The 71,193-nt window shown below is 49.5% G+C and overlaps 1 protein-coding gene across 11 annotated transcripts; it reads right to left on the reverse strand.

Annotated features, from left to right (window-relative positions):
* Positions 1–4,609: 4,609 nt before the first annotated feature.
* On the reverse strand, positions 4,610–48,751 carry STK35 (serine/threonine kinase 35). 11 transcript variants are annotated; one of them, XR_003524742.2, is made up of 6 exons: positions 48,216–48,750; positions 47,027–47,624; positions 33,781–34,530; positions 8,453–9,367; positions 6,337–6,415; positions 4,610–5,664 (listed from the first exon to the last, which is right to left on the reverse strand). XR_003524742.2 is itself a non-coding variant. In XM_027622710.2 (4 exons), exons 1-3 carry the CDS (start codon positions 48,522–48,524, stop codon positions 33,818–33,820), a joined length of 1,620 nt encoding a protein of 539 aa, XP_027478511.1. In that variant the 5' UTR covers positions 48,525–48,750; the 3' UTR covers positions 4,610–9,367; positions 33,781–33,817. The 11 variants fall into 11 exon arrangements, 4 of the variants coding, with proteins under 4 accessions (XP_027478511.1, XP_027478513.1, XP_035584815.1 ...); XR_003524741.2 differs by having other exon boundaries at positions 4,610–6,415; XR_003524739.2 differs by having other exon boundaries at positions 4,610–7,569.
* Positions 48,752–71,193: the final 22,442 nt, after the last annotated feature.

The following is a 71,193-nucleotide window of genomic DNA, read 5'->3' on the forward strand; positions in this document are numbered from 1 at the left end:
CCGATCAGGCCGTACCAAATCCTCACCGACATGGGTGTGGATTTGATGCCCATTTTTCATTTGAGGAAGCTGAGTCCTAAAGAGGTAGAGCAACTTGAACCCCAGAAGTCTGGCAGTAGGGTCTGCGTGCGTACCTACCGAACAGCGGGTGTCCCCCAGCAGAAGGCTAAGTGCTCGGTGTGCTGGGTCAGGGCTCGCTGCAGAGTGGCGGCACTCTGCCAGAAGGGCACCGGGAGTGTGAGGGTTTTGGCAGTGGCCTGGTCTGCTGGCTGGGGGAGCTGCTCTGTGTTCTCACCACATTCGAGTCTAGGCCAGGGCCCTACAGCATTTTGGCAGGGGATCCAGACCGCAGTTATTAAATTCCTCATATTCTGATCTGCCCTCAAGGAACCAGCAGACCAAGCGGAGGCAATTATTGGAGGCTTTTGCAAGAGGGAAGTCATTCCAGCCCCATGTAAAACAGGATGGGGTGGCTACAGTCCCCTGACGGGGAGTTAGGATCTGGGAGCTGCAAAGATGGTCTTGGTTAGCTTCTGAAGCAGGCCCCAAAGCGTTTCCCCAGAACCCCACTGTCAGGAGACGTTAACAGGTGTTCCATGTGGAAGCATCAGTGATCCCAGAAGCTTGAGAAACTGGGCTCATACAGGCCTTCTCAGGACCTTTAGCGTGCACCGGGACATGGGGGGCGGGAATGAGACACACAACATTCCTTAACAGTCCGAGCGCTTTTTTCTGGAGAAAGATTCTTAAAGGAGGTCTTTTTCCCTTTAAAAAATATTATCACTAGATACCGTTTATGGATAACTTATTTCACGTCAGGCACTGTGCTATGGATGGCACATGCACTGTCTCATGAATTCTCAGAAAAATCTATGAAGTGGGTACTGGTATTGTAAGAAGGCAGGCTCAGAGGGTAACATGCCAAGGTCATGGGACTGTACGTGGTAAAGCAGTCATCCAACCCTCCTGATTCCAGAATCCACCACACCATGAGGTCCAGAGAGGAGAGATTTTGCCACATCCCACACAGCCGGCAGGAGACCAGCTGGATCTGGATCCAGGTTTCTTAATTCTTGTTCCCATTAGGTTTTCATACTTTGGGGCTTCTAGGTTCATGAACATACGTCAGATGGTGAGTGATGTCCATCTCCCTACCCTGCACGTCCTTCCCACACACCCAGAGCTGTGGCCAAGAGACCAGCTGGAGATAAGGCAGAAATTCTGGGCCTGGTTCTTGCCCCATCACCATCACCTCTATGGGTCTGACACGTGACACGGGGACACATCCCCGAGCCGGACTCATCAGTTATGGGCCATGCTGTCCACCATAGGCCCCGCACACAGACACTGCATAGGCTCCCCCCACCCCCGCCCCGTGGGCTCCTGAGCGAGTTCCTTCCACGAGGGCTGTGTTCTTACTGATGTAACCTGCTCTCATTCATCTACTTACTAAATATGCCTCGAATGTCTACTCTGGGCCATGTCAGGCACAGTTTAAGGAGAGGAGAGATTATTTACATATATACACACACTTTTACACGTATCGTGTATTTGTATGTTATACAGAAAACTTCCTGCTAGTGATTGTGCTAAAAAGAAGAATAAAGCATGTTAAAGAGATAGTGATGGTGATGAGGTTTCTTTAAGGGGACCAGGGAAGATCTCTTGGGTGTGTGAGCAGAGACCTAGATGAAGCAAGAAGTCATGTGCTCTGGGCAGAGGCCAGAGATGGAAATGCAAAGGCCCCAAGATGGAAATGTGTGTGCTTCAGGGACAGTAATAGGGGCACCTGGGTGGCTCAGTTGGAAGTGTCTGACTCTTGATTTTGGCTCAGGTCATGATCTTGGGGTCGTGATTTCAAGCTCTGTGTCGGGCTCGACACCCGAGGGGAGTCTGCTTGAGATTCTCTCCCTCTCCCTCTGCCCCTCCCTCACTCACTTTCTCAAAAAAACAAATGAGTGACTTGACTGACTGAATGAATGAATAAAAAAAGGACAGCGGGCCAGAGGGTAGAGCCTGGGGGCTCTGGGTAGCAAGCAGGTCTGAGGAGTAAGCATGGGGAGAGGGGGAAGGAGGAGAAGCGCCTTCTACAGGCCAAGGAGAGGGTCTGGGCAATAGTCCACGTGCAATGGAGACCTACAGATGGTCTTGCACCTTGGCCTGCTCTGTGGTGTGGGGGCTGGATTGAGGGCTAGGTCTCAAACGCCATCGACCCTCCTTTGCCTCCTCAGGATGTGGGACGTGCTGAGGCAAACACCTCCCAGAAACCAGGGAGGCGCTGCGATGTTTCAAGTGGAGAGGCCAGCAACAGGCAAGAGAGGGTGCTGCGCCCGCTGCAGGCTGTCTGTCCGGGCGCTGCAGGCTCTGGGGCCCCAGCAGGGCCGGAGGGGGCCCAGGGCCCAGGCCAGGCAGCTCGGATGGACGAGCGGACGCCTAGATCCCTCCCTCCCGGGGCCTCCCTGCTCAGTGTGGTGTGGTCCTCAGTAGACCCCGTGTTACGGTGACCTGTCCCTCATCACCCACGCCAAACCCAACACACTGGGAGCCCCCCTAGAGCCTCATTTCTGAGTCCTGTCCTGGTGCCTGGGTGCCCTAGGACACAGGGGCCAGGAAAGGCCCTGAGGAGTGCCCACCATGTCGTCTGCACCACAAACCTTTAGTCCTGACAACCACCCTATTTTATAGATGAGAAAATGAAGTCAGCGAGGCAATCTGCCTCAAGGTCCAGGGAGCCAGTACAAAGCAGAGTCAGTCTGCATTCTTTGGACTCTGCGAGGTACCTACTACTTGCTGGATCCGTGGCTGCTTCTTGGGTCTCAAGTACCTGTTTGCTCTTCTCCCCTCATCTGCCATTAGTAAGTAGTACGATGGTGTCGACGTCTATGAGCCCCACTGTGATGACAATAAAAAAGACAGTAGCAAGTGTCGGCAAGGACGTGGAGAAAGAACGCTTGCACCTCGTTGGTGGCAACGTAACATGGCGCAGCGTCTTTGGAAAACAATTTGGCGGTTCCTCAATGACTGTACAGTTCCCATATGACCCAGCAATTCTGCGAGATACGTCATGTGCCAGGGGATCAGAGATAGAGGTCTGTGCAGAAACTCGCACCCAAATGTTCACAGCGGCGTTACTTCTAAGAGCCCCCAAATGGAAAACAGTGTCCACTGACTGTGAACAGATGCAGGGGACGCGGTGTTTCCACACAATGGAATACAATTCAACAATCAACGGGGACAAAGCTCTTGACACACGCGAGGACATGGATGGGCCTTGAAAACACTGTGCAGTGACAGGAGCCAGACACCGAAGGCCACAGAGTGTGTGATTCCATTTACACGGAATGCCCAGAATAGGCAGATCCATCAACAAAAGGTAGATTAGCCTTTGCCTCGGGCTGGGAGCGCGCGTTGGGGAGGGGATAAGTGATTGCTAACGGGTGTGATTTCTTTTCTGAGGCGATAAGAATGTTCTGGAATTGGATGGTGTGACGGTTGCACAACTCTGAACGTATGAAAAAAAAAAAACACTGACTTGTACACACTTCAAAAGGGTGAATGATCTCAGCCAAGTCATTAAAGCGAACTTGTGGGTCGTCCTTCCCCAAGCCCCAGGCTAAGCACAGAAGGATCCTTTGCAAGAAGCCTTGTCCCCAGACGCCAAAGCCTGGGCCTGGAATGCGGCGTGCTCACTCTCAGATCGGGCAGGAAGGCGGACTTATCTGTTCCTCCGGCACACATTCCAGCGGCCTGACTCAGCCTCCAGCAGTTTTAGGATTCCTGGGTCTACAAGGTCCGATTCTGAGAAGCCTGAGCCGTGGTCCTCCGGTAAAACACCGGCCCTTCCAGAGTGAGCAGCTTTCCCGAGGCTGTGCAGGCCCGGGAGTCCAGGCTCAGTGGCCCGCAGATGCCAGGATCATCCCAAACCTGGCTCTCTGGGAAAAGGGAACTATAGGAGCCTTGGTTGAAGGCCTTCTAAGTGCTGGGCCCAACACGAGGTTTCTATTTAGCCTCAACCACTGCCATTTTGCTTGAGGAAAGGGATGCGCAGCGAGCCCCCGTACCCGGCGACAAGTGGCAGTTCTTCTTCTTCCTGGTGCACCGAGCACCCACCCAGCACCCTGCAGGACTCTGGGCCCTAGTTTTCTCACCCCTCAGTAGAGAGGCACACACCGTACCTACCATGAGGGCCAGTAGCACCTGGCTTGTAGTAAGTGCTCACTGCCCATGGAACGTGGAACGGCTGCTGTTGGCCAGGCCAACCACCGCGGCCCGGCTCAGTCTCTGCTCTCGGGGCATGGGTGTCAGCCCCTCAGCTCAGAGCCCACCGGCCCCCTGGGACATCCCTGTCCCCTTCCCCCTGCTGCTGTGGTTTGGAGACCTCTCTTTATCTCTCTGTGAAAACTCCCGAGGGCAGAACTTGCAGAAGCAGAGCTGGGCCTGGGAGGGCCTCTGAGGGCCTGGTTGCAGCCCCTGGAACCCCTGCGATGGGCTGGGGCTGGGAGGCTGGTCGAAGGCCACCAGGCAGTTCACCCACCGGGACCTGGGACCTGTGGCACCGCCTGGCTCCTCCCTCCCCCAAACGGGTGTCAACAAAACCACGAAGCACTCGTTTTCAAATCACGTATGGCTTCTTTGACCCCATCAAATAACTTTATTCACACAAACGTCCCTTAATTTACAAAGCCTCAGTCATTCATACACATTAGGGGGATCCACAGTGTTCAAGGAACTTAAATATAATGTATCATACCAACCCAAGTAAACCAAGTACAAAAAATATTCATATAAAGTTGTTCACACGTAGGTCCTAGATTACCAGCTTCTGTGCAAAAAAAAGAAAATAAAGAAAAATAGATTTATTAACTAGTATCTGAAGCTAACTTTGTGCCTGGGTTACTCGGTGCCTCCCTCACACCCAAGTCGTCCCCACCTGCATGTTAAATTGTGGCGTCATACTCCCCGGCTGTGATGAACGAGGACCCCTGGGGCACACAGAGTTCTTCACAATGTTCCTGAACCAACTCCCTTCCTTTTGTGTGGCCCCTCCTGGCAAAAGGTGTGGGCGCCTCCAGGCAACCAGTGGGAGTGGCTTCACCTCTCGAGGGTGGCCTTGGAAGCGTCCATTCGCCAGGCCTCCTGCCCCACCTCCTCGCTGCCCCTCTGAGGGCATCTCTCTGGACAGGAGGCCCTGCCCTCCGAGCCTGGCAGGCGGGATCAGAGACGGGCCTGGCGTCCCGGAGGCCGTGCCTCGGCCCGGCGTGGGAGGGCGGCCAAGGTGCCATCTCCGGGCCTCAGCCCCAGGCTTGGCTGTTGTCAGGCTGCCAGCTCCTAGGTGACTCCAGGAGCGCTGTGGTCTGGGGGCCACCACGCAGGCCAAGGGAGGGGAAGGGAGTCAGGGGGGAGCAATAACCCAGGAGCCACCGGCCCCCCCAGATGGGTGTGTACAGGGGAGGGGAGCACAAGGGGGATCGGAGGGGACAGGCACACTTGGGTGGGCGGAGCCAGGAGCCCAGGCAGCATGGAGCAAGGTGAGGGCAGAGAGTTAGGGGTCCCCTTCTTGGGGGCGTGGAGGCCCAACTCCTGCTGTCCCAAGTTTCCAAAAGATACTCTGAGGCTGAAACCCAGACAGCCGTCCTACAAAGATCTGTCTTCTGCAAAGGTAAACTGCAACAACATAGACAGAACACTCTTACAATGCCGGCTCTTTACCTTTCCTCAGAAAAAAGACTCAGGCAAAAATAATCTTATTGCTCCAAACACTGGTTTTCTAGGAGACAGCTGATATGTCAAGGAGCAGAGAACCTGGGAGGAAGGGAATGGTGGAGGCGGGGAATGTCCAGGGGCAAGAAGGCTGCGAGGAAGGTGGTGAGTGGTCTTAGCACCGCGGGGTCAGGGAGCAGAGGGGGTGCGGGGCGTGCGCCCCTGCGGGCTCAGCCTTCATTCGCTCTGGGACCCCCCCCCCTCCACTGGCAGTGCCCGAAAGGAGGCCGGGCCCCATCAGGAGTCAGATCTCTGCCAGTGTTGGGCTCGTTTCTCCTCCAGCTGTAAACAGGGTATCTCTTAAGTAAACATTGAACACACTCCCTCAGAAAGGCAGCCGGTCGGGGGCGAACCACGTCTGCGTGGGAGGAAAGCAGTCCCACGCTCCTCTCCCAATGCTTCTGGGAGGAGAGGGGGCTAAGGCCTGCGCCTTTCGTCCCCGGTGCCCAGAAAGGGGTCAGACGGAGCCAGCCCTGAATGGACAGACTGCGGCATCCTCCTGGCTAGAGGTAAGAGGCAGGGGGTCTGCTGGGTATTGAGAGGCAGAGAGCGAGCATCCACCTGGTGGAAACATACTTGTTCTGTCCCCGGCTATAGCTGTGCTTAGTGTCCCGGTGGTGGCGGGAGCCCTGGGCCTGGCTTCCCTCCTGGCTTTCTGTGGGCGGGAGTGAGAGGTTAAGTGACAGGCAGACGTAGGGAGAAGGACGCCACGGACTTCCAGCGGAGCCAGCACGTCTGGTCAAGGGAGGGCAGTGGAATAAGGCACTATGATCTGTCTTGCCGAGTCCTCTCGCTGGGAGGATACTGAGCTCAAGAGCCACAGGTCTCAGGCCCAGAACCTCCCCGCTGCGGGCTAACTGTTTCACAGATCCAAGGAGAAGAGAGTGACTATTTCAAGGTTTGGAACTCCTAAAACTTGCACAGGCCTTACGAACGTGGTGGCGCGGAGATGAGGTGGTACGGGGCTGCCGCCAGGCCGCACCTACAGGCGGGAAGGATGAAGAGGGGAAAGAGAGGCAGCAGGCTGACCCACAGCGGGAACGGGGCGGGGGGAGGGGGGGCGGTGGCTGAGACGTGGATGGGAGCTACCTGGGTCCAACTGAGGCTAGTCCGCTGGCTGTGGGCCGAGCCGGCGCTCACTTGGGGCTGACGTCCACCTGGCTGGCTGGGCACCCGCGGTGGACAAAGTGGGGGGGCAAGAGGGAGAGACAGGCACTTGGGGCTAATGAGCTGGCCATCGTGAGCCTGGGAAGGAGGCCCTGCCACCAAGCAAGGGTAGGCTGAAGTCCTGCAAGATAAGGGCTAGCCCTCCCAGGCTGCCTGCCTTGCCCAAAAGGCAGAGGCATCCTGTGACCTACGGGGGCTACACTGAGGCCAAGAGAAATAACGAAGGGGGGCCGCTACAGCTCCGAGACCTGATCCAGACGGAGGTTAGAGACCGGGGGAGGGCCGAGGTGAAGTTGAAGTAAAGGGCCTGAGGTCAGGCCTGAGCCTTGACCAAGAACTTGAGGGCAGGGGCTGCAGCCAGGGAACGTGGGGTGAGAGCCAGTCCCCTTGTTCTCACCATCAGCTGCCCCTGAGGGAAGGCAGAGAACGGGGGTGCGCTGCAGTCAGGGACACTGTGCTCCCCACCCTCCCGGGGGCGGCTCAGGGTGCACTCTGGTGGCCTGAGAAGCCGGAGAGGAGATGGGGTGGGTGGGCATGAAGGATTTCACAAGGCAGGGAAGCACATGGCTCCCACCTGCAGCCCTGCTCACCGCGGCCAACCGTCTGCCCAGGAGGAAGCAGCAGCCTTGGTATTCGAGGGCCCTGAGAAAAGGCGAGAGAATGCCAGCAAACGTGTGGTGAGTTTGCAAGTTTGGGCTGGTGTCGCGTTGGTCTCTCCGCAACACCCAGGGCCAAAGGACTGCCGCTCGGGGCGGGTGGTGGTGGTGGTGGTGGTGGCGGAGAGCCCCCCTTGGTCACACACCAACCTGAATGCCCTCCAAGTACCTCCCCTATCGATCCTATGCTGGTTTAGAGAAAACGAGAAACAAACATAGAAGAATTTCCCTTTCCCCCAAGACCCTGTCCTGCTTGGCCGTAACAGGGGAGAAGCCTTTGGAGCAGCCTCAGCAGCTTGCGGGTGAGAGGGACAACACGGGGCCAGCCACCTGAACCTGCGCCGGGGGCGGAGGGGGTGGGCAAACCCTCAGGTTCACAAGCCCGAGGCGAGGGAGCTGCCCACGTGCTGGCAGAGAGCGTGGGATGGCCACACAGACCATGGCCCGCACAGACGCTGGTGCTGAGGTCAACAGGGTCACGCGGGGCAAACTTTACGCCATGGGCACCTGACAGCTGCAGGGGCTCGGGGGGGGGGGGGGATCTAGCCCGTCCCCTCCCTGCTCTTGGTGGGTCCAATCTTTTCCCACCGGACACGTGTACGCGGAGGGAGGGCACCTAACAGTAAGTTCCTGGGGGTGAGGGAGACGGCGCTTGACGCTGTCGCCGACTGGGACACCACGGGCCCACGTGCATGGCATGCCCTTCACTGCGAGGAGGTGACAATGGCAGCCAGTTTCAGGACACCCTGTTCTTAGGGCCAGGTCACAGCCAGATCGCAGGGACTCAGGCAGTCTCTGACAACCGGGATGCGTGGAGGGCACATGTGGGAAGGAGATGATCCAGGAAGCAGGAGGTGACGGGCGCTAACCTCACAGGAGTGACAGATGCCTGCCGAAGACCCGGCTGTGTCCCAGGCAGAGGTTTGGCACGACAGTTGTTTTTCCTGGGGGGAGGGCGTCTTCCTCTGGGAGGGAGACCACTAACAGAAAGGTAGGCTTGTAGAGCTGGGCTGGGCTGGCGCTCGACCGCTGGGAAGTGGGGGATAGTCACCTCTGTCCCCCCCCCTGCTCCCCAGCGCTCTGGGTTCTAAAGGGCAGAAGAGGGAATGGCCTCCCACCACTGCGAGTCCTGGAGTGGCCCAGGGCTTCCGGCAGCTGAGAGAGAACAAACCCGCAGTTGAGACTTTCTTGAGTTCTCTGGGCCAAACCCTGTCTTCCTCTTCCAGGTCCTTCTTCGCCTCTGACCATTTCTAGGGCTGAGGGCGGCCCGCCGGAGTCTGGCAGCGCCTGTGTCTGCGGGGGTGGTGGCCCATAGGCTGCCTTCTGTCTTCACGCCCCCCAGGGCCGGGACCCACCCTGGCTCTCCGCAGAGAGGCAGGCCTTCTCTGGGGAAGTGAGGTGCTCTAAGCAGAACTGAAGGATGGGTAAATCAAAGAAGACAGAGGGAAAATAAAGGAACAAAACAAAATAGCTCCCTAACCCCATACAAAAATTAAGAATGACATTTATACATATGCTTTTGTCCATGTTGTTTCTCCACAGCACAGTTTCCTGCTCTTCTGAAGTCTTAATCATTTTAAATTAAAAAAGGAAGGAAAAAAAAGGACAAAAAATAAAATAAGATTTAAAAAAAATTAAGCGAAACTAAAAGGAGGGGGGGAAACCCAAACAAAAGCTTCACATTGCCGGAGATCCAGCTGTCGGGAGATCACCAACCGACCAAGCCACCACCTCTGTGGGCCTCTGTGGGAGACACGATGAGACTGTGGGTCCCGAGGATCAACCTGGAAGACAGAAGACAGAAGGCCGGGGATGAGCGGACACTGGGCCGGTGGGCTCGGGGCACCTCCAGGCTCTGGATGCCCCACTCGGGGCCAGCACCCAACCCCGAGGACCTCAGGAGCTGTGATGTGCTGGGGGCCAGAGAGGTTTCTGAATACCTCACAGGGAGTGAATCTAGCTTTGCTACAACCACCCTGCCGTAGGCATGGCACATTATTCTCCTTTTTCACAGAGGGAAACTGAGGTACGGTTAATAAGACATATGACTAACATCACACTGACGGAGCAGCCGACCCTGGCTGGGAACGCAGGCTGGTTGGCTGCAGCTGCCAATCCCATCATGACCCCCATCCCTGTGCTATTAGGACAAGATGCTGCAGGACCCTAGCCATCAGTCCCTCCGGACCCTGGCCCACGTCCCTCCTCACCCTCTCTAACTGTGCTGTACGGAAGTTTCGCGCTCACGCTCTTGGGTTTATCCTGTGTCACAGACGAGTGAGGCTCAGCCCCCTGAGGACCTGAGTTAGCCAAAGCTCTTAGGTCTCAAGAGGGGCCAGAACCCCACAGCCAGGGGCTGGGGTGACTCAGGGCCAGGGTCAAGAATGAGGTTCTGCCACTTGACCACGGGCAAATTTAAAGCCCTCTGCTCCTTGGTCTCGTCACCTGCACCACATCAGAGGTTATTATGAGGACCAAATGAACAATGCATCTCACCTGAGACAGCACCCGGCCCTATTATGATTAGCTATTGCTTGGGAACTGCCTTGGTGCCAGGCCTCGGGAACAGGACCAGCCACCGGCCTTTCAGGGACCCATTTTAGTGGAGGCCTGGAACACAAGAGCTACAGCGATCAGCCTTGAGCCAGCACCTGCCTCCAGCCCAATCAGAGCTGAGCAGGGCCCCAGCCTAGGCCGCAATGCTCCTCCATCTGCACAGCCCAGGGACTCCTCCTGGGGTTTCGGAGTGCCTGCCATCAACCTGAATGACGGTCTTTCATGGCCTGCTTGAAATCCCTCCAAATCTGCCCCACCCCCATGGCTTTATTCTTGTGTAAGCTCCGTGTAGCCCGGGGAGCCGTGCCCTCCCCACCACCACTCGCCGCCCGTGCAGCCTGACCACCCGGGCCTGTCGTCCTCAGGTCCCAGGGAGACAGACGCCTGGCTGGTCCTCACAGGAGGCAGTGGCGTCTGGCAATATGAGACAGCCCGTCTCCTCCTGTGAGAAATGGTGGGCTCTCCATTGAGGTCTGACTGGAATAACGACTGTGCAGTACCTGGCCCCCAGCAGGAACTGACCGACTCCATGAGCCCACCCCGTCCTCGTCCCCAACCGGCAACGACGAACGTGTTCGATTTGGACAGCATGCAGTCTGCAGCCACTAGACCACCCAAACTGCTCGCTCCTAGCTGGGTGAGGGCGGCACGGAAGGGATGCACACCCTGCTGGAGACGTGTACCAGCGGCTTCCGGAAAGCAATCTGGCCCCGTGTTTTGAGAGCCTCAGGTGTGTGCAGACCTCTAGACCCTAAAGTTCCACTTCCGGAAACCCAGCTTGACTGGTCATCTTATATATGAAAAGGACTTGATGAATAAAGGTGCTCGTTGAAGTATGATCTACATTGTGAGGCAACAACCCGGAAATCCAGAAAGAAAAGATTTAAGCAAATGATCCATCTTACTCAGTGATGTAGTACAGAGGAAATGAGAAGGCAGGTTATGGCAGAAGCACTTCCTGGGGTTAAGGAGAAATAAGCAGCCTACGATGTCCCGCGGCATATACAGTACGAGCAGAACCATGTAACAAACAAAAACCTCCACGTATAGGAAATCTGTCAAGAGTACATCAAAATGTACTTGTCGTGGGTGCATTTTCTCCTTCCCCTGCTTACTACTGAGGACACAGCACGCTGTCATGCTTTACTTTGTAATGGGAAAACCAGCGTACTCTAAGGGACAAGAAAAGCTGGCAGCCCCAAAGAAAGGCCCCTGGAGAAGCAGTCCAAAAGACCAGACCCAGGCTCTTTTCTGGGCTCTTCCACACACATAGTGGACAGCGGAGAATTTTCCACAAGCTGTCAGGTGAGGTTAGATTGTGCAGTTCCTTCCTCCAGCGCAAGGCGAGGGAGGGGGCGCCCAGTGTCTGCGTATGGGGAGTAGAGTGGGGGTGAATTATAAAGGTGCTGGAAAAGTATCTGATCTGGAAGAAAATACTGGCTTTCTCAGCCTCAACCTCTTCCTCTGCTGCTTCTGTTTCCCTGCCTGTGAAGTCCGCTCCATCAACAACAAAAAAAATGCATTGGTGGGTTTAGTATCTCAGTTTCTGACCTGGCAAAATAAAATCACCAGAAGCAAATCCTGAGATGACCCAGAAGCCATCTCAAATTCTGGCTTTACTCAGCATGTCTACGACCTTCTCCCTGTGCTTTCAACACAAAGCAGAGCAACCAGCAGCCAGGGGGAGGGAGAGCTGGGCGGGGGGGGAAACCTCACCATCCGAGACACTCCAAGTCCTTCTGAAACAGGACAAGAAAAGCCCAGGAAACTGTAGGCTAATGTGTGATCTGCTAAGCTCATCTCCAGGACCAGTTATGACCTTTTGGACACTGCTTTCCTCCCTCCCTTGGCAGGACCCAAGCTGAGGATACCCTGCTCAAAGGGATGCCCATCAGCAGGAAGGTGGCCCATGGCAGCAGAAAAGCAGCGGTCAAGGAGGCTGAGAGATTCAGAAGCCAGAAGTCCCTTTTTACATAATAAACTAGCAGAACAGAGTGTGCCCGCAGAAGGTCAAACCAACAGCACAGCTCCCGAGACACCAGTGTGTAATGACCGCTGTAATCACTGGGCCCCTTGCCAGGAAGCCAGGCTGACATTTCCCATAGACTCCCCCACCCTCCCCTGGCTCTGGCACTGGGTCCCCTCCTCGCAGGAGGATGCCTCAGGATGGCCTAAAGGTCTGGGTCTGCTTCTCTCTTGGGGGCAGGGACAAGGAAAGTAAGAGGGCTCTCTTTCAGGGAGAGGACCTTGGCTTCAGGTTCCTCTCCCGCCTCCCATTACAGAAGGTGTACCTGCCCTGGGGGGCCGATGGTGTGGCAGGTACACAGGGAGCCAGGCTCTGCAGCTACGAGCAGAAATGGCTTGGAGCACCCGGTTCTGGGTTAGACCAACAGCAGACCCTCCCAGGCACCTGCTGGGGTGGTAAATGGTGTAAGGGGCTGGGAGCCTCCGACTTCATCCTAGCAGATGTCACACCCCGGCTCCCTGGCTGCCCAGTGACTGGCTTGGACCAGGGCCTGCCTCGTCGCTTCCAGTGGAATGCGTACCTCTGACCACAGAGCCCTGTGCAGAGGCCGAGCCATGCCGCTGAGCGGAATGACAAGTGGTGTGTGATTAACCGCCACATTTGCCTTCCGGATCGTCTCATTTGGTGAGGCTGACCGCCCCATTTTAACAAGGGGACAGGCCCAGAGAGATGGAGCGGCTCGGCCCACACCACAGCGCTGCTGAGCACTGCCCGCAGTGCCCTCAAGCCACCGGCCAGGGGTTCCGCTGCCACCTGCATCTGCCGCCAGTCCTGAGGGGGAGAGGGGCCAGTGATCCAGGAAGGCGTGTTGGCAAATCCTGCCCCTTCTTTCAGCTCTCGGACAAAGCTCCCTCAGCACGTCTGACCTTCCTTCTCTGTAATTATCATCACAGCAATCGCTCACCCAGCATCGAACGTTCCAAGGGCTTTGTAGGGAACAACCCATTAAGGCAACTTTCAGCTCTTCCCCACTGCTTCCCCCTTGCTGTGTCCCCACACGGAGCCCGCGTGTTATAGCTACGGCCTCATCTCGCCCCCGCAACCCTACGAGGTAGGCACTACGGTCACCCAGTTCCAGAGAAGCTCAGAGAAAAGGGCTGCACGGCCAAAGGGTGGGCGAGGGAAGGGTCTGGGCCTGGGTCAGTCTCACCCCACAGCTCCTGCTTTCAGCATCGAACTGTCCCGGGAAATCCCTTCCTGGAGAGACAAGAGCTTAAGCGGAGTTTAAAACCCACTTAATCCCTTCACTTATAAACACATTCACTCAGAAAAGGGTTCATGGAGGGCTTGGCTTAGGTACCTCTGCACGAGACTGGTGTCTAGAGCACATCAGAGGATGTGGAGCCACCAGGCAGGGAGCAGCCTTCTAGCAAGTTCCTCTGCCAGCTTAGCAGTTGTCTGTCTGATCAAGGAAATGGGGGAACCAGAGTTCTCCCATGAATGCCACCAGCACTTTGGAGAAGGGAAGTGGGGGAAGGGGCGGGGAGTGAGGATGAAGGGGTGGGACGGACGGGCCCCCCCGATCCACCTCCTCCCGACCCCCCAGCCTGCAGAGACGAAACATCTCGGGGAAGAGAAGGCTATCCTTTACTCTCCAAGTGCGGCCCTCCTACTTTGTTGATGTCAAAATGTCATTTTGAGATGAAACTAAATGGGAATGGTTTGTGGTCCCCCGTCTCCTACTCTGCCTCCTTCTTTCAAACTGTACCATCCTTCCAAATGTGTCAGTCTGGCAGCCTCAGGGTGTGAGAATCTCCCAGGAGCCACGACTATGTTTCGGTAGAGCATCTTCACTCAAGTGCTCTATTGGGGAAACAGCACAGGCTGTGGTGAACAGTCCTGGGTTCAAATCCCGCCTCTGCCACTTACCAGCCGCTTATAGCATCTGAGCCTCCTCTTCCTTGCCAGCAAATGGGGATGCTGCTCTTTACCCTTTTAGGGGCTGTTGTGAGGATTCAAGTAAGCTGCCTATCCCAGCACTTGGTACTGAGCGGGACACTCCGTACGATCGATCACATTGTTCACTCTGGTTCTCAGACCGAACTGTACACCTTATCTAGAGATGAGGCTTAATTCAGAAACTTTCTGTCCTTCTCTGCAGTATGGACGTGTAGGATGAAGGCGGGGTGGGGGGAGCTCTCCCAATACGCCCTCTGGAAGGCAGCCTCTGCCACACCGTTGCTGTAATGCCCCAAGGACAGCCAGATGGTGGCAAAGCTATCCTCAGCCCCTTTCAACCCGCTCAGGCCTAAGGATGGAATTTTAAAGCCCATGAGCCTCGAAGTCTGAAATACCACGTAGCTGTCTGTAAGGATCTATTTTCTGTGATATTGTACAAGAATGTCATGGCTACCCCGTTGGAAGGATGACCCCAGGTGACCACTGGCAAGTGTCAGGAGGGCTCCCATACCAGGTTTCAGGGTGGCACAGAGCACCTGAGCTCATGCCACCTGCTGTGAAGGTAAGCAGCAACCGTAAGCATATGTGATGCACATGCTCTCGACACTTAGCAACATGCGAAAAGGTTCAATGACTCGTAAACGCTTAACTGGGATTCAAACCTCAAGTCCAGTGTTCTCTATCCCTCTCATCTATTCAAGAGAAAAGGAAGTCATTGGGTTAGCATGCTCATACACTAAAGCACGATATAAACTCAAATGCTGGTATTCTTAGGTGGGGAGCCAAGAACTCACTCTTAAAGTAAGTCCTCCCTGCACTCCTTTTTTTTTTTTAATATATATTTTTTATTTTTTTAATATATATTTTTAAAGATTTACTTATTTCACAGAGAGAGAGAGAAAGAGAGCGAGAGCGAGAGAGGGAACACAAGCAGGGGGAGTGGGAGAGAGGGAGAAGCAGGCTTCCGGCCGAGTGGGGAGCCTGATGTGGGGCTCGATCCCAGGACCCTGGGATCATGACCTGAGCCGAAGGCAGACGCTTAACGACTGAGCCACCCATGCGCCCCAGTCCTCCCTGCACTCCCGCGTGGAGGTATTATTCCTGTAGCTACGGCTACCTTTGACACGCCAGACCCCGTGCAAGGCTTCAAAAGCGATGCTTCCCTTGCCCAAACAAAGGGGCATGGAGGAAAGATCTCCATTTTACAAATGGGCAAACCAAGGCTCAGGTATTCATTGTTTGCATATCACACTGTGGAGGCACAGGGGCTAGGCCATGTCAGGGTCACAGAGGGCAGGTCTCTCCTAAGCAGGATTAGTTTTCCTCGCTTGCGTAATATACCAAAGCAGCTGGCTTTTCATACGTAGATACCGACCAGCCAGCCCCGGGGTTCAGTGGCCCTGGTACTACTGTCTGTCCCCATCTGTCAGAGGGACAAACGCCAGGGAGCCAAGCGTTCTGATACCCCATTTACCGAAGGCTCTGCTAGCCACAGGGGCTCAGAGAGGGGCAAAGCTAGGAACCACCGTGCCACAAGCGGTGCACGGGTCTACAGAAGGTAAAAGGGAACAAGAGTCCGAGCAGAGCACATCCAACAGGGGCTCCACAGCAGCCACGATGCTCTGCAAGGCCAGGGACGCCATTCGCGACGGTCTCTGAGCCCTGACCAGGAGGCTAAAAGAAGGCAGGAGTTTGGCAGCAGGTCCCGAATGCGGGGAGAACGTCATTCATAGAGCATCAGGTTACAGAGCAGTGAAGAGCTACTGCTCTGTCAAGGGCCGAGGTGGGAGATCTAAAATTGATACCCCAGCTCTCCTCCCCATTACTAGTCCAGGTCCCTGAGCCTCAGCTCTCTCAGTTGACAAGGTGGCCATGTCTGCCGTGCAGGGTGTGACGTCCAGCGACAGTATCCGTATGGGGCACACTGAGGTATACAGGAGGCAATTAGCATGCGGTGATGACAGCTTTCGATCACACCCCAACCCTAAACCTCACCACCTCCCTGGCTGGCCCAGGCAAAAATTCCAGACCAGACGACCTGGCATCAAGCCAGCCTCCTTTCTGCTTTGGGCCTCAGCAAGCGCTGGTCCGGTTGTCACCTTCCCTGCCCCTCACCCTTCCAGGTCCCCCTCCATGGGCCTTCTCCCAGGGGCCCCTGCCCCTGTGCCCCAGCGAGCAGACCCCCATGAGCCATGCCATGTGCCCCCCCGCCCCACCCCTAACCCTAACTGCCTGAAGGACAGGACAGTCCTGGGCTTCTCTTGAGCCTCTCAGGGCGCCAAGCCCTCGAGTCAAATACTGGCTGATTGACGGGACCCGGGAGCTAGCACGTGGCAATAAAAGAATTAATTTACGAACTTCATGGAATCATTCAGCATGACAGGATCTTAACACAAAATCTGGTTGTAACATCCCTGCCTATAGCTGAGTTCACACTGAGCAACGCAATGCCAGGTGGAGAGAGAGATGCTCACCCTCACCTCAGAAAACCGGGCCGCCTGGCCAGGCTCCAGCAGGTGGCAGGGGAGGAGCCGGGACGTCGCCCGGGCTCATTTCCTACCTGGCCACAGCGTGCCGCCCCCCTCCCCCCCAACACATCTGCAGAGCTAGGTGGGGGACAGGAGGCATACGGGGGTGGGGACGAAGGGTTTCCCGGACACGACACTGCTGACCTGCTACAGAACCAGGCAGCTCTGGGGCCAATGCCAGCTCTCTGCCCCTCCTTCCCTCACTGCCTTTCAAAGGGGAAGAAAATAAGGCCTTCTGTTCAATCTGGAGAGAGAAGCCTGAAATCCAGGGGTGGCCAGCGGGAGCCAGTCTGGCTTCAGTGGGCCACCCACCCCAGGGAAGCCAGCCACAGGAAGACGCAAATGAGAACGGTGGCCTCACGACCGGAAGCCTTGGCTCTGGCTTCAACTCTGTTGTCTTCCCCAGATCTTCAAGACCCACGCAGCCTCCCTCCAGGACCGATCCCAAAAAAGCCGCCGATGCCCAACACTGCTCCGTAGCAGGCCAACGGCTCGAGAGGCGGTGGTGGCCTTCCGGCCGGGGTGCACGCCACACCCCATGTTCGAAGCCTACGGGTTGTGGAAATCGGAGGTGGGGTGGGGGCTGCGGCAGGGTAGCCCCCCCTCCCTCCGAGAAACTGAACACCAGCTCTCGAGCAGCCAGGGGCCCACCCTTTGTCCACTTTTGCGTGTCCGGAGGAGGCCACCCCATGCATTCTGAAAGGCAGACTGTCGCCCAGGCTGTAACAGCACAGATGGCAACCAGAGGAATCCAGCCCCTACTAAAAGACACTGAAGTAAACTGCAGGAAAATGACGAAGGACCCCATCTGGTGGTGGGGGCCCTGGTTTCCAGTCTCATCTAGCTCTCTCCCTGCTCTTTGCTGGGGACCGTGTCTCTTCCTGCACCACTCAGGGGCGCTTGGGACCAGGGCAGGGGTTCTCCATCTGGGGTCCTTCGAACTCCAAGGATGCACAGGGCCTGCAAGCGCCCGGAAGGCATATGAAGTACCACAGTGTGCGTCAGGTGTGTGCCTTTTTCGGGAGGGACAGCCCTGACACTCAGCTTCTGAGGAATCTAAGAACCACAAGCACCTCGGCAGGCTCTTATCTATCAAGGCAAAGACTCTAACCAGAAAGCACCCCGGGAGGGCTCCACGGGCTTGCCTGGGGCACAGCAGAGCAGGGCAAGCTGGGTGCAGGAGCCAGGCTGCAGCTGATGGCACCAGAGCCCTGCCTACCAGTGGGACGGGGGTGGGGGAGGTGGGGGGTGGAGGGTCCCACTCCTTACAGATTTTCAAGGCAAAGCTGAGACTCCTAAAGCAGACAAAGGTCACGGAGAGGAGACGGGCTCTATGGCGAGTCAGCTGAGCTCGATCGGTGGCCCACTTACCACGGTGAGGATACACGCTCTCTTGCGCCACAGCTGATGGGCTGGCTATATGTCGGGGCCTGGCTTACTGAGAGAAGAGGGGCGAGCAGAGCCTGAAGCCAAGGTGGCGAGCTGCTGGACACAGATGCCAGCCTTATCTCCAGTGTGTCACAAAGCTGGGCCAGGGCAGTGAACGCGCCTACATAAAATGTGGCGGCCAGTTACCATGGAAGCTTGCAGCGTCTGAGACTTTGGTCACATTACAGCAGTGCTCATGTCGTCACCATTGCAGTCTTGCCTAATACTGTTTTAAACCTTTTGATTTCTCAAAGCGAGCTGCCCCAAACGCTAGTATTCAAAAGCTCGCCAAATGCACAAAAGGAAGAATTGCTGGGGCGCCTGGCTGGCTCCGTCAGTGGGGCGTGTGACTCCCGTTCTCTGGGTTGTGAACTCGAGCCCCATGGTGGGTGTAGGGATTGCTTAAAAATAAAATCTTTCAAAAACAACCCCCAAAACAAAGGAAGAATTGCTGGCAAGACATCAGAGTCTGAGATCTGGAAGGCTCTCCAAAAATCCACAGGACTGCACCCCGAGTCATCCCACCGGGGTCTGAGGCCGTAGACCCATTTAAAGCCGGTCTCTCTGGCCTTGGGAATTCACGTCTGGGGGCCCTTGGGGAGCTGGGAAGCACCTGCGCCGGTAAACAGGCACTGGCTGGCACTCCAGACAAATGAAGGGGCAACTTTTTGTCTGCAGAAACAGCCCCGGTAATTGGCAGTCGGCTACAGGGACCCCCTAACTAATTCCCTTCCTCAACTTATTAAGTGTGGGGATGAAGTGAAAGCTGCCAACTGCCTCAACTGGTCCCCGAAGAGACCGAGGTTCAGCTGGAGCCGCTGTGATTAGCAGACAAAGGGCTCCAGGGAGATGCTAGGCTCCTGGGAGAACCCTCCTCCCTGGCCCTTTGCCAGAAGCATGCCTAAGGTGCTGTCACAACTAAAGGGGAGCAGTCGCTCTTCCATATGGTGACCGGACAGTCTGTGGTTAGAAGAGGCAAGACTCAAACAAGGTCATGCCCAGAGCAGTCTGGGCAAAAGGAGACCATATGGACTTCTGGTTACAGCAACCAGACTGAAGCCTGGTGTGCCCGGGGAACTCACAGGGGGCATTGCCAGGAGGCTTGGAGCTCTCTTAGGGAAAAGCAAAGCACTGCAGATTGCTAGTGCAACGAATGACGGGCCTGTAAGGATTTGGCAAAAACAGACAGACTGCACGAAGGCAACACACAGAGCTGCCCATTACTGAGCTCTCCCGGCAAGCGTGGAGTTGCACTGGGTACTTCCTATTTCTTGTGCATCCGGTCTTCACACCAGCCGACAGTGAACGTCCGTGTTAAATGAGCATCATTTAACAGACAGGAAATGGGGACCCAGAGAAGTTAGGAGACGTGCCCAAGGTCACCCAGCTGGGCCCTGGGAGAGCTGCAATTTAAACCTAGATTTATCAACACGCCAGGTTCCGAAGCCAGTCTCTTACTGACACCAACAGGGAAATACAGGGCTCCCAACAGCCGTTATCAGCTGCTGCCCCGTCTCCCTTTGCATGCTCAGGAGGGCGCCTGTGCCGTCTCGTACCTTCTGAAGGCTAGCCCTGTTGGGTGTCGCATCTCCTCTCTCCTCCAGGGAGCTGACCGTTCTCTCCTCACCGTGACCTACTCATTTGCCAGAAAGAACAGCCTTGTACACCACCATCACCCGCCTCCACTTTTTCTTCCCTAGGGTGAAGGTCACCCTCCTTAGGCTGACATTCAAGGCTCTGGGCAACTTAGTGCTATTTTACTCTCCCACTTCACGAACTCTGTGGGAGCCAACCCGAAGATCTACTCTTGACACAAATTCTCAATGTTCTCACGCTGTGTCCCTTGCTTACAACACCCTTGACTGCCTTCTTTTCTTCAAGGGCTATCTTAAGTCACAGGTCCTACTGGTTGCCGTTACTGACTTCTCCAGCCAAAAGCCAACGTTCCCTCCACTGAGCTCCTGGGAGCACCTAGCACGGTGCCACTACAGACCTGTGCATGGGACCTATCCTCAGAAGCCGATGGCAGAGGGCCCTGGAGCTAGCCCTTCCTGGCCATGTGGCCAGTGGGGCACATCACTTACTGTCTTTGGAGTGGGAAGGACATCCTACCCAGGACCCATGTGAGGATGTGAGGAGATAAGAAACAGAGGGGGAAGAGTATGAAGTCTGCACATGGCGTGCGCTAAGTCAGAAGCTAACTGAGAGGAAGTGCCCCCTGCCCCTTGCCCTCATGCCTTAGGATGATAAAGAGTCCAGGCTGCCCCAGGCCTGTTCTAGGGCAGAACAGAAACAAATAAAGCGACTGTAAGCCCGCCAGCAAACTGCAAAGCTCTCAGTAAGCACTGGTAAATGAGTATAAAACACGGACCTAATCTCCAGGGAAGGAGATGTGGTGAACAGGCAGGGCCGGCTTCTACCCCACGTCCCACATGTAGTTCAAACCAAGATGTCCGAGGACTGCTGAAGGACTGACCTTGAAGCCCCCTTCCACTAGCTTGATGTCAAGTTCAGGCCTTGGGGTAGCCCCTCAGCTCTTGCACTTTAAGTGCCTGAAGGCAACTGACCACAGAGCTCTCCGCACCTCTCCCCGTTTTCTCCTTAACCCAAAATAGAAAGTATTTCCCAATTCACAAATTAAAGTGGCCCTCAAAGTTAATTTTAGAGCCAGCAATCATGGTCTCGATATTATATAACCATGAAAAAAACCCGGAGAGGGAGATGCGGGCGCGAGAAAGCTGCTCCTTGGCAGAACCACCAGCCTGCCCACGTGACAGGACACTGCACAGGTTTTCAGCTCGGAAAAGCAAAAGTAAATACAAAAAACAACAAAACGCTATGTTCTTGGGACATAATTTTAGCAGAGTGCATATGCAAATAAAGACAGAGAAGAGCCAGACACACCAGTCACCTAATGAGAAGCTGATTACAAAGGAAAGAACAAAACACAGCAAGGCACAGTCATCAGATGAAGGCTGTGAAGGCAGCCCTGGGTCTAAGGCAGGCACTTGGGGCTCATGAAGGTGTCCCAGGCTTAGTCCCAAATTTGGGATCCAGAGGCACCCCAAGAAGACCCAGATAATCACTTACCAAATACCCATCTAAAGGAGAGAGGATGGGTTGATGGCCATACATCCAAGATACATCTGTGTACTCCCCCCCCCGCCCCGCGCTGCCCAAAGTCCCTCTTCCCACAGGGTTCACAGTCTCGGAAATGGCTCTGCCCCCCAGCCCAGCGATTCGTGGAGCCACTCTGCCTTCATCTCCCTCATTCCGTCCACATGCAGTCCTCCAGCAATCTCCAAATGCACTTTAAATTCACTCTGCCCCATCCCATGTACCATCCACCCTAACGTGGGGAACTCGACTTCCTGGCTGCGCCCCCAGGTCCATGCTTGCCCTCTCCAACCCCAGCAGCAGAGCCAGAGTGCTCCTGTAAACACGGAACCCCGAGGGGGAAGCTGATCTGAGACTTACCACCATCCCCAACGCCGGGCATGTCAGGCTCCTGCTTCTTCCTCCCAGTCTCTCCCACCTTGCCCCTACCCATTCACTGCCCCGCTGCCTGGCAGACACCTCATGCTTCAGGTCTCAGGTTCAACGGCACCTCCTCCTCCGGCCTTGGGGAGGGTCCCCTATTTTCTGTTTCCTCCATCCATACAGGCATGAAATTTAGTTTTCTCTTAGAACCAGTCTCTCAAACAGAGGTCAAAGGGCCCGGAGGGTGGGGACCAGGTCTGAGCTGTCCCTGATGTACTGGAAGCACCTACCAGTGCCTGCACCGTACAGGGGCTACCAAAAAAAAATCAACGGGCCCCTCCGGCATGCGTGTTTTCTTTATTGATGGGGGTGGGTGGGAAGCATTCTGAGACTACTTCACACTCTGTCCCCAGGCTGGCCAAGAACTAGTATGAAAAAACAAGAGAACCCAAGAGCTATGGGGTACCTACTGCACGCCCAGCATCCCCAGGCTAGCTTACATCCATTTTCCATTGAATCCACATGAAGATCCTATGGGGTAAATGTTATTAGCAACCCATTTTATAAATGAGGACTCCAAGGCTCAGAGAGATGCCTAAAGTTTAGCTGGACTGAGGTCAGGGATTATCTTTGTCTCCATGGCCCAAGCTGGACAAAGAGCAGGTGCTCAATACGTCTGGGGGAATGAACAAGTGAAGATTTCTAATCAGAATTCAAGCCATGTCTAAGACTCCACTTGGAGACCCAAACCAGACCTGTGCATCCTGTTGCTTCCCCATTCCCTATGCCCAGCTGCCTCTTAAGTTCCCCTTTCTTGAAGGGTGAGCTCCCATCCTACCACAAAGACCTCACAGGGCCCTGTACTCCCCTGAGGGTACTCTGCTGGAGATTATCGCAAGGTACTCATTGTTATTATGGCTCAGAAGTCTACTCTCCCAGGGCCAGGGAAGCCCACGGAGAAATTCAATTATTTTCTTTCTCTTCCCAGGAGCAGGTGGCTGCAGGACCTCACCTCATCCTAAGGACACATGCACCGAGGGAGAAACCAAGCAAGAATCAGGAGTCCCGACTCCTGGAAACTCATCCACTGTGGAATCCACAAACATGACCAGGCTGAGGGAGCAGGGAGAGAGGGGCTGAGAGTGGTCCTTTAGGTGCCCTGGTTTTCTAGACAAAAAACCCACGGCCCACAGAGAAGTGACCTGCCCAAAGTCCCGATGATAGGTAATTATGGAAGGCAGAGACAGGATTAGGATCCAGCAGGCCCCTCTTCCTAGCTCTTAAGCCTAGATCTAAACTTTTTGAGGACCAAAGGTTAAGAGGTAGTAAGGTATGTGGCTGTGTGTTTAACAGACGGTAACGTGGCAGACTGTGCCTTTACCTTCTTTTGCCAGGGCAGCCCTCAACCCTGACCCTGAGCGTGCATCAGTGTCACCCAGACAGCTTGCTGAATACCCTCCCCTGGTTCCCGACTCTGTAGGACTAAAGTGGGGCCAGAGAGATGCATTCTGACAAGTTCCCAGGTGATGCTGCCAGCCTGGGGACCACACTCTGAGAAGGTCTGTCCCCGACACTGTGTGTGTTGGGAGATGGGAGCTGGTGAGGAGGAGCAGGGAGGAGTATGGTGATAGCTTGTCAACATCTTCAAGTTCACAGGCTAGAATCTTGATCTATTAAGTAGGAAACTTCTTACTCGTGACATTCTCCGTTCCTCCCACTGATAGAAAGGAAGCAATCTTTTGAACTCTGGTACAACTTTACCCAGGCCACATAATCAGGATGCAGATCCTGAAGACTCACATCTGGGTCTGCCCATGGCACCACGAGCTTAGCCCCAACTCAATGACACTCTACGAATAGGTGGGAAGCCACAGTTCCAGAATAGCTGTCCCATAGCCACAGGACTCCAAACAAAACACTGGGCTGGAGTGATGGGCTCTCCAACGGCTCTTGGTGGTACACCTGGTTGGTGCCCCTGCCCCGAGCATCTGAGGGCAGGGCAGGGAGGGGTAACCCTGGATCACATCAGCGGTGACATCTGGATTTCAGTTTAGGCAACTGGCCTAAACTTCCAAATAACTTTTTCTAGAAGGTAAGAGTCACTGTGTTGTTTCGGGTGTGGTATACTCACACTCATTTCTGCTGCCCCATGCAAACCATTCGTCAAATCCAAGTATGCAATCTGGTTACTAACAACAAATGAGTCTTTACTTGTGACTTCCAGTTCTCCTTACGTCTGTACAAGGCTGGGCTGGGCTGGTAAGGCCCATGCACTATGCCAAGATCTGACTGCACTGTACTTCCAGCCCATGCCTCAGACAGTGCCCCAGACCAGAGCCTTCTGGAAGGAAAGACATGTCTTAGACATGTCTGAAAAAAGCAGAAAGGCAAAAAAACAAAAGGGTGCTGTCCACGTATGTAAGCGTTTCCTTTTTCCAAATGGATGGAAGTAAATGCAGAATGAGTCAACTGGCTCACACCATCTCTGTGACTTTCCCATTGGAACAGCTGACCAATGCTAAAATCCAACACCATATACCAAAGCCGACCTGCCTTCCATGACTGCTACAGTACCAGGCCTTGGAATGACAAGGAGCCAAGGTTCCCCTCTGTGAGATTACTGCCCAGGCCCCATATCCAGCTCCTTTTTCCAGCCTGGAAAAACCAGAAGCATTTTCATCTTCCTCACTATGCCCTGTGGTGTGGCTGGGTGGCTCTAATCCATCTCCCCACCAAGTCCCCGGATATCGTTTTCTTTTACAAAGAAACAACACAAAGAAATCTGACCTGTATATGATGCAGGCTGAGTTATAGCTTTCCCCTGGCACCTCTAACTGAAAGTGAAATTCCTTTAAAGTTGGGAAATTCATTGCAGTATGTTATGGTATTGATTTATTTTAAACTTGGCTGGCAGTTTTAAGGCCTGCCATGCTTCTGAGTCCTAGAGATGCAGGAGGAGGTCTCCATTTCCTTTGATTCTGTAATACCACTGAGGACTCGCTAGCAGCAACAAAAGGGGGGGATGGGAGCTTGTATGCTGCTGCCCTAGTTTATCAAGATGGAACCCTGAGCTGTCGCCCCAGGTTCTGGGTCTAGAAGGCATCTCTGGTTCGGATTTCACGACCACAGCAGTATCCTCTCCCCTGCAGAGCTGGGTCCTGTACCCAACAAAGCCTCAGGGCGCGAAAGGTGAGTTTCTGGCAAGCCCTGAGCTGTGACCTGCTATCCTCTGGTTTATAAGGTGCCACTAAACTGACCTTCAAGAACCAGCCCAAGGTGCTCCTTCCTCCAGGAAGCTTTCCCTCTGCTCCCTCCAGGCTTCCTGTATCTCTCCTGAGCCACAGCTACTACAATTAAGTCTCCATGTCATCTCCCCGTTGCTGCATGGTGAATGACTAGAGGACAACACTGCGGGGGACCCGGGGGGGGGGGTCTATCCTGTCAACACCACCCCCAGGCGAGTGCCTGCCATGTATCAGGAGGGCTCTTGCTCACCAAATGCAACATGGCCCCAGCATCTTTCCACACAGGGCTGCGGGCAGCCATATCAGTGATGGGCACCAATGACGAAATCCCCTGCTTTAGTCAAGATTTCATAAATGAACCAGGAGATCTGTCAGGGAGAAACCTGGCCACTACTGCTGTTTTGCTTTGGGTCCTCAGTCTCAAAGGCCCAGGCTATGTTCACTGGGAAGGGGCTTCTGCCAGGATCCCTGGTGGAGGGAACAGAGACAGCAGGCTGCCTTTGGGTCACATCCGAGCCCTTCCCTCAGCCTGGTGCCTGTCGGCACTCCCTCAGTGCCTGCGCTTTCCTGGCGGCCATCACATGGAGCGGGTTTCTGGTCTCCCACCTTCCAAACTTTGGGTAATTTTGACTTCTGCCTGCTGTGGCCCGTCCCTGGTGATGTGGGTGCCTCACTAACCCAGTCTCGCCTCACCTGCCCACGTGTGAGGCTGTATCAGGGTGACCCAAGGGGAAGCCACACACAGGTGACCTCACCTGGAAGAGCGGACGGTGGCCCCGCTCCAGTGTGCCTGTGCCCAGGTCAGTCGTCAGAGAGGCCCACGGGCAGCACCGTACACAAATACCTAAGGGGCCACCTGTGTGGTGCTCCTCGGAGAGGGAGTCCACCATCCGCCTGAAAATATAAACCCATCAAAAGCTGCTTTTAAAGAGGCTGCAGGAAGCAGAAGGGAACGGTGAAATTTCCGGGCAGATACCTTGTTTTAAATCCCGGCTCTCAAAACTTAGTAAAGGGATTCTCCGCTTCCTCATCTGCAGCAGGCCGGCGGGTGGCAATCATGCAGATGCTATGTGGTAATTACACACGTGGTGTCAACTATTAAAAAGTGTGGAAAGTATTTCATTCAGAGCTGAAGAGAGAGGACAAGGCTTCTGCTCGGCACAAGTCACGGGCCCCTCAAAGCAGGTTTTTATACCCAGGAGCTGTTATTGTTGGTAGAAGTGTTTGTGTCCCGGGGTGGGAGGGGGGGGGCGGGGAGAGAGGAAATGGGACTTGGAAGGACCCCAACCATCAGGCAAGCCTTGCTTACAGCTGCATGATTACAAAAGCGATTTTGCTTTGCCCAAAGGGATGCCGTCTGGGCTAGGAGGAGCCAAGGATGCCAGGGAGTAGAAGATGAGCCACAACAGCCCTGGGGCAGGCCTGTCCCCTCACGGATGCTTTGACGTCCTGCAGAGCTTCAGGGGACAGACTATCCCCGGGGGCCACCAGCCCCATTACATAACCCACAGCTCAGCTTCCTCCTGTGGGTACAGCTGGAGCTGTCAGGGGAGGGCAAGGGCAAGAGCAAAGCCGGCCCCCAGGGAGCTGCCTGGCCTTACAAACACCAGCCTTCTTGACCTGGGGGAGCCCCGAGAAAACACAAGGAGACAGACCAGGCCCCACGGCCTCCATGGATGCTGGTACCTCGGGCCACCAGGTCCTCAGAGTGAAGACACAGCTTTCATTTCCCAGCGAGAAGAGAAGCAAACCTTCTGGATCCCTATGCACAACCCCTCCGCTCTTAGCCCTATGGAGTGCTAGTGTATCGGGTAAGGCCAGGCTGAGGCATCCATTTTATAGACAGGGATTCAAAAGAGGCTCAGAGACTGCAGATCTGCTTGGATCCAAGGATTGATAATCACCAGCTGAATACATTCCCCTCCCAAAGATCTTTCAACTTTAAATAAAACCCCTATCCTGTAAGGATCTAATCATCTGCTTCAGGGCAAGGATGGCATTTCCCTCCTTCCATCCTCTTTGGAAGGTTCAAGGCTCCACCAGAGACTAAGCGGGATGAGCCTCTGGGGTGCAGGAATCAAACCGACTCTGGTCCCTTTGGCGGTTAAGGCTTCATGGAGAAGGTGTCCTTGCTCATCCCCCCCCCCCCCCCCACCGCCCCGTTGGGCTACCTAGCTGTTCAGCAGCACACTGTACTTTTCGGGGTACAAGAAACTCCCAACTAGAAGGCTACTAATGGCCACGCGCCTCGTGCTCACGTTACTCATCTCACACTCCACTCAGCGCGCAACTATTTGTTGAATTCGGTTATAAAAACACGTGATTTCTAGATCTTTCAATAAGGCATTACCCCGTATCAGTGGACACCAGGGACTCAGATCTGGGTTCAGCTCCTTATCAGCTGTGACCTTTGGGAAGTTGAAATAATGGTCAAAAAGCACTTGGCCCCAGAGATAACCAGTGATTATCAACATCTTTGGCCATCTTCAGCACTGTCGCTCTCCTTCAAAACCTAACCCCTCAGCCCCCCACACGGACAAGGCAAGGCTCCAGGTGGGGGGGGGGTCTCACACCCCAGAAGCTCAGTTTCACGTGGCCACCTCCCACAGGGTCCTGAGTGAAGGGCATGTGTTATGTGCTCCTGGATTTGTTCACATCTCTCCTCACGGCTGGCCAAGGAAGTCACACTCAACCGAGAGGGGACCTGAATACCTATTTGTCCCAGGCTCCCAACTTCTCACGGAAAACCCGTTTCTAATTTACCCTCCGGGGATTGTTTTGAAAACTTTGCTGTTTAAAATGAACCACATTAAGAATTTCTTTTCCATTTTTTAGTTTCCAGTATCACTTTTAACTCGACACCTATAATGTGACACAATTGGGGTATAATTCTGCCAAAAAGTAAAGAAGTGTTCTGTATTGGTTTCTACAGCTTCAATGTGAGCCAACATGCTGTTGCCTGTTAGATGAGCTGAAGCTTGTGAATCCCCAGAAGACCATCAGGGGTCCAACTAGCGGGTTGGGGACCTTCACCTCAAATCTCATAAAAACAAGAAGAATCTGAAGCCCAGGTCAAGGGGTCAACTCAGGTCCTCTAGCATATGAGCCCAGAGCCACATCTTTGGACCTCATGCCAAGAATAAATATATCCTTTATTACTTCAACAATAGGCTGGATTTTTTTTCCTCTGATGTTAGGCAGCTACCAAGATCACATATGGAACAAAGAATATTTTCTACGACCCTTCAGGCCACACCAACATCTAGATTTCCTTCAGCAGGCCTGAGCTGCCTGCTCCAAATAAATGTCATTCAAGGACCCTGACTATCAAAGGCCCTAGTAACTGAGGCTCGTCTATGAGACAGCAAACTTGGCCATGAACGCAGACTCCCTCATCTTACAACACCCTCCCTGGCAACAGAGGTGGGCGGTGGCACCTAGAACAGCAGTTTAGCTTACCCACTTTGGGTAAGGTCTATGGCTGGCTGGGAGGAAACACTAGGAATTATTAAACATCTTTAAAAAATGACAAATAAGGGAGAGAGAGAATCCGCCATTGAGTAATCTTTAAAAATAGATAAATTTTCTGGAACAAGCAATTGGCCACAGTTGCCTGGAGTCCAGCTTTGTTTAAAAAAAAAAAAAAAAAAAAAAAGCTTATTTGGTAAATCCTCTGAAGCAAGGCTACTAAAGACCACTGTCTTCAGAGACAAAGAGAAGACAATACTTTCACCTCAAGCCGAAGTGTGTATCTAAAATTTAGCGTACCAGGGCGCCTGGGTGGCTCAGTTGTTAAGTGTCTGCCTTCGGCTCAGGTCATGATCCTGGGGTCCTGGGATCAAGCCCCGCATCGGGCTCCCTGCTCTGCGGGAAGCCTGCTTCTCCCTCTCCACTCCCCCTGCTTGTGTTCCTCTCTCGCTGTGTCACTCTCTGTCAAATAAATAAAATCTTAAAAAATAAATAAAATAAAATTTAGCGTTTCATTTAGGCAGGTCATATAGGGCACTTTTATAACCTCCTGTGATTCCAACAACCTCAAGGTAAACAGGATCTACCCCCGTTTAATGGATGATAAAACCCAGAGAGGTAAAATAACTTGCCTGAAGTCACATGGCCAGTAAGCCCCAAACATGGAACCACTCAGTCCTGGACAGTTCAGTAGGCAACACTCCTTTCAGAGGAATCCCATGTTTCCCACCCAAAGTGCATTTGTTCACTGTTGCAAAAAAACTAAAACCAGTGAGCCCTGATTTGAACACCACTCTGAAATCTACAATCCCAGATTACAGAGACCCTTCTGCATTATGCTGCGCTAGGGACAAAGAGTGTTTCCTATATGCAGCTGGAGTCTGAGCCACGATAACAGGTCTAATGGGAACGTGGACAAGGAGTAAGGACACACAAGTTCTGCCCCTTCATTTGGGACCTTGAATAACTCCTTCTTTCTAGGTCTCCAGCTGCCCCCTACTTCTCAGCAGCTCCCCTTCACAGAAAATTCCTCAGGAAGAGTCACCTATACCACTGGTTCTCGGACGTGTAGTCTGGAGTGCGGGACTCCATGAAGCCAACCAACCCTGTTCGTAGTAACACCAAGACATGTGTGCCTTTTTCACATCCTCTCTTAGGTTTGCAATGGAGTTTTGCAGAGGTCACCTGCTGAGTGACATGGCACCAGGTTAAAATCAGAAGCAATTATGAGAACCCAGCTATTAAGGCGGATAGTAAAAAGATCTGCAAGAATATAAAACAATGCCACTCTACTCACTAAATTTTTGTTTGAAAAGAACATTTAAAACATTTCTTGGTTTTAATTTTTAATATTACCAGTATCCATAGATATAACCCCAAACAAAAGCTTTTTAGAGTCCACAATTTCTCAAGTATAAATGGACTTTTAAACCAAAAACCTGGAGAATCACTGGTCAACTCTCACTGTCTCAATTTTCTTCCCTTTCATTCCCTCTCAAACCTGCTGTGGTTTGAGGGGTTCTCTTCATTATGTGCCACCAAAATTGCTCACGAGTGCGAATGACTTTGGCTAAAGCCAAAGGTCAATCCTCAGTCCCCATCTCCTTCAACCCACCAGCACATGGGCCACGGCCAATTACTTTCTCCTCACCGTGTCTTCACCTGCTTCCAAGACACCATACCCCAGGTCTTCTATGTCGCCGGCTCCTTTCCTTCTCCCCAGCCTCACTGTGAGATGGCCCAGAGCCCATTCTTTAAACTATCCCCCCGCTGGTGCCTTGGCCATCTCTAAATCTCTATCTCTAGACCAGATCTCTCCCCTGAACTCCAGACTCCCAACTACCCACTCCACCTCTGTACTTGGATTTTAAATAGGCATTGCAAACTTACACATGGCAGCAAAGCCTAACCTTCTGCAGCCCAACCCGTTCCTCTCCATGTCCCTCCCGTCTCACTTGGTGCCAACTCTATCCTTCCAAGGGCTTCCAAGGCCAAAACCTCCAGGTCCTCTTTGACTCCCTTCTGTCATACCTTACATTCAATCCAGCAGGAAATGGTTGGCTGACTTCAAAATTCACCCCAAGTCTACTATCCCCTCCCGGGCTCCATTGTTCAAAGCCACCATTCCCTCTCACCTGGCTTGCCACAGTAGCCTCCCATCTTTTCCCCTCCCTTGTTCCCCTAAGTAGCCTCCCATCTTTTCCCCTCCCTTGTTCCCCTAGAGTTAACTTTTATCACAGTAGCCACAAGGATCCTTTCAAAAGATCAGCTAACCCACAGCTGAACGAACACGCATTCAGGACTTTCCATCCTACCCAGGCCCAAACCCCCAAATCCTTACAGTGGCCTTACAGGCCTACTCTAGTTAACTCCTAGTTACCTTTCTTGCTTCTTTTCTTACTACACTCCCCTCCCAGCTCTCTATCCAGCTTTCAAGCCTTTATACTGGCTGTTCCCTCTGTCTGGGATGCTCTTTTTCCAGAAATCCTCATGACTCACTCTCTCAACTCCTAGCCTTTACTCAAAAGGTCACTGTCTCAAGAGACCCACCCTGATCTCTTCCATTTAAAAATACACCTCCACCCTCCACCTCCCAGCATTCTGATCTCCCTTGTCCTGCTCTAAGGCCTTCGGAACACTTAGCATTTTCAAACATGTTATGTTTATTGTCTATCTCCCCACCAGGATGTTAAGCACCACAACTGCAAGAATTTTTGTCTATTTTATCCACTAAAATATCTTCTGTAACTAAAATAATCCCTGGCAAATAGTCTGTCAATATGTTGACTACGTGAAATTAGCTTCTCTGTCTATAAAACTTAAGTGGGGAAGCAGGGGTAGTTTGGACAATAGCTCTTTCCAACTCAAGCCTCTGATTCCTTAACCAGCAAGACACAGCTCATTGACACCGCAAGTGATTTGAAGCTTTTGGCACTACGAGGGTCAGCTCCTGGTTACACAGACCTGGGCCCAGGTCCACAAATCTAAATGCCCCACTGGGACAGGCTAGCTAGGCTACGGATCAAATAGGCACCAAATATTGTCACTAGCGGTCAGAGCCTGGGACACTCAGCAGGGCTATGTGCCTCATCTGTCAACGTCACCTATTTCTCCTACCTGAAGGAATCACCCTTCTTTTAGCTAGTACTTTGCCCTGCAAACCAGCACAAATCCCAACAGTGGCTGTCCAAATGGAGACCTGATCTCAATTAGTTTTGACAACCCCACAATACTAACCCAAATTCAGGTCTCTCCCAATGACAACCTTCAACCTACCCCAGGACAAAACTTGAATTCTAAGAGGTTTGTTTTTTTTTTTTAAGATTTGAGAGAGCGAGCGCAAGCACACATTTATGGGGGGGGGAGGGGCAGAGGGAGAGAATCTCAGGCAGACTCCACCCTGAGCGGATCTCGATCTCATGACCCAGAGATCACAACCTGAGCCGAAACCAAGAGTCAGGTGCTTAACCGACTGTGCCACTCAGGTGTCCCTCTAAGAGGTTTTTTAAAAGTGGAAGGGATGAGTTGGAAACGAGAAGTGGTGGCATGAGACAGGACTAAAACGTGGTCTCGCCAACCCTTTCTGGGCTCTAACACGGCACTACCCCAAACCGAGCTCTGGAGAACACTCTCACTCATTGGGCAGCAGGGCAAACTGGCCTGCCATCTGCCAAAGTGCTCAGTGTTTCTGGGAAGGAAGAATTAAACCTAGTGGCTCGCTCCTGAAGTAAGTTCACTGAGAACACTACAGACGTGACCAGGCTCCGCTCAGCACTCACCGACAGCAACCAACGCTCCGAGGGCGATGGGGGAAAGGAAGGGACCAAGAACCCACCCCGACGATGGATGGCTCTGGGCCCAGGGTGACCCCTGGGATTAGCACCATCCCTCATCACCTCATCTCAAGGCTTTAGCAAATGTAGGAATAGCTTATTTCCAGCTTGCCAGATTAAGAAAAAAGGTAGGATGTGGGGAGGGTCATGAGTAAGATACACCTGCACTTAAATTAGAAGGACAGTGGATAAATGACTTAACCCCTTGCAGGGTGGCAAAGGGGAAACAAATTGTTACTACCCACCTGGCATATATGGGAAGAGTCAAATGTTCTTATCCCTTCCCACAAAACTAGGCTGCCTTATCTGAAAACAAGCCAAATCTGACCAATACACCAGCCAGCCTTTCTATCTATTGCCATCAATCTCTCCCAATGTATTGCTTTCTTCTGCTTCCACATCTGGCTGGCTGTCTTGCCAACTGCCTGCCCTTACGATGATCCAGGCACTCCTCCATCCTCGGTGCTACTCAATTTCCGGTTCAACAACATCTCCTTACTCGCAGTGGGAATAAAACCATTGGTCCAGCTGGTCTCCCAGGCTCTGGTTCAACTCCGTTCGCATGTACCGGAAGTCCTTAACGCTGCACCCTTCTGCTCTGGTCTGCACGTGGCTCCCAAATGCCTCCTAAGGTCAAATTCCAGTGTCCCCGTTTCACCTTATTTCTGATCTTATGTCCCTTGCTCACACCTCAGACTCTGGTCCATCTCAACGACCACTGCCCTGCCCGGTACACACTTTTGGATTTTCCACCTCAGCTCTGCCTAACTCTCCTGACAGGTCACTGTCTGATTACCAAAGGTCTGCTCTCTTCACTATCCCAAACTGGCGGAGGCGCTCAAGTGTGCTAGGCTTCAGGTCCTTTGCAGAGGTTACTCCTTTTACCTGCAGTGCTCCCCCCAATTCCCTACTCCTGCCTCGGGGCACCATCACCTAATAGGCTAATTTCCCTTAATATCATTCCTCCTTTGTTGTAAAGCACCTATGACAAATAACGATCAATGTTTCTCTCCCTAATTCAACTAAGCTGCAGAATTCATGAGGATGCGGGGGGGGGGGGCATTTTCTGAATTTTATCACCGCTGTTACCCCAGAGCCTAGCACAACACTTGACAAATGAAAGCCCACAATCAATCTCTTAAATAAGCAAAGACTTCCATATAAGAACATTCACTCACGCATCATTTACACTATCTAAAATGAAGGAAACCCATCAGATATCTAAAATAGAATGGTTACATTGTACATATAATGGGACGTCAATTATTGAAAACCAAACTTCCAAAGTATCACCTGGGGAGATGCTCAGATGAGTACTCAAAGAGCAGGAAACAAAACTGTACCTAAATATAGCACGATCTCAACTGTGCAGAATTGGACATGTGAATAGGAAGGATACAATTATGGATAACGTTTATTCTCTGAAAAAAATTGTCCGTATCTCTTTTGCACATTTTCTCCAGTAAGCATTTATTAATTGACGAGAAAAAGCATTTCTAAAACACACGAGACTCTGCTCAAATGCGATGTCCACTCAGAGAACTTTCCTAGCCTTTTCAGCTCTCACTCCCCCCACAGCTCTCCTCCTCAAGACTCGGGCGGGTCCTCCCACAATAAGCACTCGGTTGTCTTCAACCCTCCATCTCCCCCCAGCTCCACGGGGCCCGCTGTAAGGCCCGAGATAAAGAATCCAGTCCGGGAAGTGTGCATGCAGAACAAAAAGAGTACACTCACCTAGTTTAAAAACACTCAAGATGCTTTGCCCTGAATTTTAAGCAGCACATGTGACCTGGTCCATTCTGGTTTCAAGTTCAAAGGCATCAGGCCGGTCCTGTGGGTTAGCAGCTAACATATCTTTCAAGAGCTGCTTGATCCCCTCAGACATGGAAGTCCTGCGTTTCTGGGGGATATGCAACTCCATCTTTGGGTTTTCTAGCAGCGCCTCACCAACAGGGACGATTTCGGTCCCCTGTTTGATATAGGTCCCCAGGAGCTCCTTCTTGGTCTCAGAGTCAATAAAAGTGATTCTTTCTATCATTGCCCAGATGATAATGCCCAGAGCAAAGATGTCGGCCTTGGCTGTGTAGTGTCCCTCCCAGACTTCGGGGGCCATGTAGAAGTCTGAGCCGCAGGCTGAGGACAGCCAGTACTTATTCACATTCACATTTTTGTTGTCTTGATGGCCCTCTTTTCCTCGGGGGGCTAACCCCGCACAGACCTTGCTTAGTCCAAAGTCTGCCACCTTGAGGATGGGGGTGCCAGACCGCTCGGTGATGAGGATGTTGTCTGGCTTTAGGTCCCTGTGCACGATGTGGTTTTTGTGCAGGAAGGCAATGGCGCTCGTGAGCTGTAGCATGAAGCTTTTGTTGGTGGCTGGGTCCGGCCTCCGGGACAGGACGTACTGATTCAGGTCTCCACCTTCACAGAACTCCATGACAAACCAGAGATAGCAGGGCTCCTCGGCATAACCCAGGATCCTTTCTCCTAAATCGAAGGAAGACCGGAAAGAGCTTGAGTGCCATGGACACATCCACACCACTCTCAGACGACACGCATGCAGCACAGCGGACTTACGATGGGACAGTGGTGACCAGTTCCCATCCAAGAGGACCAGCAAACCCCACACGGAGCCAACACTGCACCAAGCAGGCCCAGCTCTACTCACATGGAATGAGTCAAGGGCTAACAAGCTAAGGAATGACACAGGCTGCAGACACTGGGGTCAAGCACCTGGCTGTGGAATTACCCGGTGCCTGCTGACCGGTTCAATGAATAACCAGGAGGCAACTGCACTTAGTTCACCTTTCCAAGTCTCTGCTTCTGCTGGCTCACCTGTACACGGCCACAAGTCACTTACAGAATACCTACACTGGCCTGACCTTCAAGCTAGTATTCACCCTCCCCACTCCCAGGGGGTAGGACGGAAATAGCCTCATCTTAAAAGATGAAGAACCTGAGGCTCCCAGAGACTTAAGAGTCCAGGGACTCCAATCTATGTGACTGGGAAGCCAGTTTCATCCTAGCGCCTTTGGACCAGCATCACCCGCCCCCCCCCCCCATGGTTCGCAGGGCTGCCGATGAGACAAGGGCAAGGGTGCAAGAAGGCCATAAAAATGTCTGTTAATTCTTACCAGGCAAAGGACCTCTCCTCCCCTCTCTCCTAACTTGCAGGACTCTTGTGGATGCACCTAGAATGGCACTACAGTTTTATTTTAGAGGCATATTCCAGTGTTTCCTGCTCACCCACCGTATCTGCCTAGCACAAGTTAGGTAACAGGCCCCTCCTCTCTACATAGCTTAGTTTCAAGGAGATAACAGGTAAGTATATAAGCCAGCAAGCATCTTAAGTATCTGCATCAAGGTCAACTTTTACTACGAGCAGTGACGGGTGGGTAGGAGTTGCCAGATCTGGCAGTCAGATGGCGCAAGACCTGGGTTCCACCTACAGGACAGGCAGTAGATCAGTGGGGAGAAGCAAGAAGAGAATTCTAGGCTGAGAGATGGGATGGATAATGGAACATGGGAGAGGTATAAACAGGAAGGAAGTCTGGTGGGAACAGGGGTCCAAAGCACACATAAGTTAGAATCAAGTTGTGCTGGCTTGACACTCCAGCTCTGCCTTTCAAGAAGTCTTTCCTTTTGGGGCGCCTGGGTTCGGCTCAGGTCAAGATCATGGAGTCCCAGGATCAAGTCCCTCATCGGGCTCCCTGCTCAGCAGGGAGTCTGCTTCTCCCTCTGACCCTCCCCGCTCTCATGGTCTCTATCTCATTCCCTCTCACAAATAAATAAAATCTTAAAAAAAAAAAAAAAAAGTCTTTCCTTTTGTTGAACCACAGAAACTCCAGGAGAGCTGGTGATTGGCATCTCCAAACAACTCCCAATGTCCTTTATAAAGCAATTAATGGCACACGGAGTCCTTCTGTGGAAGTTATTTGAGGACTATAACTGCCCCCAAAGTCTAAATAGGCAGAAGTCTTATCTTGCTGATGAAAAGGCGGGGCCTGCCATGGGTGGTCATATGGATCAGTCCAAAGACTGAGCGTGAAGACCAGTCCTCTCATCCCTAGTACGGGGTCTCCATTCCACCAGGAAAACAAGAGCTACATCTCTTTACATAGCCTCTGCCAAAGTCGAGTCTACAAAAGTCAGTGCTTTGGGAGTTCTAGGCTGAGGCAGGATGACGAGAGATGGACAAGGCAAAAGCTCTGGGTTTTTGACCACGATCAGACAGACCTCACTTCCCCTGTAATTATATAATTTGTTTGTTTATATTACTCACAATCAAAGCAACACAGGTAGAACCTGTTTAGGGCAGATGGGGCGTTTTCCTTTTAAAATTAGCTCTTTCCCATCTCATAATCCTCTTTCTAGGTCACTGGCTCTGGTGGGCTGAGGCTCTTTATCTAAAAACACTGCGAAATGATGCGGTGATCTAAAGCCCAAATCCATCCCAACGCCAGAGTAAAGACCCGTAAAAAGGAGGGCAAGAAAGGTCTGCTGGTGGTACAGCCAGAAAGGAAGTGTTTAAAAAGCCATCAAATTCCTTCCACGAGGGCTACCATCAGAAAACAGCGTAACTTTTTCACTGAAACAGTGGGGAAGTAAAGGGTGGGGAATGGTGATTACTTTATATACAAAGCTGGTAACCAGGGCAACTAAAGTAAAAAGAAAACAAGTCTACAAAACAGACTACATTTTAAGTCCAGGTTATGAGGACCCAAGGAAAGAAAAGAAGGGTAAACAAGTGCCCTGGGGGCAGGGGGGTTATGTGCCAGGGACTGAAGAGCTCGCTCCAGGGCGGGGAATGAGCTGAGCTCCGGAGATGCTACAGGAGGGGGCTGTCTGTTGAGAGCAAAGTGCTGGACAGGAAGAAGCGGGCTCAGAACCCGACCCGGCATCAGGGAGCATGACAGAATGGAAAGCCAGGGAAGGCAGCACTTGTCCCAGAGACAAGAAGCACTTCCCTGCACAGGCCAGGGCTGTGGGCTCATTTCATCAGAACCGCAGCATGGGTTTTCACGCAGAATCCCCTGCTGCCCACTCACAAACAGCAGAGGCATGCGACAATTCCAGTCCTTTCCTTCCGGCAGACTGCCCACCTGGGCCCCTGCCCACCTCACAGTAGGATGGAGGACACGTGGCACCTGATGCATTTCTGTTGAGAAGCCAGCCAGGGTGAAGTCACAGGAAATGCCCAGGCGAGAAGGTGCTGAGTCTGGGGTTAGATGACAACTCTGTGCCCTGGCTAACTGGGTAGGCTCCTAGCTCGAAGGGAAACATGGGGGAGACAGAAACGACAGGAAGGACCTTGTGCAAAGGTTGGGGAAGATGGCCGAAGCTCTGTGAGCCTCTGTTGCCTCCACCCCATTCAGAGGGACGCCGACACCACATACTCCTGGGAGTTAAGTCTCAGACAAGAAACAGATTCTGCAGGGCCTCAGATACTTTGGGGAAAGGACATCGTGACCATCAATAACCTCTCCACTGGGCCTCCGTCAAGTCCGAGGAAGCCACCGATCCCAATAACCCCAGTGCTGTAGGCCACGGAGTGAAGCGCTAGGAAACAGGACGTTGAAATCAGAAAATGAAAGTGGATGATTTTATCATATTTCTCTGGCCGTAAATAGCTAAGCCCATGTTCTAGCCAGACCAGGCAGGTTTGAGGTGCTCCCTCCCTAGAAAGCCTTCCTTCTCCCCAAATTTCTGCTGGTGCATCTGAATGTGTACCTTCACCCCCTGCCCAAATGCCAACCTACTTGATGCTTGCCTGACCTCCTAGGTAACTTCCCTCTTCTGACTGGCCACAGCTCTTGTCTTCTAATTTACCATGGTGACTGCACACTGGGGAAGGGAAAGTGCTCAAACTTCCAGGGATCACCAAACCATGGTCCTGCAAGGACACGGATTCCTGGAGACACATCCCTGGGGTCCACCGGTCAGTAGGGGCTCGTGAAGGTCAGGGCGTCCCAGGGAGCATCAGTGCCCATCCATCTCACAGCTGGTCCGATGGTTGCCAAGCCAGCCTGTGGCTACCTCCAGTTTCAGGATGGAGAACTAGAATACACATGTACCAACTAGAGCAGAACCCCCACATGAAGCTTACAACGTTTTGAGTGGATAGAAACAAAATTAAATTTTATAATTCCCTTGTTTGGTACAGCCTGACAGTTCTGTAAGGTGAGGAAGAGTCAAAGATTTAGCTTCCCAGAGCTAAAGAGAGATGGAGTGTTCCCTGGAAATGTTAAGGATTTGAGGTAAATTCACCTAAGAGGCCACTGGGTTCCAGGCACTATGTAAAGTGCCCTTTACATAGGCTCACTATGTGAGCCGTCTCTGCTCTATGGACACGCTTTTACAGGTGGGCAAACTAAAAGGAAGGTTAAGTAACTTGCCCAAGCTCACGGCCATGGTTGGTTGGGTAAGACATGAGCTTCCACTGCCAAGTCCTTCCACCAACACGATGCTGTCACCCGGGTCCCAGGGGGGGCTAGGAAATGCACTGTGATTAAAGAGAGGCCCACCTTCAGGACAGTTTGATTACCTTCCCCTCAAGTCCAACAGCCTGGAGACCACAGATTATACTCTATTTCAAAACATTCCATGCCACAGTTCACAGGGAGACAGAGAAAATGGGGGAAAAAAACAAGTCAAGCAGGTGTCTCCCAACAAAATGTGGCCTGCTTTGTTCAGAAACTTGAGGCCCGCAGGCTCGGCATAAGGATGAGTCAGTGTGAGCGTTGGGACAGAAGGCACCTCCTAGAAAGGGATACAACATACCCAGAGGTTCCTGAGCCTATTCCCAAGCTGCCTCCAGAAACTGGGATTTCCTAACTCTAGTCAATTCCATTTAAACACTTCCTGGGCACACGCTGCTTGTGAGACACCAGAGATGAGATCAGCAGTGTCTCTGCCCTCGTTCAGGTTTCTGGTCATTAGAAGCAGAATGACAGCCCACAGGGATGAGAACAAGGGTGCAATTCCGCCCAAGGAGTGGGCAAGGTGGTTAGGAGAGAGGCAGGCTGAAGATCACTCAGGAGTGGCCCTTGAGCAGAGTCTCCCAGGATGGAGAGTGAGCACACCACAGACAGGGTGTGAGCTCTCAGCTCGGGACCCAAGTCATCTGGGGTCAGCATATCAAAGATGTAGCAGGAGATGTGCAGAAAGGAGGCTGAAGGTGAAGCCACTGGAGTCGGGTCCTAAGAAACGGGGTCTGGCTGACTGAAGGATTTGAACTTAAGCTCTGAGAAATGGGAACTAAAAGTTCTTGACACATTTTAGAACGATATCCTGCTTACAGAGTCTTAAGTCACCAAGTTTAAGACCTACCATTTAAGTAAGACAGGCTGCTAACAACACTACCGAACACAGCTGCTTACGCTGGGTTCTGATCACCAAGATGAGGCCATGTGCAAGAGCAGGTCTCAGAATCCCTCCTACAAGTTCCCTCTGCAGGCATGAGGAGTTAGAGATGGAAGGCAGCCCGGCAGCTGAGAGATACATCAGGAGTTTTGGAAACCCCAAGAAGTGAGGACTGGCAAGGGAGAGATGGGTGGGGGCGGGGGGAGATCCTGAATCAATATAACTTAGTAACATCACATGTCTTCTGTGACACGAAGGAAGCATGGAGAGAGTACTCTAGGCAATCCTCTCTTCTTACTCCAAACTCCTATCTACTGAGACCATAGTTACATCCCCTTTTACAGGGGAGGAAACAAAGGCTCAAGAATAATTACTTGCCTGTGGTCTCACAGCTAGTAAGAGATGGGCCCAGGCTCTACAGTCTGGATTCCTAACCATGATCCTACAGCCTAATGTTCCACGGCCCACCGTTGACACAGATTCTTTGTTAAGTTCACGGACATATGCCCCCAAGGAGTTTCATGTTCACCAAGTCCCTCGTGTTGATAGTCCAATCACACGAACTGCAGGTTCATTTTTCAGTAGAGAACTAATTAGGATTTTGACTTAAATGTGCTAAGTTCAGCAGTATGTATCACAAGTCTTAAAATTGTTCAATCCATTGGACATAAAAAAACTCACTCGAGGAATTTATTCTAAGAGTACCAAAAACACAAAAACCAGAAACGAACGAAACCCCTATCACCAACAGCAAAAAAAAAGGGCACAGCAAGCCCCCGAAGCACCCAGAATGGGTATTCTACACAACAAAGTAAAAGCGAAGGATCGAAAAGAATGGTCCAAGAAGAGTTAGTGGTTAATTACAGTATTGCCACTTGACTGAATGCTTTAAAGGGCCATGTTATACTTCTAATTTACTTAAATAAAAAAGTCAAAAGAGGGGCGCCTGGGTGGCTCAGTCGTTAACTGTCTGCCTTTGGCTCAGGTCATGATCCCAGGGTCCTGGGATCGAGCCCTGCATCGGGCTCCCTGCTCAGAGGGAAGCCTGCTTCTCCCTCTCCCACTCCCCCTGCTTGTGCTCCCTCTCTCGCTGTGTCTCTGTCAAATAAATAAATAAAATCTTAAAAAAAAAAAGTCAAAAGAGGAGGTCACATAACAGGTCAGAAACAAGTTTAATGTGAAATGAAAAATAGAGTATAAAATTATAATCTTAAGAAAAAGGGTTAGAAAAAAAAAACCCTAGAAAAATGAACTCTGAATTCATTATGACTACAGCCAGCCCTGTTTTTGATTAGCTAAAAGCTATATATAAGTATATATATTTTAAAGAGGTGGCTTAGCTGAAAATCAGTCCTGAGAAGCTGAAGACAAGGACCCTTCCCAAGATAAGCTCTTCTTCCAAAGAAAGATGAGCACAAAGACCAAGCCCTGGTCCCCGGCTCAATGACCTTGGGCTGTGTCCTGTCACTATAAAGAGGCTGGGTCCAGTATCAACACACAGGGTGTGTTCAAAGTACTTCACAAGATTAGTCAAATGTCACTGTGCACTAGACAATCAACCCCTTAGGGTGGCTGCCAAGACAAGATACAGTGTCCTACAGAGGCCAAGAGGCCAAGAACCTGCAGGCCTGACAGAAAAGACGACAAGGGCTGCAGAGCCTGCCGACAAGGGCTGCAGAGCCTGCCAGGCCCAGGGTCAGCACCCCCACTGTTCACTTCCATGGCTACGTGACCCTGGGCGAAGGTCTTAAGACCCTATGAATCTGTTTCATTATCCATAAATTGGGAGACATCTCACCGGGCTACTGTAAGGCTTGTGATACAGGAAGCATTTTGCATGGCACCTGGACACCGGAGCATACAACTACTGGGTGTTAATTATGTTAATATGTCTGGACACCAGGGGCAGGCAGCCCTCGGGCAGTCATAAGGCAGCAGGTCAAGCACACGGAAAACTGGAAGGAGCTTCTGGATGTAGATCTAGAGCCTGACCCTTCGCTGGTGGTACTGGACAAGTTACTTGACCTTGATGGAACTGGATTTTCTCCTGTATAAAACCAGGTTACAAAAACACCAAACTTCAAGTAGGGGGATTAAATGAGCACAAACATGAAAATACTAAGCCTAGCTATTAGGACTGGGACATTACAGGGGTCTTGTTAAAATGCAGACTCTGCCAGCCAAGCAGAGAGTGGGAAGTAATCCCTGGCAGCCCTGGCCCATTTTTCTCTCCACATGCGAGGGCCTTCCCACTTAATCTAGGCCTCACCTCTTGCCAGGATTGCTTCTGTTTACCCTTTTACAACCCATCCTTCCCTCCCCTAAACTTAGTCCACATTCCTGGCCACTGTTCCCCTAGAGCACCTCTCAGAGGCTGTGGTGAAGTAACATCTGCTGTGTTCTGTCCATCTCCTCCATGAGCCTGAGCACGGTGAGGGGCGGGGGGACCAAGTCTCTACGCTCCTCTCGGTCCGCCTCACACATAGCAGGGGCTCAATAATTGGGTGAAATGAAACAAGAGGAGAACTGTGAGCTGGAGGATTACAAAAAAAAAAAAAGACACAGGGAAAGTTCTAGTAGGAGGCATGCAGAATGTGGATGTTAAAGACAACAAGAATCCAAAAATTTTGAGTCGCTAAGGACCCCACCAAAGGCCAAATTTGAGTTGAGTGAACTGATGTTTTATAGGAAGCTAAGCAATTCTTGGAAATTTACACTATAAAAAGCCTATCCCGTGCAACCCAATTAGCCAAAACTCTCAATTAAGCCAAGGGTTGTTCCTGTCTCCTGAGGCTGATAGCTAAAATTCCCAGTGCACACAGAAGGCAGGCAGGCAGCAATAAAAGAGAAGTCTGCATGGTTGTCTCAAGACAGTCAAGGGCAGACCATAAAGGAGGAACAGGGTCCCTGGCAGCTGACACAGGGGAGGCACCTGTAGAGACCGGCAGTGCCAAATACGGATTAGCACCTAATTAAAAAATAAACAGTGGCCATTAGTTTCTGAGTAAAATGTGATTACGCCCATTTAACAACCAAGAAAAACAGAAGAACCCAGAATTTAAGCCACCTGTCCCAAGAGTGCAGCACAGCAGTTAGAAAGTGCGGACTCAAGCTCGAAATGCCTGTGTTTGGACCTCAGCTTGGTTGCTTAGCTGTTTTAAATGGGGCAATTTCACTAACCTGGGTCTCCTCACCTGTAAAATAGGGGTAATTATAGCACTGACTTCAAAAGGGGGTTGCAAGGATTGACTTGGTTAATGGGTATAAAGTCTAGAACAGCACCTGGCCCATAGCAATCAGTAAGCTGCAGCTCTTACTAATGGTGACAGTGGAGCCCAAACCTTCGGACTCCCAGTCAATGCTAGCGCTCTGTTTGTTGTGTCCCGTTAATTTCCAAGGCCATTAATGACACCTTTGATCATGTCTGAGTAGCTGAACATCACCCCCCAGCTCTCCACTTTTCTGAGGCCCAAGCCATAGTAGAGAATTCAGAGTTGCTTTCTAGGGGTCTGGGCGGGGGTGGGCCAGCTCTGAGCCTCAGGTTTTCCTAGGCACTCAACAGACTGGGGTCGGGGGGTGTGTGTGCAGGCTGACAGCCAGTCCACTACTAAGACCCCAGTTTCCCTCCCCACACTAACTCCTGCCTCACTTTCTAGGCTACCCACCTCTCGGGACCTTGAACTGTGGTCATCTGGGCCTGTGTCTTCTGCATGCTTCATGGAGGAAACTTTGCCATAGGCTCTCCCGCAGTGCCTGGCTCACAGTCATCACTGGGCACAAAGGCACAGACCAGACTTCCCAAGGGCCTAGATTCCCACCATGTGAAGCCACCTAAAGATCTCTTGAGCACAGTAAACATGAAATAGTCGGTAAAGCAGAACTAGTTAGGGTCTTACCAAGATGGGATAAGCTAGACCCCCAGCTTTTCCAAACTTCTTATTTGGTCTTATGAGCCTTGGGTTTGTCCTGGAGATGATATATATATAAACTCCTTATTCGTCGCTGTTTGTCAGAAGGATCAGTGTGTGCGTTAGAGAGCACGCAGGAATTTGAGTTTAGTTTGACAATGAGTTCAGGCTTGCCTGCTGTCTTCTAAGTGGCAGCAATCTTGAATTTAGTTTTAGGTGCATTCAGGACAGGGTCCTTTGGCAATGGAAGCAAGGGGGTAAAAGCAAACTGTTGATGTTTTAACTCCTGTTGTTTGTGACAAGTACTTAAAAGATAAACAAAGACATCAACGCATCCACCAAATAATTTACAGGATTGTTAATCTGGTTTAAAAAAGTCTGGGAGCCTGGTTTGAATGCTACCACTAACTCATATGAGGCAAGTCCTGTCTCTTTCCCAGGCTTGTTTCCTTCCCTATGAAACAGAAGACCAGATCAGGCTTCTAAGACCACTGCTGACTCTGGAACTTCTGTTTGCTACATAATGCTCTATGTGCTTGGCCTATGTTCAGAAAGGAAGGAAGGACAGGAGACCTAGAAGCCTATCAAAGTTGGATAAGACTAAGAACTGCATTAAGAAGTTTCTCTTTTCTTTTTGAGACTGGATTTACAGGTCAAATAATTTCTTAAAGACTACAGAGATGCCTTCTGCGTATTCACTAAAGCGCTGATACCGAAGAGGGAAAAAACCCAACTATTCCCTATTTGGCCCATTGTAAAATAAATCCCATTTCTTCTCTACCTGTCTACATGGTCTTAGGCGCCCTTCTTTCAAGCCTATCTTCTCTGCCAATTCCTAGATAACTCTAGATTATCATTCTTGTTAATCCTGTGCAATACTCTGTAGAAAGTCCTTGTTAACCAGACAACTTGCCTTTCCTCCCATGACTCTGATGAGCACTTAAGTCTTCCACAGGTCCTCAAACTACAAATTAAGTTCCTTTGGGGGAAAGGCTGCCACCTGTGCCACCCCACCCCCCCCCCCGCCCGGCCCAAAATGCTACTATGAGGACTCAGTAAAGCTATGTAAATTTAGTTCAAAAGAGACTTTAAGGCAGATTAACACTTTTTTGGCCTATTTCAAAATGATTCTAAATTGCAAAAGACTGGGCAAAAGGTGACTGCACAGTAGTTTAGTGACAGGGTTGAACCAGATTATCTCTAAGATTCCTTCCAGCTCTAACATTTCTGAGTGATATCAGCATGCTGTAAATCCAGTGCCCCAGGACTGATTAAGACTGCTCAATTCTGGAAGCTGAAGGCAGGAAAACTTAACCTAAGAGCAATGTGGGTCTTTTTGTTCTTAACTTTAATACTAATAGCAGAAAACAATGCCTATTTACTGCTTGCTAAATCAACATTTGACATGTAAATTTCAATGTCAGTTTCATCAGGGAGGCTGTGCACCATTTCCTTTATTGCTCTCTGAGCCCTGAACATTACCTGACCCATAGTAGAGGCTCAAGTATTTTGAAGACTCCCAACTGAAAGGGATGATTGAAGTGTGTGGCCTATAGCAAAATTATTCTGTTTCTCTAGACCTGTTTTAATTCACAAAGGGAGGCAGAAAATACCAGTGTTTCTCTCAACCTGGTGTTACTGACAACCCAGACAATAGGATGTGTTCCACCGTCAAACTTGAACAAGAACACAGTGAATTCTCAAAAGGGATGATGAAGAGGACTCCAAATGTGGACTGAACTTGCTGAGTTCCTCCTTATCAGAGCACTTGGGGCATTCCCAGGCTGCACAGCAGCTCGAGGACACAGGCACCCTTATCTTATGGATAAAGGAATGCTCCCCACAGGTTTTAAACAACTTGTCCCATGCCTCATGTAGTCAGTTCAGACGAGCCATGACTTAAAGTGAGCCTAACCGCAAAGCCTACGGTATTAACCACGAGGCTATCCTGCCACTGTTTACTGTGGAGTTCTGACAAATTCTACACATCTGAACAGTATTTATACGTAAGGAGGGGAATCCAAGACTTCACACCTGGGTGGAAGTTTCAAGACTGGCCTCAATGAACTAAAGGGTAGAAGAGGATCATTGGCAAAGTGAATTCCCACATCCCAAGGCAGTCATGTATTATGAAGTCCAGACTATTCGTTAATCACAGTAGAGAAGACAGTCTGAGAATGGAAGTGAAGAGCTTTTAGGATACAGGTAAGCTTCAAAGACTCTCATGGAAATTCTCTTCAAAACAAATACATTCACCCTGGGGAGAAAGGGTGGGCTTTTTCCGAAAGGATGAGGCAGGGCTGAAAAAGGACCCCAGGTGATGTTGATCATATCCCTCAATCCACTGTCAAAACAACTGACTTGAAATGGGACAGAGTTCTCCTGGGATGGGTGGCAGGTTCTCCTAGGATGGGTTGCGGGAGTTTAAAATTGGGCAAAAACTCCAAACAAAATGCCCTGCCCAACCCCACCCCAAATCCTACCCATTCTTAAAGGTCAGTTCCAGTTTATTCTCGGGGAAGTGAGGGCATCATTACCCATTTGAAAGGATCTAGGCCTTGAATCAAGACAGGTCTGGGTTTATGTCACTTAGGCTCTGAAAAACTGTACGGAAACCCAACTTCCCTTACAAGCTGATTAACCTCATCAACTTATATTTGTTTACCTCTAATCCTTAGTTTCTCCATTTATAGAAAGAGGAGAGGATTTACTTTTAAAGTTATTACCTAAAGTCACTCTGTAAGACATCTAGGACATAGCTGGGACTCAGATTAGTAACCTCTCCTCTGAGAAAGTCTCCTAAGGCCTTTCTAGCCCCCTGGCCCTCTCCTCTCCTTAGAGATCCTTAGCTACTTTTAAGTCTGAACAAGACATGCGAGTACTGGGCACTCAAGATGAACTCACTCCCTAACTGCAGCTACAACCCAGAAATTAGGATTAGCCCTCCCATGACTGCAAAATCCCCTTTGCTTCCCTGAGGCCCATCTTCCCTATAAACACCCAAGCCAGCCAGCCTCAGGGGGTTTAGAAAAAGATTAAGTGTGTAAAAAGGAGGAAAGGAGGAAAAAAGATGTTACATGTTATGTGACAGCTCTAGGCCCACCTGGGGGGGGGGGGCGGGTTATTCAGCAGGCCCCAGAGGACTTAGCCAGGAAGCCTGCCAGTTTGCTTGACTGCCCTGGGATGGGCTGGGGGTCTCAGAGGAAAACGGAAGACTAGGAAGCAAGAGTTTGGGGGTGGAGCTGAAGGGTGTCAGGACATTTGGAACCAGACAGGGAGGGGGTGTGGATGGGTCCAGTAAAGTTCTTTTTGTTTGCTTTAGGAGGGAAAGAGAAGAGGCCCTAGAGAGGGGGCTCTGAAGTTCTTCCACCAACCCAGCCCAATACCCCTCACTCCCCCCGTGGAAACTCCAAAGTGCTAAAAGTTTGATAATAACAGTCCACCTTCCCTGAGCACTTAACTAAAATAATGGTGAGCACTTAATGAGCCCCCTTTTATGAAAATACCAGCCCCCGTCTGTGCCAGGGACTGATCCGGGGTCCTGAGATGAGAGGAGGGCCTATTAGTCTGGGCCCCGGTTAGGAGGGCGTGTCTGGGCCCAGGCTGACAGGACCAGGACCAGGGCCTACGGGCCTGGGGGTCCGCTGGGGCCGAGCCATCCAGAGCAGTGGGTCCAGGCCCCGGGTGGGCGGGACGGCCGGCGGCGCTCCTACCTTTGAGCGAGGTCTCCACCAGGCGCAGGTAAAGCTGTGAGCTCTTGTTGCCGTGGCTCATGCGCTGGGCTAGCCCGTTGCGCTGCAGGACGCACTCCTCAAACTGCACGACGTTCTGGTGGCGCCGCTTGAGGCTGGTTAGGGCCCAGAATTCGGCCAGCGCCAGCTCCACGTTCTCGGGGGCGTCGCAGCGGATCTTCTTGACCGCCACCCGGGCCCCACTGCGCCCGGCCACTGCCTCGTAAACCACGCCGTAGCTGCCGCGCCCGATCTCCGCCAACAGACTGTACCGCGGCCGTGCCGACCCGCCGCCGCCCTCTGGCCGCCGCCGCGCCAGGTAGGCCTCGCCCGGGGCCTCGGCCGCCACCGGATCCATGGCCTGGGCCGCCGCCGGCCTCAGCTTCGCGCTGGGCGCCCGCGGCACTGGGCTTCGCCTTTTCCGCTCGGGGCTTTGTGTACCTCTGCGTGTGCCGTCCTCCTCCCCCGTTTCCATGGCTGCGGGCGGCGGGGGGAGCAGCAACGGCGCTGCCTGGGTCCCCCCTGCCTCATCCCTCCGTCCGGCCCCGGGACGCGGAGGAGCGGGACCCTGGATTGTGACCTGCGGGCGAAAGAATCGGTTTAACCAACTAGGCCGAAGCGGGGAGGAAGGGAGCGCAGGCCGCGAGGCGCCCCACCTCCACCTCCTTCGGCCGCTGCGGCCCCTTTAAGACGGAAGCCGCCGCCGCTGACTGAACGGGGGAGGGGAGGGGAAAGCGGGAAGGACGAAACCACTAGGCTGTGGCTCAGAGGGGGAACCGGAAAGAAAAGCAAAACACCCCCAGCTTCCCCGTTAATTTATCGCCCAAGAACAGGAAAAACAAGGACCAGCAGTCTTTACGACTTAAGAAAATTGCCCTAAGAGGGCAAGTCTGTGGAAATCTTGTTCCCTACCTGGTCCCCCCTGGGGTTCCCCTCCCCGCATTCCGCCTTGGGTTCTCCCGGGTGTAAACAGTCCATTGAATTAAGCCTGAACGGTGCTCGGCGGACCAACCCAAGTCCCCGAGGGCGGCGGGTGGAGGAGGTTGGCTTAAAAGTTCCGCGTCCCTGAGCCCGCCAAACTGGGGGCCCGATTGCCCTCCTCAAGCGCCCGAGGGGACGGAGGTGGCTCCAGCCTCGGCGCTTGCTTTAACTCCGCAGACTGCGCCCTTACCTGGCTGGCGCCCCTCCACTTCCGGGCGGCTCGTTTCCCCCCTGGCGCCCCGGGCTGGGGATGGTCCGCTCCGGGCCAGGGCTGCCTCCGGTACGGAGCGGCGCGAGAGGGGGCGGCTGGGGCCGGGTGTGTTTCGGAGCCTGCTGCGGCACGGGTGGTGGTGGCGGCGGCGCTCGCGGGGGAGAACCGGGCGTCCGGGCTCCCGCGGCTCTCCACGTGTTCGCGCCAGCTGAGCCCTTTACATAATCTGTTTATATAAGCCGCACCTCCCGCCCGCAGTCGGGCCAGCGGGGGCTCCTGGTGGCCCATCCCCCGGGAGGCCGGTCGCGTACGGCGCCGCCTGGGTCTTGCCAAGGTCGACAGAGCAGTCGCAGCCGGGCGCACCGGGCACGCCGCGCCGGGGCCCAATCACAGGCGAGAACACCCAGCCAACAAAAAATAGGCGCCAAATTCCCGCGATCCGCTGCGTGCTCCGGCTCTCCGCGGCTGCCTGCCCACCACAGCCTCCTCCCTCCTCGCCTTCGCTGGATGAAGAGGGGCGCCGCGCGCAGTAGGCGCCTAATAAATACTGATTGGTTGATTGGATTGGTCGGTTTGATTGATTCATAGGCAGTGCCTGGGAACCTTCCGGACTGGGCTGGAATCCACACCCTGCCTCCCAATAGCCCCTTTGATTCTGGGCAAATCATTGTCCGGTTCCGTGCCTCAGTTTTCTGTTCTGCAAAAGGGTTGATTGGACCTTAACCTCCCAGTGTTGATAGCACCAAATGAAATATATATATATATCACATTTTATATATAAATATAAAAATATAAATACATATACTAAGAGTGGCTAAGTATATGTGAATATATATAATATAATAAGTGGCTAATTGGGTGCAAGGCTGAAAGTGCTATTTTGTTCACCGCTTTGTACTCCAATGCCTAGTAGGTACCCGTTGTTTTTAAACTAAATCTGGGTATTTACTGAATTCCTCTAATGTGCTAGGCACTGTTCTGAGTCTCTGAGGAAAGAGCAGTGAACAAGACAATCTACCTTAGTTGAGGGTCTACGCCCCTGGAGGAGACAGATGATATGGGTGATCTTGTGCGAGTTAATTAACTTATGTCTTTTAGTTCCCATCTGTAAAATGGGAAGAACAGTAGTTGAGTCACTGTGGTTGTGCAGTTAAAACACTTAGAACAAGACAGGGCCTTGCACACAGTAAATGTTAGATACTATTAACTGAACAAATAGAATAATTTTTGACATGGATAAGTATGATGGAGAAAAAGAATGAGTGAAAAAGTGCTTTGGGTTTGGGAGCAGGCCCCTTCTGATTGTGTGGTCATTGAAAGGCTATAATTCTGAGGGGGTAAAATTTCAAATTAACATGTAAGTTACAAGAATAGTAAGGAATTCTCATATACTTTGGGCCATGCTAATCTCTGTTCCAATTTTTAGTGTATGTGCTGCCGAAGTGAACACAAGAATTCTGATATACTTTTAACCAAAATAACATTGTATTTTGCTATGTTTGCATTATCATAGTCTCTCTTATGTATGTGTATGTGTATATAATATGTACGTATACTTTTTTCCCCTAAATAATTTTGGAGTGGGTTTCCGGACATTATGCCCTTTTATCTGATGTACTTCTTGTGTCTATGTCCTAAGAACGTGGACCTTCTCTTGCAGAATCTCAGGGTAATGATCAAAATCAGGAATTTTAACGATATGATTCTTTTAATACACCTTTAATATTTAAATTTTGCTAATTGTCCCAATAATGTAGCCATTCGCCAGGATCCAACTCAGGATCGCAGGTTTCATTTAGCTGTCTGGTCTTTTTAGTGTCCTTTAATCTGGAGAAGCGGTTAGTTCCTCAGCCTTTGTCTTTCATGACCTTGACATTTTTGAAGAGTACTGGCGAGTTATTTTGTAGATGTCCTTAATTTGACTGTTATTTTCTCCTGATTAGATTCAGGTTATGCATTTTTGGCAAGAATGCCACTGAAAGAAATTTATGTCCTGAGTGCATCACATCAGAAGGCACATGGCTTGGTTTGTCCCAAAATTAGTGATATTAACTTTGATCATTTGGTTAAGATGATGTCCGCCAACGTACTCCACTGAAAAGTTGCTGTTTTTCCCTTTGTAATTAATAAGTATCTTGGGGGAAGATATTTTGAGACTATCCTGTTTTTCATCTCACTCTCTGCCCACTGGTTTTAGCGTTCATTGATGATTCTTGCCTGAATCAATTATTACTATAATGGTTGCAAAATGGTGATGGGAAGTCCTCTGTGTTGGTTTGCGAGGGCCACCATAACAAAATATTACAGACTGGGTGGCTTAACAGAAATTCATTTTCTCACAGTTCTGGAGGCTAGAAGTCCAATATCAAAGTGTTGGCAGGTTTAGTTTCACCCCGGAGACCTCTCTTCTTGGCCTGAAGGTGGTTACCTTCTGACTGTGTCCCCACAAGGTCTTTCCTCTGTGTGGGTTATCTTTTCCTCTTATTGTAAGGACACAAGTCATATTGTATTAGGGCCCCACCCTAATGGGCTTGTGTTAATCATCTCTTTAGTTTTTTTTTTTAAGATTTATGTATTTATTTGAGAGAGAGATGGAGCAAGCACACAGAGGGAGAGGTAGAAGCAGACTCCTCGCTGAGCAGGGAGCCTGACACAGGGCTCTATCCCACAACCCTGGGATCGAGATCCCCAGCGGAAGGCAGAGGCTTAAGGCACTGAACCACCCACGTGCCCCTTCATCATCTCTTTAAAGACCTATCTCCAAATATGTTACATTCTAAGCTACTGGGGCTTATAAATTCAACATATGAATTTGGGGGGACCTGAAGCCAGCCATGCTAAAACTAGTGCTAAGACATTAAGGAAGCAGGAAGAAGTATAGAAGCCGTGAGACAGGAACAAGCTTGCTGTTCAACTTCAGCCGGCTGGTGAGTGTGTAAAGTGGTACAACCACTTCGGAAAAAAAAAGTTTGGCAGTTTCTTATGAAGTTAAATATACATCTACCCTATGGCCCAGCACCTCCATGCCTCGGTATTTACCCAAGATACATGAAAATTTATCTTCACAAATACACTTTCATAAGAAGCTTATAGTGGCTTTTTCCGTAAGAATCCCAAACTGTAAAAACACTCTAATGTTCACCAATAAGTGCATGGATAACCAAACTGGGGTCTTCCTACACGGTGAGATGCTGCCGGAGTGGGGGCTGGGGGGGCTGGGGAGGAATACAACAACATGGTTGAATTAAAATAATCATGCTGAATGAAAGCAACCAGGCACAGAAGAGTACAGACTACATGATTCTGTTTACAGTGCTTGAAAACGCAAACCAATTTACGGTGACAGAAAGCAGATTAGTAGTTGGGGTGGGGAGGCAGGTACATGAGGACAACTTTTGGGGCTGATGGATATGTTTATTATCTGGAAGTTATCTCGTGATCGTTTCTGGGGCTGGGGAATGTGTTAAAGCCACTTTAAACTCTACACTTTAAATAGGTGCCGTTTATGTACATCAGTTTTACAGCTTTACCTCGTTAAAGCTGTAAAAAATGGATTAAAAAGAGTCCATGCTGTGTGATTCCATTAATATAAAGTCAAGCAACATTGATCTGTGGCGGCAGAAAATGTATCAATGGTTATCTTTGGGGTCGGAGTTGACTGCTGAGGGGCACAAGAGCATTTTCTGGGTGATGGAATTTTATTGTATGGAGATTATACTGCAATAAAGTTTATTTAAAAGGTGAAAAAAAAAAAAAACCCACCAAAATCCTGCCACACCACGAGCACCTGTATCTTTACTCAGAGCTTCCAAGGATGGAAAGCTGCATGGTGCTGGCCTGGTTCCCGCCATTACTGGCCCCAGAGGTGAGCAAGGCCAATGGAGTTTTCTCCCGTTTTCTCCCAGCTACTGATCCCACCTGAGTCTTTTTTTTTTTTTTAAGATTTTATTTATTTATTTGACAAAGACAAAGAGAGAGAAGGAACACAAGCAGGGGGAGTGGGAGAGGGAGAAGCAGGCCCCCCGCTGAGCAGGGAGCCCGATGCGGGGCTCGATCCCAGGACCCTGGGATCATGACCTGAGCCGAAGGCAGATGCTTAACCAACTGAGCCACCCAGGCGCCCCACCCCCCCCCAACCTGAGTCTTAGAAGAGAGATTGGATCTGATGTTCTGGGAGGACCATGAGGAACATAAATCTTTGTGTGTGTGAGAAGGGCTGGGCTGCTTGAAACGTTGGTGGCTTGACTGATTTTTTTCCCCCTTCATTATGGCTTTTCTTAAGTTACAGAAGGAACCCTCTTCTTATTTTAATCAATTGCCAACAGCTACTAAAGTTGTCTGTCAGCCACAGGAATTAAAGTATTCTCGTGCCAATCCCGTGAGGTGGTTACTATCATTAGCCCCATTTTATAGATGAAGAGACTGAGGAGGGAGGAGGTTGCCCAGCTAGGATTGGACCTGAGACCCCTGACTCTTTACTCTACCTTTCCTGCTCAGCCCTCCCCAGGGTAAGCATTTATGTGAAAATTATGGCAAGCCTTCCACGCCTTTCTCTGTCAGCACGTCTGCCTGCCTCCATATCCCCAGAGCCTCAGATGGTGCCAGGCACATGACTGGAGCCCAACATTTAGTGACAGAAGAAATGAAGGAAAAGGGAGGGGCAGCAGTGAGGTCTATGCCCTTCCAGCAGGCCCCTGCCTTTGAGGGGCTGACATAGAACATAAGACATAATGGAGGGCGCCTGGGCGGCTCAGTTGGTTAAGAGTCTGCCTTCGGCTCAGGTCTTGATCCCCGGGTCCTGGGATCGAGCCCCACATCAGGCTCCCTGCTCAGTGGGGGGCCTGCTTCTCCCTCACCCTCTGCTGCTCCCCCTGCTTGTGCTCTCTCTCGCTTGCTCTCTCTCTGTCAAATAAATAAAATCTTAAAAAAAAAAAAAGGTTTTTAAAGATGTAATGGAATTGCGTGGTCCTAAATAACATTAGTCCTGCACAGGACACTAAAGCAGTTTGTAAAGGGATAGCAAGGGACAGAGCAGGTGCTGTTTGAGAATGGTGATTTGGGAACACCTCTCCAAGGAGGTGACGGTTGGCAGAGACCTGATAGAAGTAAGAGTCAGCCAAATGCCTATCTACTGGAAGAGCATTTGTGTCAGAGGAGCAAGAGCAAGTGCAAAGGAGGCTGGTGTGGCTGGAGCGCAGGGAATGGAGGAAGACAAGCAGGAGATAGGGAGAGAGAGATGTGGTGGGCTAGTGGTGAGGCAGCAACTTGTGGGTGGTGATGAGGACTTGGGGTTTACTGAGCCTTTGTGATATACGGAGCACCACAGAAAGCGAAGGAGCAGGAAAATTGAGGCTCACAGATGTTGTTACTCTGAGAACTGTCCAGAGGGAGAAGGCAGAGTGGTGATGCTCCCTGCCCATCCCAGGATTTCACGGGGAGGAGAACGCCCCAGGGGCAGCCATGGGGGTGGTTCCATGGGAAAATGGGGAGCTCTGGCCCAGGAGGGGAAGGTTGGGTGGAGCGGAGGAGTGTGGAAGGAATGGAAGCTGGGAGGGGCATGAGATGGCTCTAGTGGGCTGGGGGAGAGTGAGAGGGGGATGAGGAGGGAGGGTGGGGCTGGGTGGCAGGGGGCTCTGGCAGAGAATGCTGCGAATTGGTGGTTGTAGCAGAGGGAGGTGAGGCTCCTACAGGGGTAGAAGAGGGGACTTCACTTCGGAGGGCTGTGGAGGTGCTGAAGGACGGAGGCTCGAGGTGGGTGCCTTGAAGGAGGGCATATTCTGAGTAGGAGACCCAGGAAGGCCTGGGGAGGCTCTGCAGCCAGCTTGCACTCCCCTCCCATACTGGAATGGGTTTCACTGGGCTCCAGGAGGGGCATCCCCCAGGAAAACTGAAGCTTGTTACACTGCCCAACACCAAGGAGCTCACAACAACTATGTGGGAGAGACGGTTTGTCCCCATTTAGTGAATGGAAAGATTGGGCCCTGAAAGCCGTTCCATCCCAAACGAGTGCAATAGCTGGGATCCGAACCCCCGGCAGCCTTGGGTTTGGGCATCCAAGCTCTTAATCCTTGTACAGGTGTTCTCAAGCTTGAGTGCACACTGGCATCCCCGGGAGGGCTGGTTAAAAAAACAGACGGCTGGACCCCAGCCCCAGAGTGGCAGCTAATCAGTAAGTCTTGGGTAGGGCTCGATCATTTGCATCTCTAGCTTGGTCCCAGGTGATGCTGTTACAGTTGCTGGTCTAGGGACTGACCACGCTTTGAGAACCACAACATTACACTATGCTGCCCCTAGACTGAGCACAAAGCTGAGACCATTATAAAGGATTGGCATTCTGGCAAAGAATTAGGAGATGGATTGGAACTATTACAGAGAAAACTAAGCAAATAAGACACACAGTGATTATTAAAGCCAAGAAAACAAAAACGATTTATAAGAAAAACATTGTAATCATAACTACAACACTTAGCTGGAAATAATATTACATTGTCATTGTAATGTAAAAACAGCACATTGATTTAACCAAAAATTATGCGATAATTATTTGGGGAAAATTGGAGAGGGTGTGTGTGTGTAGAGAGAGAGGAAAACTAAATTCTTATTCTCCATAGCTGTAAGTTAATAGAAAAGCCTAAAATTAAAAAATATTGGAAGTGCCACCATAATCAGGTTTGAAGAGACAACCACAGAATGAGTTATGGCCTCATGGATGAGACTTGGAGGTGGAATTCTTCTTATAAGCCTTGTCATAGGATCTAGTTTGTAGTAGTAACTAACTCTTAACCATTATGTATATTTATTACTTGGATTAGAATCTGAATTAAAAATGAAAGTGGGCATGGGATTTAGCTACCACTGAAGCAGCCTGTCCTCTTGGTGGCGCTGTTCAGCTTCTGGCTCTGACGCCCTCCTGTTGACCTATGTTACCTAAAGGCATCAGAAGAGCTGCAAGTAGTTAGTACTCAAATCACACCCTGGGGACTCTGCACTAGAGGCTCTGGTCCCCAGCAAGACTCAGCAAAGGCGGCCTCTTGTCTCTTTAACGAGGGTCCAAGTCACAGAAAACAAAGATGGAAGCAGATAACCGGTACCGTTTCCCAAACTTAATGGATTGTTCTAATTTCACATGTTCTTCCTACTGGCCACTGAAAAGGATCAGAAATTCCAACCTTTCTTCCTGTCTCATCTGGGAATAGTATAAAAATTCTCTTCCAGGCTATGTACCTGAACATTTGCTGCACAAAATTATTTACTAGGTTCTTAGGAGTTGTTTATGATTTTTGGAAAGATAAGGGAATATAATGCAGAAGTAGCAGGGCAAAGTCCCTGATCCTGTTAACGACTGGGACATTCAAAATAAATGGTTGGGCGATCAGGTTGAAATGTATACAGCCACAAGGTGACAAAATACACTTGCTGATCAAAGTGTAAAGGATACAGCCTTTAGGAAGGAAATTTGATAACTCATTGTTTATTTAATATAGTTAAAAATTCATATACTTGGATCCAGAGATTCCATTTCTAGAACTTATCCTATAGAAATACGTCCCCAAGGATGGAGCAATATATGTGCAATGAGGATTTTTATTGTGGTTATTTTTAATAGTAAAATATTAGAAATACTCAGGTAGCAGAGACAGGGGATTAGTTACATATGCATTTGAATATAATGTAGCCATCAAAAAGAAGGAATTAGCTCTGTATGTACTAGCAGGGAACTAGTCACAACATACTGTTACATAAAAAAAAAAGCAAATGTAAACTAGGATCTATAGTGCGACTTCATATTTTGTTTTAACATATATTCGTAAATTCATAACTGCTAATCTTCACTGAGTTGTGTCTCTGTATTTGTTGCTATCCTAAATGCTCTCTTTAGACTTATTATTCCAATAAGCCTAGAGGGTGGGTTTCATCATCTCCATTCTCCATAGAAACTGAGGCACAGGGGTGCCTGGGTGGCTCAGTCAGGGTTAAGCATCCACCTTCTGCTTGGTTGGGGTCATGATCCCAGCTTCCTGGGGTCAAGCCCCACGTGGGGCTCCCTGCTCAGCGGGGAGCCTGCTTCTCCCTCTCCCTCTGCTGAGCTCTCTCTCTCAAATAAATAAATAAATAAATAAATAAATAAATAAATAAATGTTAAAAAATACAAAGAAACTGAGGCACAGAGAGGTTATGTGATTTTCTCAAGGCCATGCCACTAAAAAGGCGGAGCTAGATTTTAAACCCCGAGCACATCTGATTCGTGGTCTTAAACCATCACATGATACAGTCTGTGTACTTACATGTTAGTTTCATGCATCCATAAAGGAACATTTAGATAAATAATACTCTAGATGCCAAGAATTCCCTTTAGGTGATTCTTCTACTTTCAACATTTTTGTATAATTTGAACTTTAATGTATGTCTTTTGGTAATTAATTTTTTTAAAGATTTTATTTATTTATTTGTCAGAGTGAGAGAGAGAACACACAAACAGGGGGAGTGGCAGGCAGAGGGAGAAGCAGGCTTCCCACAGAGCAGGGAGCCCGATGTGGGGCTCGATCCCAGGACCCCGGGATCATGACCTGAGCCGAAGGCAGACGCCCAACGACTGAGCCACCCAGGCTCCGTTATAGCCTTTTTTTTTAAAAAATTGAGATATAATTGACATATAACATAATATTAGCTTCAGGTGTACAACATAAGGATTCACTATTTGTATGTATAATGAAATGATCACCACAACAAGTCTAGTTAACATCGATCATCATACATAGTTACAACATTATTTTTCTTGGGATGACAACTTTCAAGATTTACTCTTACCAACTTTCAGATATGTAATACAGTATTATTAACTATAGTCACCATGCTGTGCATGACCTCCCCAGGACTTATTTATTTTATAACGGAAAATGTGAACCTTTAACCCCCTTCACTCACGTCACCTAGCTGCCTGATTCTGGCAACCACTACTTTGTTTTCTGTATCTGTGAGCTTGGGTTGTTGAGGGGTTTTGTTTTTTCTTTTTTTAGGTTCCCACATATAAGTGAGGTCATACAGTATTTGTCTTTCTCTTTCTGGCTTATTTCACTAGCATAATGCCTTCAAATTCCATTCACATTGTCACGAATGGCAAGATCTCATTCCTTTTATGGCTGAGTAATATTCCTATCTATCTATCTATCTATCTATCTGTCTGTCAGTCTGTCTCTCTGTCTATCTATCTATAACATATATATTCCTCTATATAATATATATATTCCTATATATGTATATCACATTTTCTTTATCCATTCATCCATTGACGGACACGACACTCAGGTTTTTCTATATCTTGGCTGTTGTAAATAACGCTGCCATATACATGGGGGTGCACATATCTTTTCGAGTTAGCATTTTAGTTTCCTTTGGATAAACACACAGAAGCAGAATTGCTGGATCCTATGGTAGGTCTCTATTTAATTTATTGAGGAAACTTCGTACTGTTTTCCATAGTTGTTGTACCAATTCCAGTCTACAGTTTTGCCCAGCTCTGTTGCATTGTAATTTTACTTTCGATTTTAGTTGCCCAGTGAGGAATGAGGCTGCACCCTAGGTATCAACCTCAAAGTGTTATCCATTGCAGCAACTGGGAGCCAGCTGCTGTGCTGGGCCCCCGACATGACACATTGCCTTCCTCTCTCTAGAGAACTCATTATTGGTCCAGCCAACATTTACTGGGCACTTGGCCTTCTGTGTGAGCTGGGGATCTGGAAGAGCAAGACAAGTTCCCTGCTGATAAAATCTCACTGCATTGTGAGGAAACCCGCCATGTTTAAAAATACAGGTCTCCGTTGGTGAATGTAATGGTAATAACATTAAAGAAGCACTTACCAGGCACTGGTTCAAACACTTCTTACATATACTAATTTATTGAGAGGTACTACTATTATTTCTCTCTTACAGATGAGGCGCAGAGAGGTTAGGCAACTTGCCCAAGATCACACAGCTAGGGAGTAGAAGATCAGGGAATTCCAATCCAGGTAAGTGCTTTGAGGAGCACAACCAAAGAGCCCAGCCTGTGGTGCAACAATCATAATAAAAAATAGTATTAACAACCCTAACAGTATCTGTCGCAAATTGCACGGAGCTATGTTGGGTTTTAAGTGCTTGCCCATACTTCTCTCCATATTTGGTAGCCCTAAATATAAGGCGACCCTCCCATTTTTCACAATAAGAAGATTGCAAAAAGGAAAATATTTGGGGGGACCAACTCAAATATATCAATTCTTAAGGCTGTAGATGAAATAATCAAATGTCTATGTGTAACATTTATTACTTTAGGTATGCACATACTTTCAAGATTAATATATTATTTAAATAAATTTAAATATATAGTATATTAATAAATAATATCTTAATTGAGAAATACTGTTTTTTTTCCACTCTCACATTTTACAAAACAGTTTTATTCCATCTCTTCCTGTGCATCTTTGATTTTAGGATCCTTATTATTACCAGGGATGGTTTCTGAATCACCCGACTCACTTTCTAGATCACATAAATTTCACTCCTATTGAAATTGTGTGTGATGCAGCACTTTTTGAGCCTGTATTGATTCTCTTGCTGAAAGATTTTAACCTCGAAGTCCTGATTCACTTGATCTTAGGACACTGTTGTTTTTCCATTTGTCCTAACGGTTTATATTTGCGATCACAACATCCTAGCATTTAATTTGTTGCTTTTAAAGTCATCTTTAGAAGGCTGGCTTCATTATACGGGGTGTGAGGCCAACCCCCAGGATAATGACTATATCTGTATCAAAGATTGTTTGCTTTTTTTTTTTGAAATCACTTCCATTGGGTGACTTCTATAAATTGGTCTTCCTCCAAGATACTTTGTTGCTTAAAATCAAGTAATTGAGAGGCTAGGGAATACATAACATTCTGTAAGCCTTTGTAAGAACTTAACTATAAGGCAACTCTCACTTTATGCCGTGGACTAATTTTTAGGGATAAACACCCTGCCTTATGTCCAGGTACTTACCACATGTTAACCTCACCTATTAAACGTGGTGAATCTGTCTGTGCAAATCCGTGTGGTGCCACTATCCTCACTTAACACGTGTATAAATTGAGACGCAGAAGGTAAGGTGACTTACCCAAGGTGCCTAGCAGATGACAGAGCCAGAACGCAACTCAAATCCAAGTGTATCTGGCCCTCTCGCCGCCACCTCTCCCATTAAAGCACTGGAAAAGTTTCTAAACCAACTTCCTAATTTAGATGGCTGGCTCTGGTAAGTCTGTGGGGCTGTGTTGACAGAATGCTAACACTGATTAATTTATTATTCTTTTATTGCCTTCTGCTTGTATAGCTGTGTGCAGTATTTCATAAAGAGAATGGCAGAGCAATTTGCAAATATAAAACCCAGATGCTTAATTTTAATTTCTGGGTTTCTGTTTCAAATCCATTGCAGAACAAGGCAGGTTATTTACACTATAAATAAATGCTCTGGCATCTATGTCTAAAGATCCCTGGAAGCTGCTCTTAGGTCCTGAAGTGATATATTTACTTATATTTGTTTTGCTCTTGAAAGGCGACCGTTTCAGGTTTGAAGTGGGAAGTTGGTGTTGCCTTCCTTCTGAGTGCAAGGGTCCATTACAGGTGTGTGCTGGAGCTGGTTCCTGCGGACCCATGAGAGCTGATCCTTTGTATCTCTTCCCAGCTCTGCTCGGTGACATCACATTGGCAGCTTGAAATTAGCCACGGTGGGAGAATTTACCCCATGGGAATTGGCAAACCTTATACATCAAGGCTCCTTCCACCCCCACATCCCTCCCCCAAATGAGTGAATCTCCCCGTGCCTTGGGAATAGTAAGAGTACTTCCCCTCTAGGTTATTCTGAAGATATAGTGAGATGAAGCAAGTAAAGCACAAGGCATTGCTTGTATGTTTATTTAAATAAATGATGCATACTGAGAGTTGAAACAAACAAATGTTACAATGAGAAGTAAGTTTCCTTCTCGACCTAGACTTCCATTCCAATTCCTATCCTGAAAGGCAACCTGTTTCTCCAAATCCTTCCAGAGATATGTAAGCATATATACCTGGTACATGTGCGTGTGTGTGTGTGTGTGTGTGTGTGTGTGTGTGTGTGATCTTCTTGACACATGTATATTTTTTTAAATGGCAGCATATCATGACAGTATTTAGCCCCTAGCCATATATGTATCATATATATATATATCTCATATGAGGTGCATACACATATCATATATATGTATATGAGAAAGGGAGATTCACAGACATACATATATCTATCTCAATCCATCATCATCATCATCATCATCATTCTCATCCTTATCATCTATCTATGATAGATAAACTGGCTCATAGATCTAACTTATTTTTTGTTTGTTTTCTTTTTTTTTTTAAGACTTTATTTATTTATTTGAGAGAGAGAGAATGAGCAGGGAGAGGGGCAGAAGGAGAGGGAGAAGCAGACTCCCTGCTGAGCAGGGAACCCGATGTGGGGCTCGATCCCAGGCCCCTGGTATCATGACCTGAGCCGAAGGCAGACGCTTAACCTACTGAGCCAAACAGGCACCCCTAGATCTAGCTTATTTTTAAGGACTGCCCATTATTCCGTTTGTGGAAGCACCATGGTTTATTTAACCAGCCCCCTGTGGGTGACTTTTAGGTTGTTTCCTACCTCTTGCCAGTACAAACACTGGGCATTGAATAACCTGTCTTTTGCACATAAACATGAGTGTATCTATAGGCTTATTTCCTGGAAATGAAGCTGTTGGGTCAAAGGGCATAGGCATCTTAAATTCTGATTTGGTTGTCAAATTGCCTTTCATGGGGAGTCCAATTTACTCTCCAACCCACGGGGTAGTGGGTCGGTGAGTCCCCACAGTCTCGGGACATTGTCCAGCTTTTTGATCTGTGCCATCTGACGGTCCTTGGCACCCGGATAGGTAAATGATCCTCATGATTCTTACCGGTGGAGAAACCCGGGTCCAGGGAGGAAAGGGACTTACTTGCCTGCCCTCACCCATATCCAGGCTTCTGCATACAATGCAAAGAACTGGTGGGTCCAGGTTGATAGCGACACCATCAGGCCCGCCAGGAGGTAGGGAGCGACCCTTGAGCACTGGAGTTCTGTGACCTCTGCTTTGCAGGCTCTTTATCCTCCCTGTTTTTCTCGAGTGAGATTTCTCAGAAACACTGAGGATCAAGAGGGTGAGCAGCTTCAGTGCTCCAGGAGGCCTCGGTACAGCTCGTTCCCTGCCGCTGCACAGAACACGTTTTCTGAAATACAGACCTTGTCATCTCATTCTTCTCTTTCAAACTTTCTGTCACCCCCACCTTTCTCGAAGTTCCTGGATCAGCAGCACCAGCGGCACTTGGGACTGATTAGCAATGTGTGTTTTCGGGCCCCACCGTCGACTTGCTGAATCAGACTCTCTGGAGGTGGGGCTCAGCATTCGGGCTTCAACAAAGCCATCCGGTGATGCTGATGGGCACACCAGTTTGGGCAGCACTGACTTACAGAATGAAGGGGCCCCTCTTCATCATATGCCCCTCACTCCCCTTTCCTTTTCCTTCCCGCAACTTCTAAACACACCCAGCTACTGGCTCCTCAAACCTCCCTGCACTTTCTCACCTCTGTGTTTGGGAGCAGAAACGCTTAGCTGTCCCCCAATTTCTACGGAGCAACAGAAGCTCACATTTTGAAATCCCATTTCCCAGCCTCCCTTGCAACTATGTTCTGACCCATGGGATGTGAGCAGAAGTGGAGTGTGCAATTCCCTACTTGTGCCCCCAGAAGGAAAGAACATGTCTGCCCTTCCACTTGCCCATTTCCACCGGCTGGAATACAGGCATGATGGTTTGGAACCATGTAAACAGATGAGGGCTGGGCCTCGGGTATGGTGGAGCATCAGGAGGGAAGGGGCCTGGGTCCCTGACACCGTAGGGGCCCTAGACCACTTAAGACTGGACTGTGATAAAAGAAGAAGCTTCCATTTTATTAGGCCACCATTACTTGAGGTCTGTGTGAACACAACTATCTTCCCTAATGTGCTACCTTCCAGTGTGCTGATCCACCATCTGCCTGGCAACAGCCCTCTCCTTCCTTTCAAGGACAAAATCAAATGCACTTCCTTTCCCTGATCTTAGGAGAGATGGTTTCTCTCTCCACCTCAGAGCCCTGGTTGCTGCCTAGCGTAGACTCAAGTCATCTCCACTGGAGCAGGAGTTCCTTGGCCGGGGGGTTGGGGGGCGGGAGGGGCATGAGCTTTGTCATGGCGGAATATTCCACAGGTCTGGCTCAGTGTTTGAAGCAGAGTGGACTCTAACGAACATCTTTCAGTGGTAACTCTAAGTCAGCTTCGGCTGTTTTTCTGTGCTCCCTGCTAAATTGTGCTTTGGTGAATTCTTTGGATGAGAAATGAGAACAAATTTGTAATCTGGAATGGTGGTTAGAACTGTTTTTCTCTTCCCAGGATGGCTGTGGACCAAGTGGACTGAGACTGGCCACCAGTGGGTGCTTTGGGGATGACCTGGGGGTTAGGTGTAGGAGGATAATAAAGAGGAGAAAGAATTCATTATGTCTCTGCACAACCCATGAAGCCCCCATCTTCCCGTGTTTGTTCTGAATGGTGTGGAGAGGCCTCAAGGTCAAAACTTGTGAGAAATGGTGACACAGTGAGACCTTTCTCAAAAGACCACTCAGTCACTGCAAACCCATGTTTCATGCCCCAGGAGGCTCCTGGTTTCTCAGAACGATGTTTGTTCTTTGGGACCAAGCTATGCCAGAACACTCTGACCTTTATTCTGACTCAGAACTAAAAAGTCTAAAGCCTATATTGTCAATCAGATTGGTGCTCTCTCTCGCCCCCTCAAAGGGCTAACAAGTTGTTAATATTCCATTGGTTCATCAAATATTTATTGGGTATCAGCTTTTTGCCAGGCACTGTATAAGGTGCTTGGAATACAAAGATGAAAAAGATGTTCTCCCTGTCCTCACTAAGTGCAGGCGCAAATGTATGAAAGAATGATTACAATAATGCAAGAATTTCCAAAGTGTGGTCCCAGGACTGCTGGGGGGCCCTGAGACCCTTTGAGGGGATCCATGAGGCCAAAACTATTTTCATAGTAACACTAAGACATTATTTGCCCTTTTCACTCTTAATTTTTCTTATGTGTACGGTGGAATTTTCCAGAAACTGTATGATGTCTGTTATCATAACATATTATAATGCAGAAGCAGACAGGAGAATTAGTTGTCTGTGAAGCCAGACATTAAAGAGAATGTGTAAATTTGTAAAATGGTGTCACTCTTCTCACTATTTTTCAAAAAATATATTTCATAAAGAAAGATTTGTCTGTATTAACATAAGATGGGCTTATTATTGTTTTAAAGGTAATAAATACCTAAAAATATCTCCATTTTAATCTCTAATATAGCAGATACCAATTAATATGGTCCACAGGAACAAAATCTCTTTCAGTCCTCAATACTTTTTTTTTTTTTTTTTAACTTTTCACTTTGCGATCACGGTAGGTTCACATGGGGTTGTAAGAAAGACTGCAGAGAGAGGCTGTGTACTCTTCACCCAGTTTCCCCTGATGGCGAACATCCTGCGTAACTTCAGTACGACCAGGAGTCTGGCAATGATATAATCCAACTCCCTTATCCAGATCCCACCGGTTGTGTGTGTGTGTGTTTAATTTATGCCACTTTATCGCATGCGTAGATTTGTGTGTCCACCACCACAGTCAAGATGTACAACAATTCCAACTCAGTGATCTCTCCTACTACCCTCTTGTACCCACAGCCACCTCCCTCCCTCTCCCTTCCTGGACCGCTGTTCTCCCTCTATATAATTTTGTCATCAAGAATATTCTATAAATGGAATAATACATTATGTAACCTCTTGAGATGGGCTTATTCACTCAGCATAATTCCCTTGAGATCCATCTCAGGTGTTGTGTGTATCCAGAGTGTACCCCTTGCTTTGGTGAGTGGTGTTCCGTGGTGTGGACACACCACAGTTTACTGAATGGTTCCCCTGGGGAAGGACATTTGGATCGTTTCTGGTTCTTGGCTATTGCAAATACAGTTGCCATGAGCATTCATGTACAGGTTTTTGAGTGATCAGAAGTTTTTACTTGTCTGGGGTAAATACCCCCCAAATACAATTGCTGGGTAGTACAGTAAGCATATTTCATTTTGTAAGAAGCCATCACAATTTTTTTTCCTGAGTGGCTGTATCATTTTACATTCCAATCTATGAGTGATCTAGTTTCTCCGCATCTCCGCCAGCACTTGGTATTATCACTGTGTTTTGTCTTAGTCATCCTGATAGTTGTGTAGTGATAGCTCATTATGATTTGAATTTGCATTTTCTGATGGCTAATGATGTTGAAAATATTTTTATGTGCTTACTTGCCATCTGTATATCCTTTTCAGTGCAATGTCCATTCATGTTCTTTGCCCATTTTCTAACTGGATTGTTTGCTCTCACTCTTGGGTTTGGAGAGTTCTTTACGTATTCTCGATACCAGTACTTTGTCAGATATGTGGTTTGCAAATATTTTCTCCCAGTGCTTTTGTCCTCTTTTTTTTTTTAAAGCTTTTATTTACTTATTTGACAGAGAGACACAGCGAGAGAGGGAACACAAGAAGGGGGAGTGGGAGAGGGAGAAGCAGGCTTCCCGCCGAGCAGGGAGCCCGATGTGGGGCTCGATCCCAGGACCCTGGGATCATGAACTGAGCCGAAGGCAGACACTTAACGACTGAACCACCCAGGCACCCCCCGCTTTTGTCCTCTTTACAGGGCCTTTCTTGGAGCAAAAGATTTTCATTTTGCATGATCCAACTTATTATTTTTTTATGAATCGTACTTTTACTAAGAACTTTTCATGCAGCCTTGGGTCACAAAGATTTTTTTTTTTAAGTTTTTTTTCCTCCCAGAAGTTGTATAGTGTGGGGTGCCTGGGTGGTTCAGTTGGTTGAGTGGCTGACTCTTGATTTCGGCTGGGGTTATGATCTCAGGGTTCTGGAATCGAGCCCTGTGTCAGGCTCCACACTCAGTGGGGAGTCTGCTTGAGTATTCTCCCTCTCCCTCTACCCCTCCCTCTGCTCTATCTCTCTCTCTCTTAAATAAAGGAATAGATCTTAAAAAAAAAAAGTTGTGTAGTTTTCATTCTACATCTAATCCTTTTTTGATGAAAAAATTTGAGTTAATTTTTGCATAAACTGTGAGGTTTAGGTCAAGGTTCGAATGTCAATAATTTCTAGGGGATCCTGAGACCAAAGATTTGAGAACTTCTGTAATAATATATGATGTCCTCCAAGACAGGTATGTGCAAAGTGCTATGGGAAGGTTAACTTTGAGTGAGGCAGTTCTCTTAAAGACTTCCCAGAGGAGGTGACATTTGAGTTCTGCTTTGGAGGATGAATAGGCTTTACCAAGCAGAGAAAAAAACCTTGTTTTCTTTTCTGTCCTCATTGGACCTAAGGAGTCAGGCAGGCTGTGGTTGAAATCCTTCTTAACTAGCTAAGTTACTTACTTTCCCTAAGCCTCAGTTTTCTCATCTACAAAATAGGTGGAATAATTCTTTCTTTTCAAGGAAACTTTGAGGATTAAATAAGTACCTAACCTGGCAAGCATGGTACCTGATGCATGGAAGGCACCCAATGAATTGCTTTCGTTCCCCATTTCACTATTTCCTTTACATTTTATCCATGTTATGGAGTTAGACCTTTCCTTTGATGGTCAGCCTATATTGGCTTCATTCTTTTTTCCCCCCACATTGCTCTAGATGAGTGGTTCTCAGACTTTATGTATCAGCTGTTACAAAGCTGATACTCAATATTTAGTCATGAAGGGCTTTGAAACACACATTGTAGAACTTCTGATTCAGTAGGTCTGGGGTAGGGCCTAGAAGTTTGCATTTCTTTTTGGGGGGTGGGTGTTGCATTTCTTACAAGTGTCCAGGTGATGCTGCTGCTGCTGATCTGGAGAACACACTTTGAGAACCACTGCGTAGGTATTCCCAGTAATTGTCTTGTATAGAAGGAATCAAAATATTCACGTCTACATGTAAATAGGTTTTCAAGGAAATGGCTTCTTGTGTTTGGTTTTCAAAATCCATAGAAAACTCAATGGGGAGACTTCTGGTTTTAAGACGGCTAAGTTTCATTTTTGTTTTTAATTGTGGTAAAAAACCACCCAACATTACATGTACCATTTTTACCATGTGTGAGTGTGCGGTTCAGTAGTGTTAAGTATATTCAAGAACAGCTGGGTTTTCTTTCTATCTTGTTCTCTTCTCATTGAATCCACTTCAGACAATACGAAGAAATGCAAACACCCCTTCCATCTTTGATGAGACCAGGAGACATCTCTAACTGTGAAACACAATACATGAAGACAGAAACTGGGTTGGGGAATGACAAAAGATTTGGCAGAATGGAGGAGGGTCCACCATCTTGCCTAAGGAGGGGTATATATTGACGGACAGCCAATTCACCCCAGAATCCTGGAAGGTTCTGGAATTGGCAGAACGAGGTTTTGCAGGACGTGGAGGCAAGGGAGGGTGCCAAAAACAAGAGGACTGATGGAAATTCTTTGTCATGGGGCACTTTGACCCCTTGTTGAGAGGTGCTTCTTTCCTCAGGGGTTTAATCTCGGGAAAATTTTAACCAGAGAGGTTCCTGCTTTCATGACCACAGTCCCAGCTTATGGGAATGGGAGAGAGGGTGCTGAACTAGACATAGGGGTTGCCTAAAAAGCTACATTCTGAATGATGACACCCCCTGCCCTTCCCAGCGGAGTTCCAGAATATTTGCATGTAGGCTCATTCAGCAACATCCCCTGCCCCTCTCCTGCCCCAAGCAGTGACGTAGAGCTTCCTTTTATGAAGAAACCCAACTGCCCCAGAGAAAAGACCTGCAATTGTGCCATCCAGGACTTCTCATGAAGTCTAGCTGGACACTCAGTTGCCCTACAGTGAAACATGTCGGTTGTCAAACCTTCTCCATGCTTGTAAAGCTTTCAGTGATTGCCTCCCTTTGAAATAAAGATGATTAGTCACTAAGTTTTCCAGTGAATGAGAGAGAGGCAAGAAAAGGTTGCAGAGGCAATGCTTTGCTGCAATTGCCACTTTGGCCTTCTCTGGGCTTGTTTGGGCAGCTGCTACTGAAGGGTTGACTTACGGAAAGGATCCTCAACCTGGGATCCTTGCTGTCCTTGACAGTGGGTGCCAGATTCTGCATAGGTGTGCATACAGACTCATGACTGGGGTAGAACGAACACATCAGATTCTCTGGGGGGAATCTGAGATGCTCTAAGGGCTGGGCCACTTATTGACTAGATTTCTAATTTCTCTCCCTGGGCTTGTTCCCTGCATGTATTTTGCCTTCTCACGCCTCTGGGCTCTGTACACACAGGTACTTTGACTGGGAGCACCTTTCCCTTGTTGGTAGAGTTAATTCCCCCTCCTCTTTCCAGACTTACCTGAAATACTGGTTTTCTAGGAAGTCTTCCCTGACCCCCAACCGTCTGTCTGGGTTGGGTGACCCCTTGGTGCTTCCCCAAATTTCTGCCCACCTCGCTCATCTCCTTTAGAGGGATACGTCTGCTGCCTTGGGATGCAAAAGCCCCTTTTCTCCCAACAGCCTGGTTGGAGAGCTGAGTAATAATCTCCCAGCAGCACCTGCTCGCCCAGTCTCAGGATAAAGTGCTTGTTAATTGGGCTGAGAGCTGGAGTGGGTAGGTGCTTGGGAGTAAATCAGCTCAGGCCTTCGAATTACACTTCAAAGCTCAGCAGAAGGCAGAGTGAGCTGACTGGGAAAAGAAAAAGGGGAAGACAGGGCAATCGCTAAAACTCTTTTTGCTTCTGTCCTTAGGTTACCTACTAGGGCTGGGTTTACTGAGGCTCTTCTGAATACTATGAATTTGAACCTGAACTTGGTAAAGGGAAGTGGGGGGGTCAGGGCAACACCTTGACCCTCTGATTTAGCACCAGATGCTAGTGTCTGTCAAGAGAAGGGTGCAAAGTACCTAAATTGGTCCAGCCCTCACCCACATGATATGTGGAATAGACATTATTATTTGGAAGCCACCCTGCATCTGAACCCCTATGCTCTATTTGAGGAATTCCTCATGTTATGTGTCTTGATGGGAGGCAGACACCACTTCATTTCTGTTACAGGGTTTTTGATCTCTAATATTTCTTTTTCATTCTTTCTTAGAATGTCCATCTCTCTGCTTACGTTGCGCATCTGTTCTTGCATGTGGTCTACTTTTTCCATGAGTGCCTTTAGCATAATAATCATAGTTATTTAAAATTCCCAGTCTGATCATTTCAACATCCTGCTATGTCTGAGTCTGGTTCTAGTGTTTTCTCTGTCTCTTCAAACCGTGTTTTGCCTTTTACTATGCCTTGTGATTTTTTTGTTGAAAACCAGACTGGATAGAAGAAACTCCAGTAAATAGGCCTTTAGTGATGTGGTGGTAAAGTATAGGGGAGGGCAAGCATGCCATCGTCCTGCGATTAGGTCTCAGTCTTCTGACGACACTGTGTGTCTGGGCTGTGGACTTCACAAGCATTTCTCAGTTTCTCCCTCCCGTATGTGGGACAAGATGGCTAGAGGGTGCTGGAGTTGGGTGTTTTCTTCCCCTAGGTCAGTTAGGCTCTGATAAGACCCCAATAGGTTAAGCGCTGGTAAAATAGTTTCTCCTGAGGGCAGGCATTGGTAAGAACAGAGTGCTTTCTTTTATTTCCTCTTGCCCTGGTAGAGGCATGAAGGGATTTTCCTCCCATATTCACTGAAATTCCAATATTCACTGTGAGAACCTGGTCAAGCTCTTGGAGGAAAAACTCATAAGGGTTCCCCATGACTGGGATCCCCTAGAGGCTATATCTCTCAGCCTTATTCACACTGAGCCTCCTGCAACTTGTCAATTTGTCGTTTAGATGTTCCTGCCCTGGCGCTGGCTCCCATGGACGTTTCTGCTCCTGCAAATTGTGATTCTTTGTATCTGCCTGTCTGTCCAATTTTAGGGGCAGCTGTGTGCCCTGGGACCTCATTTCTCTTACAGATCCAAGAAGAGTCGTCGATTTTTCAGTTTGTTCAGTTCTGTCCTTATTGTTAGGACAGAGTGATGACTTCCAATTCCTTACATGCTGTACTGGAAACTGGAAGTTGGGGATTTTTTTTTTTACATTTTTTTCATTGTAGTAAAATATCCATAACATAAAATTTATCATTTTAACCATCCTTAAGTGTCCAGTTCCAAGACATTAAGTACATGCACGGTGTTGTGCAACCATCACCACCATCCATCAGCAGAACTTTCTTATAGCCCCAAGTTGCAACTCCCTACCCGTTAAACAGTAACTCCCTGTTAGGTAAGTGCTAACTTTTATACCATTGTTGATGTCATCATTATTAGGACATAGGGAACACCTGCAATTTTTCTATTAGGAGGCTGGGCATCCTTCTCAAGAACACGTTTTGGGTGGGGCATCATGATTTACTTTTAAGAAGGGGGCTGATGGCTCAGCGTGTATGTTTTAGGGAGGATGGGTCACTTGTGAGGAACAACCGGGGACTGAGTGTGCTGTGGATGTTCCTTCAAGTCAGCTCCAAGCAAGCCCTGGAAATCTGTCCTAAATGAAAATATTTATCAGGATAAACGTCCTGGCTCCACATTGACTTCATTTCACCAGTTTTGTTTTATTGTTTCATCTGCCCAGGAATGGAACCTTGAAACTCCCAGAGAGATGAATGGGAAGATTCCATGTGCTAATCTCATTTCCAAATGTAATTGGTACCTGAATTACGAAGCTCTCTGCTTCCAAAGGCTGTGTTAACAGAGCCATCCATTCTCCTCTCCATCAAGGTGGGCCAGCATGGCACAGTGATGCATGTTCATTGTTCCAGCAGTGGGGAAGTAGTGGAGTTGGTACAACCTTTCTGGAGGGCAATGTGGCAGTATGTATCAAAAGTTTAAATTTGTAGAAGCTTCAGCCCAGCAGTTTCATTTCAAGGTTTTAATTCATCTCAAAGAGGTAATTGGACAAAAGGATGTTTTTACAAAGATGTTTAATGCAGCTTTGTTTACAGTTGTGAAAAATTGGAAACATTCTAAATGTCCAACAATAGAGGACAGTTTACGTCAATTACGGCACACAATGGTGTGTTTACTATGTGACTGTTGCCAAAGACCGGGTTGAGCTGTAAGGAGAGAGAAACCTCCCGAGTATTCAGGCATATCCTGTAGAATATTTCCCTCCTTAATGTTCTCCCACTAGAAAGACTCTTAGTTATAATACCCAAACTGATAGTGTAGATGTGTCTGTCAATAACAATGCTTTTTTGGGGCAAATGTTCATATAGGAAAACATTTATATTTAGATCCTAAAATTCATTAGGACATTTTATTTATTTTTTATTTTTTTTAAAGATTTTATTTATTTATTTGACAGAGAGAGGCACAGCAAGAGAGGGAACACAAGCAGGGGGAGTGGGAGAGGGAGAAGCAGGCCTCCCGCGGAGCAGGGAGCCCGATGTGGGGCTCCATCCCAGGACCCTGGGATCATGACCTGAGCTGAAGGCAGACGCTTAACGACTGCGCCACCGGCCACCCAGGCGCCCCTCATTAGGACATTTTAAACAAAATTATGTAGAAGAAAATTTTTCACATTATATCCCAATCAAAATGGATAGATTAGAAATACATGGAGAAGTGTTGAAAAGTCAACCAAGTGACCCAGACTGTCCAGCTCCTAACATGATAGTTTTTTAAAAAAGATTTTATTTATTTATTTTTTTGTGAGAGAGAGAGAGAAAACACGTGCGCATGAACAAGGGGGAGGGGCAGAGGGAGACGCAGGGGCCTGGAGCCGGGTGCAGGACTTGATCCCAGGACTCTGCGATCTTGACCTGAGCTGAAGGCAGACACTTAACTGA

The sequence above is a fragment of the Zalophus californianus genome, chromosome 8, assembly GCF_009762305.2.
Source record: "Zalophus californianus isolate mZalCal1 chromosome 8, mZalCal1.pri.v2, whole genome shotgun sequence".
In the NCBI taxonomy this organism is placed as follows: domain Eukaryota; kingdom Metazoa; phylum Chordata; class Mammalia; order Carnivora; family Otariidae; genus Zalophus; species Zalophus californianus.

Bases quoted from the DNA above. Each gene is read 5' to 3' on its own strand.
- STK35 (XM_027622710.2), bottom strand. From the start codon at position 48,524: ATGGGCCACCAGGAGCCCCCGCTGGCCCGACTGCGGGCGGGAGGTGCG. The intron at 47,625-48,215 runs GTAAGGGCGCAG...TTTCGCCCGCAG, and splicing joins AGTGGAGGGGCGCCAGCCAG to GTCACAATCCAGGGTCCCGC. The intron at 34,531-47,026 runs GTAGGAGCGCCG...CCTTCGATTTAG, and splicing joins GGTGGAGACCTCGCTCAAAG to GAGAAAGGATCCTGGGTTAT.